At 37.7% G+C, this 68,400-nt stretch overlaps 1 protein-coding gene and 3 pseudogenes across 1 annotated transcript; 1 reads left to right on the top strand and 3 right to left on the bottom strand.

The window, feature by feature from the left end:
- On the top strand, positions 21,508 to 22,055 carry LOC110259729 (annotated as a pseudogene).
- Positions 25,715 to 26,923, bottom strand: LOC110259571 (annotated as a pseudogene).
- On the bottom strand, positions 33,033 to 55,489 carry LOC110259570 (annotated as a pseudogene).
- On the bottom strand, positions 58,390 to 59,319 carry LOC100620421 (olfactory receptor 4C46-like). Its single transcript, XM_003353952.3, has one exon. It carries the CDS (start codon positions 59,317 to 59,319, stop codon positions 58,390 to 58,392), a length of 930 nt encoding a protein of 309 aa, XP_003354000.3.

The following is a 68,400-nucleotide window of genomic DNA, read 5'->3' as shown; positions in this document are numbered from 1 at the left end:
ATGACGAATGTCTTTATCTGTGTGTGTTTGTTGTTGCTGTTTTTTAAAGTCTGACTTTTCTCAAGACTCCTTTAAAAGTTTTAAATTGTTTCATATCTGGTCAAGTTGAGATTTTTAAGAATTCATTTTTAATTTGTAATAAAATTTATAGCTGATTTTTTCAGAAAAGTCAATAAACTGAAAGCACCTGTTAATAAAGTTCTTAAATAATTCTCAAAAAATAAATAACAAGTTTTGCACATGATCATCAATGAAATGAATTATTTTCAAAGAAACACTATCTTGAAAAGGAATATAAAATTTTTTTTTCCCACTGTACAGCAAGGGGGTCAGGTTATCCTTACATGTATACATTGCAATTACAGTTTTTCCCCCACCCTTTCTTCTGTTGCAACATGAGTATCTAGACATAGTTCTCAATAGTATTCAGCAGGATCTCCTTGTAAATCTATTCTAGGTTGTGTCTGATAAGCCCAAGCTCCCGATCCCTCCCACTCCCTCCCCCTCCCATCAGGCAACCACAAGTCTCTTCTCCAAGTCCATGATTTTCTCTTCTGAGGAGATGTTCATTTGTGCTGGATATTAGATTCCAGTTATAAGTGATATCAGATGGTATTTGCCTTTGACTTTCTGGCTCATTTCACTCAGTATGAGATTCTCTAGTTCCATCCATGTTGCTGCAAATAGCATGATGTCATCCTTTTTTATGGCTGAGTAGTATTCCATTGTGTATATATACCACCACTTCTTCCTAATCCAATCATCTGTTGATGGACATTTGGGTTGTTTCCATGTCCTGGCTATTGTGAATAGTGCTGCAATGAACATGCGGCTGCATGTGTCTCTTTTAAGTAGAGTTTTGTCTGGATATATGCCCAAGAGTGGGATTGTGGGGTCATATGGAAGTTCTATGTATAGATTTCTAAGGTATCTCCAAACTGTTCTCAATAGTGGCAATACCAGTTTGCATTCCCACCAACAGGGCAGGAGGGTTCCCTTTTCTCCAGAGCGCCTTCAGCACCTGTCATTTGTGGACTTATTAATGATGGCCATTCTGACTGGTGTGAGGTGGTATCTCATAGTAGTTTTGATTTGTATTTCTCTTATAATCAGCGATGTTGAGCATTTTTCCTTGTGTTTCCTGGCCATCTGTATATCTTCCTTGGAGAACAGTCTATTCAGTTATTATGCCCATTTTTCCATTGATTGATTGGCTTTTTTGCTGTTGAGTTGTATAAGTTGCTTATATATTCTAGAGATTAAGCCCTTGTCAGTTGCATCATTTGAAACTATTTTCTCCCATTCTGTAAGTTGTCTTTTTGTTGTCTTTTTGGTTTCCTTTGCTGTGCAAAATCTTGTCAGTTTGATTAGGTCCCATGGGTTTATTTTTGCTCTAATTTCTATTGCTTTGGGAGACTGACCTGAGAAAATATTCATGATGTTGATGTCATAGAACATTTTGCCTATGTTTTCTTCTAGGAGTTTGATGGTGTCCTGTCTTCTATTTAAGTCTTTCAGCCATTTTGAGTTTATTTTTGTGCGTGGTGTGAGGGTGTGTTCTAGTTTCATTGCTTTGCATGCAGGTGTCCAGGTTTCCCAGCAATGCTTGCTGAATAGTCTTTCTTTTTCCCATTTTCTGTTCTTGCCTCCCTTGTCAAAGATGAATTGACCATAGGTGTCAGGGTTGATTTCCGGGTTCTCTATTCTGTTGCATTGGTCTGTCTGTCTGCTTTGATACCAGTACCACAGTGTTTTGATGACTGTGGCTTTGTAGTATTTCTTGAAGTCTGGGAGAGTTATGCCTCCTGCTTGGTTTTTGTTTCTCAGGATTGCTTTGGTGATTCTGGGTCTTTTGTGGTTCCATATAAATGTTTGGATTGTTTGTTCTAGTTCTGTGGAAAATGTCATGGGTAATTTGATAGGGATTGCATTGAATCTGTAGTTTGCTTTGGGTAGTATGGCCATTTTCACAATATTGATTTTTCCAATCCAGGAACATGGAATGCCTTTCCATTTCTTTACATCTTCTTTGATTTCTTTGATTAAAGTTTTATAGTTCTTGGCATATAAGTCCTTTACCTCCTTGGTCAGGTGTATTCCGAGGTATTTGATTTTGTGAGGTGCAATTTTAAAAGGTATCGTATTTTCGTATTTATTTTCTAATATTTCATTGCTGGTATACAGAAATGCAACTGACTTCTGAATGTGAATCTTCTATCCTGCTACTTTGCTGAATTTCTTCATCAGTTCAAGGAGTTTTGGGGTTGAGTCCTTAGGGTTTCCTATGTATAGTATCATGTCATCTGCATACATTGACAGTTTTATCTCTTCTCTTCATATATGGACGCCTTTTATTTCTTTTGTTTGTTTAACTGCTGTGGCTAGGACATCCACACCGAGGTTGAAGAGCAATGGTGAGAGTGGGCATCCCTGTCTTGTTCCAGATTTGACTGAGAAGGCTTTCAGATTTTTTCCATCGAGTATTGTATTTGCTGTGGGTTTGTCATAAATGGCTTTGATTATATTCAGGAATGTTCCCTCTATACCCACTTTGGCGAGGGTCTTGATCATGAATGGATGTTGAACTTTGTCAAATGCTTTTTCTGCATCTATGGAGATGATCATATGATTCTTGACTTTTTTTTGTTAATGTAGAGTATGATGTTGATTGATATGCGTATGTTGAATCATCCTTGTGAACCTGGGATGAACCCAACCTGGTCATGGTGTATAATTTTTTTGATATGTTGTTGGATTCGGTTGGCTAAGATTTTGTTGAGAATTTTTGCATCTATATTCATCAATGATATTGGCCGATAGTTTTCTTTTTTGGTGGTATCTCTGTCTGGTTTTGGAATGAGGGTGATGGTGGCATCATAGAATGACTGTGGGAGTATTCCATCTTCAACATTTTGAAAGAGTTTAAGGAGGATGGCCACCAATTCCTCCTTATATGTTTGAGAGAATTCGCCTGTGAGGCCATCTTGTCCTGGACTTTTATTTGTAGGGAGTGTTTTTATGACCTCATCAATTTCGTTTCTAGTGATCAGTCTGTTCAGTTGGTCTGTTTCTGCTTGATTCAGTTTTGGCAGGCTGTAAGATTCTAGAAAATTGTCCATTTCTTCCAGATTGTCAAACTTGTTGTCATATATTTGTTCATAGTATTCTCTTGTGGTTTTTTGTATTTCTGCAGAATCTGTTGTGATTTCTCCTTTTTCATTTATAATTACATTTATTTCGGTTCTTTCTCTCCTTACTGAGTCTAGCCAAGAGTTTGTCAATTTTGTTTACCTTTTCAAAGAACCAGCTCTTGAATGTATTAATTTTCTCTATTGTTTTGTGAGTCTCTATTTTATTGATTTCCTCTTTGATCTTCATAATTTCCTTCCTTCTGCTGACTTTAGGACTTTTTTGTTCTTCTTTTTCTAATTCATTTAGGTGGAGGGTTAAGTTGTCAATTTGGGATCTTCTTTTTTGAGAAAGGCTTGCATTGCTATGAATTTCCCTCTGAGCACTGCTTTTGCAGCATCCCATAGATTTTGAGTGGTTGTGTCTTCATTATCGTTTGTCTCGAGGTATTTTTTAATTTCCTTCTTGATTTCCTCATTGACCCATTGGTTTTTTAGTAGCATGTTGTTTAGGCTCCATGTGGTAGGTTTGTTCTCACTTCTTTTCCCATGGTTGACTTCTAATTTCATGGCATTGTGGTCAGAGAAGATACTTGAGATAATTTCTATGCTCCTAAATTTATTGTGGTTAGCTTTGTGTCCCAATATGTGGTTGATTCTTGAGAATGTTCCATGAGCATTTGAGAAGAATGTGTATTCTGATTTTTTTGAATGTAGTGTCCTGAAGATGTCAATTAAGTCTACCTTTTCTATTGTTTCCTTTAGGATCTCTGTTGCTTTATTGGTTTTCTGTCTAGAGGACCTGTCCATTGATGTGAGGGGGGTATTAAGGTTTCCTACTATGATTGTATTCCCATCAATTTCTCCCTTTATGTCTGTTAATATTTGTTGTATGTATCTGGGTGTTCCTATATTTGGGGCATATATGTTGAGGATGGTAACATCCTCTCCTTGGATGGATCTCTTAATCATTAAATAGTGTCCTTCTTTGTCTTTCTTTATGTTTTTTGTTTTAAAGTCAATTTTGTTTGATATGAGTAGTGCAACTCCTGCTTTTCTGTCATGACTATTAGCGTGAAATAATTTTCCCCATCCTTTCACTTTCAATCTATATGTATCCTTTGTCCTAAGGTGAGTTTCTTGTAGGCAGCATATTGAAGGTTTTTGCCTTTTTATCCACTCAGCCACTCTGTCTTTTGATTGGGGCATTCAGTCCATTGACATTTAAGGTGATAATTGATAGATGATTATTTATTGTCATTTGAACCTCGTGTTCCAGTTGATTCTATGGTTCTCCATTCTTCTTTCTTTCTCTCTCTCTCTCTTTTTTTTTTTTTTTTTTTTTTTGGTTGGATGATCTCTGGTTATTATCTGCTTGACTGTTTTTTTTGGGTTTTTTTTTTCATTTTTTGTGATCACAATATTTGGTTTTGACTTGTGGTTGCCCTGTTTTTAAAGTATGCTGACCTCTTCCTATAATTGTGTGTTTTAGCCTTATGGTTCTGTAGGTTCAAACACTTCATTACTATATTAAAATTAAGAAGAGAAACATACAAACAAACAAACAAACAAAAAGGGTCTATTTATTTCCTAACATCCCACATTTTATGATTTTGATGACTCTATTTTTTCTCTTTTTAAATGTATTTTGTTTGAAGCATGTTCATGATTAAATCTGTATGCTAGCTTATTTGAGTGACTGCTTTCTTTTTTGTTTGTTTGTTTTTGTTTTGTTTTGTTTTGTTTTTGTCTTTTTGCTATTTCTTGGGCCGCTCCCATGGCATATGGAAGTTCCCAGGCTAGGGGTCTAATCGGAGCTGTAGCTGCCAGCCTATGCCAGAGCCACAGCAACGTGGGATCTGTGCCGCGTCTGCAACCTACATCACAGCTCATGGCAATGCCGGATCATTAACCCACTGAGCAAGGGCAGGGACCGAACCCTCAACCTCATGGTTCCTAGTCGGATTCATTAACCACTGTGCCACGACAGGAACTCCCAGTGACTGCTTTCTGATTGCAGTTTCCTCAGTCCTAGTTCTTCCACTTTTTTTTTTTCTTTTCTTTTTTCTTCCCTTACCTTCCTTTCTTTTTGGTTTAGAGAAGCCCTTTCAGTATTTCTTTTAGCCTGGATTTTGAGGTGCTCTATTCCTTCAGTTTTTTTGTTGTTGTTGGAAAAAACTTTTATTTCCCCTTCTATTTTATTTTTTTTATTTTATTTTCCCACTGTACAGCAAGGGGGTCAGGTTATCCTTACATGTATACATTACAATTACAGTTTTTCCCCCACCCTTTCTTCTGTTGCAACATGAGTATCTAGACATAGTTCTCAATGCTATTCAGCGGGATCTCCTTGTAAATCTATTCTAGGTTGTGTCTGATAAGCCCAAGCTCCCGATCCCTCCCACTCCCCCCCCCTCCCATCAGGCAACCACAAGTCTCTTCTCCAAGTCCATGATTTTCTCTTCTGAGGAGATGTTCATTTGTGCTGGATATTAGATTCCAGTTATAAGTGATATCATATGGTATTTGTCTTTGTCTTTCTGGCTCATTTCACTCAGTATGAGATTCTCTAGTTCCATCCATGTTGCTGCAAATAGCATGATGTCATCCTTTTTTATGGCTGAGTAGTATTCCATTGTGTATATATACCACATCTCCCTAATCCAATCCTCTGTCGATGGACATTTGGATTGTTTCCATGTCCTGGCTATTGTGAATAGTGCTGCAATGAACATGCAGGTGCATGTGTCTCTTTTAAGTAGAGTTTTGTCTGGATATATGCCCAAGAGTGGGATTGTGGGGTCATATGGAAGTTCTATGTATAGACTTCTAAGGTATCTCCAAACTGTTCTCAATAGTGGCAATACCAGTTTACATTCCCACCAGCAGTGCAGGAGGGTTCCCTTTTCTCCACAGCCCCTCCAGCACTTGTTATTTGTGGATTTATTAATGATGGCCATTCTGACTGGTGTGAGGTGGTATCTCATGGTACTTTTGATTTGCATTTCTCTTATAATCAGCGATGTTGAGCATTTTTTCATGTGTTTGTTGGCATCTGTGTATCTTCTTTGGAGAAATGTCTACTCAGTTCTTATGCCCATTTTTCCATTGATTGATTGGTTTTTTTGCTGTTGAGTTGTATAAGTTGCTTATATATTCTAGAGATTAAGCCCTTGTCAGTTGCAACATTTGAAACTATTTTCTCCCATTCTGAAAGTTGTCTTTTTGTTGTCTTTTGGGTTTCCTTTGCTGTGCAAAAGCTTTTCAGTTTGATGAGGTCCCATGGGTTTATTTTTGCTCTAATTTCTATTGCTTTGGGAGACTGACCTGAGAAAATATTCATTTGGTTGATGTCAGAGAGTGTTTTGCCTATGTTTTCTTCTAGGAGTTTGATGGTGTCCTGTCTTCTATTTAAGTCTTTCAGCCATTTTGAGTTTATTTTTGTGCGTGGTGTGAGGGTGTGTTCTAGTTTCATTGCTTTGCATGCAGCTGTCCAGGTTTCCCAGCAATGCTTGCTGAATAGACTTTCCTTTTCCCATTTTATCTTCTTGCCACCCTTGTCAAAGATTAATTGACCATAGGTGTCAGGGTTAATTTCCGGATTCTCTATTCTGTTGCATTGGTCTGTCTGTCTGTTTTGGTACCAGTACCACACTGTTTTGATGACTGTGGCTTTGTAGTATTTCTTGAAGTCTGGGAGAGTTATGCCTCCTGCTTGGTTTTTGTTTCTCAGGATTGCTTTGGTGATTCTGGGTCTTTTGTGGTTCCATATAAATGTTTGGATTGTTTGTTCTAGTTCTGTGAAAAATGTCATGGGTAATTTGATAGGGATTGCATTGAATCTGTAGTTTGCTTTGGGTAGTATGGTCATTTTCACAATATTGATTTTTCCAATCCAGGAACATGGAATATCTTTCCATTTCTTTACATCTTCTTTGATTTCTTTGATTAAGGTTTTATAGTTCTTGGCATATAGGTCCTTTACCTCCTTGGTCAGGTGTATTCCGAGGTATTTGATTTTGTGTGGTACAATTTTAAAAGGTATCGTATTTTCGTATTTATTTTCTAATATTTCATTGCTGGTATACAGAAATGCAACTGACTTCTGAATGTGAATCTTCTATCCTGCCACTTTGCTGAATTTCTTCATCAGTTCAAGGAGTTTTGGGGTTGAGTCCTTAGGGTTTTCTAGGTATAGAATCATGTCATCTGCATACAGTGACAGTTTGATCTCTTCTCTTCCTATATGGATGCCTTTGATTTCTTTTGTTTGTCTAATTGCTGTGGCTAAGACTTCCAAAACGATGTTGAAGAGCAGTGGTGAGAGTGGGCATCCCTGTCTTGTTCCAGATTTGAGTGAGAAGGCTTTCAGTTTTTCCCCATTGAGGATTATATTTACTGTGGGTTTATCATAAATGGCTTTGATTATATTCAGGAATGTTCCCTCTATACCCACTTTGGCGAGGGTCTTGATCATGAATGGATGTTGAACTTTGTCAAATGCTTTTTCTGCGTCTATTGAGATGATCATATGATTTTTGACTTTTTTTTTTTGTTAATGTGGTGTATGATGCTGATTGATTTGTGTATGTTGAACCATCCTTGTGAACCTGGGATGAACCCAACCTGGTCATGGTGTATAATTTTTTTGATATGTTGTTGGATTCGGTTGGCTAAGATTTTGTTGAGAATTTTTGCATCTATATTCATCAATGATATTGGCCGATAGTTTTCTTTTTTGGTGGTATCTCTGCCTGGGTTTGGAATGAGGGTGATGGTAGCCTCATAGAATGTCTTTGGGAGTATTCCTTCTTCTTCAACCTTTTGAAAGAGTTTAAGGAGGATGGGCACCAGATCCTCTTTATATGTTTGATAAAATTCACCTGTGAAGCCATCTGGTCCTGGACTTTTATTTGTAGGGAGTGTTTTTATGACCTCTTCAATTTCATTTCTAGTGATCGGTCTGTTCAGTTGGTCTGTTTCTGCTTGATTCAGTTTTGGCATGCTGTAAGATTCTAGAAAATTGTCCATTTCTTCCAGATTGTCAAACTTGTTGCCATATATTTGTTCATAGTATTCTCTTATGGTTTTTTGTATTTCTGCTGTATCCGTTGTGATTTCTCCTTTTTCATTTATAATTTTGGTGATTTGGGTTCTATCTCTCCTCTTTTTAGTGAGTCTGGCCAGGGGTTTATCAATTTTGTTCACCTTTTCAAAGAACCAGCTCTTGGTTTTATTAATTTTCTCTATTGTTTTTTGAGTCTCTATTTTATTGATTTCTTCTTTGATCTTCATAATTTCCTTCCTTCTGCTGACTTTAGGACTTTTTTGTTCTTCTTTTTCTAATTCATTTAGGTGGAGGGTTAAGTTGTCAATTTGGGATCTTTCTTCTTTTTTGATAAAGGTCTGTATTGCTATAAATTTCCCTCTGAGCACTTTTTTTGCAGCATCCCATAGATTTTGAGTGGTTGTGTCTTCATTATCGTTTGTCTCGAGGTATTTTTTAATTTCCTTCTTGATTTCCTCATTGACCCATTGGTTTTTTAGTAGCATGTTGTTTGGTCTCCATGGAGTAGGTTTTTTCTCTTTGCTTTTCCCATGGTTGATTTCTAATTTCATGGCATTGTGGTCAGAGAAAATACTTGAGATAGTTTCTATGCTCCTAAATTTATTGTGGTTAGCTTTGTGTCCCAATATATGGTCGATTCTTGAGAATGTTCCATGAGCATTTGAGAAGAATGTGTATTCTGATTTTTTTGAATGTAGTGTCCTGAAGATATCAATGAAGTCTACCTTTTCTATTGTTTCCTTTAGGATCTCTGTTGCTTTATTGGTTTTCTGTCTAGAGGATCTGTCCATTGATGTGAGGGGGGTATTAAGGTCTCCTACTATGATTGTATTCTCATCAATATCTCCCTTTATGTCTCTTAATATTTGTTGTATGTATCTGGGTGCTCCTATGTTTGGGGCATATATGTTGATGATAGTAACATCCTCTCCTTGGATGGATCCCTTAATCATTAAATAGTGTCCTTCTTTGTCTTTCTTTATGTCTTTTGTTTTAAAGTCTATTTTGTCTGATATGAGCGTTGCGACTCCTGCTTTTCTGTCATGTCTATTGGCATGAAATAATTTCCCCATCCTTTCACTTTCAATCTATATGTATCCTTTGTCCTAAGGTGAGTTTCTTGTAGGCAGCATATTGAAGGTTTTTGCCTTTTTATCCACTCAGCCATTCTGTGTCTTTTGATTGGGGCATTCAGTCCATTGACATTTAAGGTGATAATTGATAAATGATTATTTATTGCCATTTGATCCTCATGTTCCAGTTGATTCTATGGTTCTCCATTCTTCTTTGTTTTTTTTTTTTTTTTTTGGTTGGATGGTCTCCTGTTATTATCTGCTTGAGTGTATTGCAAATGCAATATTTGGTTTTGGCTAGTGGTTGCCCTGTTTTTTAAGTATGCTAACCCCTTCCCATAATTGTGTGTTTTAGCCTGATGGTCCTGTAAGTTCAAACACTTCATTATTATATTAAAATTAAGAAGAGAGACATACATACAAACAAAAAGGATTATTTACCTCCTAACATCCCTTGCCCACATTTTATGGTTTTGATGACTCTTTTATTTTTTTCTTTTTAATTTTATTTTGTTTGAAGCATGTTCATGATTAAATCTGTATGCTGGCTTATTTGAGTGACTGCTCTCTGATTGTGGTTTCCTCAGTCCTAGTTCTTCCTCTTCTTCTTCTTCTTTTTTTTTTCTTTTCTTTTTTCTTCCCTTTCCTTCCTTTCTTTTTGGTTTAGAGAAGCCCTTTTAATATTTCCTTTAACCTGGGTTTTGTGTTGCTGTATTCTTTAAGTTTTTGTTTGTTGGGAAAAATTTTTATTTCCCCTTCTATTTTAAATGATATTCTTGCTGGATAAAGTATTCTAGGTTGCATATTTTTTCCTTTTAGCACTTTAAATATCTCTTGCCATTCCCTCCTGGCCTGTAGTGTTTCTGTAGAGAAATCAGCTGATATTCTTATGGGGGTTCCCTTGTAGGTAACATTCTGTTTTTCTCTTGCTGCCTTTAGGATCCTCTCTTTATCACTAACTTTTGCCATTTTTATTATGATGTGTCTTGGTGTGGGTCTATTTGGGTTCGACTTGTTTGGGGCCCTCTGTGCTTCTTGTATCTTGAATCCAGTATCCTTTAGATTTGGGAAGTTTCCAGCGATAATTTCTTCAAATATATTTTCCATTCCCTTATCTTTTTCTACTCCTTCTGGAATTCCAATTATGCGTAGATTGGCCCACTTTATATTATCCCATAGGTCTCTTATATTGGTCTCATGTTTTTTCATTTGGTTTTCTGTTTGCTGTCCTGATTGAGTGATTTCCATTATTATATCTTCCACATCACTCATTCATTCTTCTGCATTATTCATTCTGGTTTTTACTGCCCTTAGCTCAGTTTGCATCTCTGCAAATGAATGTTCTAGTTTTTCTTGGCTCCTCCTTATATTTTCTAGTTCCTTTCTGAGGGCGTCTGCATTACTGTTCATATCTTCTCTTAATTCCTTCAGTATTTTCAGTATTTCTCTTTTGAACTCCAGGTCTGTCAGACTGCAGAGATCTGTTTCATTGTTGACTGTTTTAGGTGAGTTCTCCTGTTGGTTTGACTGGGAGTGGTTTCTCAGCTTCTTCATCTTGCTTGTTGTTTTCTTTCTCCTGAGGGAGTTGTACTCTCCGTGACCGGGCAGTGTTTGCCTTGTCACTGCCGTGGAATATTTCCTGAGGGCTGGTGTTGTTGGTCAGTCTTTTTTGAGGCAGTGTGGCTTTTCTGGAGCGTTAATGGGGCTAATGGGGTCTCTTTGAAGCAAAGGAGGACTTCCTGATGGCAGACAGTACTGGGAGATCCACACCACAATGGTAGCAGCTTTCACTCGGTCAGGCAGAGTTTTCTCCGGTGTTTTTAGGCTCTGGGGTTCTTGCAGAGGATTGGCGGTGTTGGGCAGCTGTTCTTCATGAATGCAGCACCCCCTGAGGGCTGGAGCAGCTATCTGGGTCACTGAGAATCCAAGAGGTCTTCCCTAGGGCAGCCCAACTCAGGACTGTCTGAGAATGTAGGCAGATCTTTTCACTGTCTTTCCAAGCTTGTTGTAGCTTTTCTGGGCACAGGGTGTCCTGCAGAGAGCTGGCAGTCCTTTGCAGCTGTTCTGCAAGAGTGCAGCTCCCCCCGAGGGCTGGAGCAGCTAGCTGGGCTGCTGAAAACCCAAGAGGCTCTTCCCCAGGACTGCCCAACTCAGAAAGACTGTCAGAGAATTAGGCAGATCTTTTCAGGGCCCAGCCAGGCTTGTTGTAGCTTTTCTGAGCTGCAGGGGGGTCCTGCCTGGAGCTGGCAGTCCTATGCAGCTGTTTTGAGAGAGTTCGGCTCCCCCTGAGGGCTTTGGCAGCTACCTGGGCTTCTGCGAACCCCGGAGGCTCCTCTCCAGGGCAGCCCAACAAAGAAAGACTGTCGGAGAATTAGGCAGATCTTTTCACGGCCTGGCCAGGCTTGTTCTAGCTTTTCTGGGGTGCACGCCTTTTCTCCAGTGTTGGTGGTGTTTGGTGCTGCTCCACAGGGGTGTAACCCCTCCAAAGGGCAAGTGGGCCTGTGCAGGGGCAGCCCCTGTGGTGGTAGGCTTCAGGCAGTTTTTGAGGCCAGCCCTCCCAGATGGCAGACAGCCCCAGGTCCAGCGAGTGTATGTGTGTGTGAGGGGGGGGGAGCGGATGCACTGCTTTCTGATAGCTAGCAGGCCGGTAAGCTTGCTGTGGCGTGGGGAGTATTCTATGGAGACCCACCCCTTCTCTCCCCTCCCCAACATGGGCACAGTCCAGGCTCTTCTCCCAGGTTCCCTCTGATGTGGCTTTCCACTTCCCAACCCCTAGAGTATTGTTCCCTTCCCCTGCGACATCTTTGCTTTCTAGTCTCCCAGGCAGTCTCTACCATGTCAAACTTGACAGACCGGTTCCTAGACCTCCCAAGCAGTCTCTGCTCCACCCCCCCCACAAGCCCTTTCCTGGGGACTAACTTCCAGAGCCGAGGTCTCAGTGCCCAGCCCCCACCCAGGCATCTCAATTTTTGGTGACTGTGCCCGTAGTTCAGATGATCCGTTTAGTTCTCGATCTGCTTTTCAGAACTCCAACTTACTGCTACACTCTTCTCTGCATCTGGAGATTCCTCCCGTTCATTTGATCTTTCCCCTGAGTAGGTGACTTTCCAGGGTGCAGGATTCCTTTCTCCTCTGCAGTTCCCTTTTGGGAGCGCCCTCCAGCTCGCATTCATCTTCTCTCACTCTCCTCTTTTCTCTTGTTTTACCTAGTAATGTCAAGAACTTCTTGCCATTGTTGGAGTTTAGGTTCTTTTGTCAGCTATTGGTTGCTGTTCTGTGCGAGTCATTTATCCTGTAGATGTGTGTTTTTATGTTGTGTTTGTGGGAAAGAGTGAGCGTGTCCCCCTACTCTTCCACCATATTGTCCCCTCTGGGTGTGTAGAGATTTAAAACTGTTATATCTTCTTTTTGGAGTGATCCTTTGATCATTAGGTAGTGATATTCTTTGTCCCTTAAAATATTCTTCATTTAAAGTCTGTTTAGTCTGATATGAGTATTGCTACTCCAGCTTTCTTCTGATCCCTGGTTGCATGAAATATTTTCTTCCATCCTCTCACTTTCAATTTGTATGTGTCCCTAGAAGTGAAGTGGGTCTCTTGAAGACAGCATATATATGGATCTTGTTTTTGTATCCATTCGGCCAGTCTATGTCTTTTGGTTGGGGTGTTTAGTCCATTAACATTTAAGGTAATTATTGATAAGTATGTTCTTATTGCCATTTTATTAATTGCTTTGGATTTGTTTTTTTGCTCTTTTTCCTTCCCTTCTTCTCTTGTTCTCTGCTCTTGTGGTTTGATGACTATCTTTATTTGGGTTGTATTTGAGTTGATTGTTATTATTTGTTTGTGTAGCAACTTCAGATTTTTGCTTTGCAGTTACCCTGAAATTTTGATATAGGAGTCTATATATTTATGGGATTGTTTCAAGTTGTTGGTCTCTTAATTGCAAGTCTATTTCCAGTGTCCTGAATTTGTACCCTCCTCTTCTCATGATTTCTGATTTTGTTGGCATAATCGTGCATGGTTGATTTTGTATCTTTACTGTATATGTACCTTTACTGGTGATCCTTGTCATTTGTGGGATTTTTGCATCCTGTTACTGTCTTTTCTTTTCTGCCCAGAGAAGTTCCTTTAGTGTTGCTGAATTCTCTTAGCTTTTTGCTTATCTGTGAAGGTTATTTAATTTCTCCTTCAAATGTGAATGAGAGCCTTGCTGGGTAGAGTAATCTTGGTTGGAGGTTTTTTCCTTTCATCACGTTAAGTCTATCATGCCACTCCCTTCTGGCCTGCAGAGGTTCTGCTGAAAAATCTGCTGATAACCGTATTGAGGTTCCCTTGTATGTTATTTGTTTCTTTTCCCTAGCTGCTTTCAAGATTTTCTCTTTGTCTTTAATTTTGGTTAGTTTGATTACTATGTGTTTCGGTGTATTCCTCCTTGGGTTTATTTTATATGGTACTTGTTGTGCTTGCTGGATTTGAGTGAGTGGTTCCTTTCCCATGTTGGGGAAGTTTTTGGCTATTATTCCTTGGAAAATTTTTTCTGTCCCTTTCTCTCTCTCTTCTCCTTTTGGCACCCCTATAATACGGAGGTTGGTGCATTTCACATTGTCCCAGAGTTCTCTGAGACTCTCTTCATTTCTTTTCAGTCTTTTTTCTCTTTTCTGTTCCACAACCGTAATTGCTACTAATCTGTCCTCCACCTTGCTTATTCATTCTTCTGCCTCCTGTATTCTGCTGTTAGCTGCTTCTGGTGAAATTTTTATTTCAGTTATTGTATTTTGTATCTCTTCTTGTTTAAGTTTTATATCTTGTATCTCTTTGCTCAGTGTTTCCTGTAAGTTATCCATCTTTGCCTCCAGTTTATTTCCAATGTCTTGCATCATCTTCAGCATCAACAGTCTAAAGTCTTTTTCGTGGAGGCTGAGAATCTCCTGATCACTTAGCTGATTTTCTGGGGTTTTTCTTTTCTCCCTCATTTGAGTTATAGTTCTCTGTATTTTCATTTTTATAGGTTTTTTGTGTGGTGATATTTTTACAGACAATAGAGTTGTAGCCTCTATTACTTCTGGTGTATGCCCCTATTGTGGCTGAAGTTGGTATGGGGGCTTGCTATGGGCTTCCTGATGGGAGGGACTAATACCTGCCCACTGGTAGGTGGAGCTTATTCTTATGCATCTGGTGGGTGGGGCTTAGTCTCTGGATGGAATTAGAGGTGGCTGTGTACTTGGGGAAGTCTTTAGGCTGCCTGTTTACTGAGGGGAAGGGCTGTGATCCCACCTGCATTATTGTTTGCCCTAGGGCATCTCAGAGCTGATGGGTGAGGACAGAATTTACAAAATTAACCACCTCCAGAGAAAGGCATGCTGATGAATATTCCTGAGAGTTTTGCTTCCAATGTCCTTCCCTCACAACAAGCCACATTCACCCCTGTTTTCCCAGGAGGTCTCCAAGAATTGCAGTCAGGTTTGACCCAGATTCCTATGGAGACTGATTTGCCCTGGGGCCCAGTGCATGTGAACATCTGTGTGCACCTTTTAAGAATGGAGTCTCTGTTTCCCCCAGTCCCATGGAGCTCCTGCACACAAGCCCCACTGGCCTTCAATGCCAGATGCTCCAGGAGCTCTTTCTCTCAGTGCCAGATCCCCACATGTGGGAGTTTGACGTGGGGCTCAGAACTCTCACTCCTGTAGGTGAGTCTCTGTGAACCAGTTACTTTACAATTTGTGGGGCTTCCCACCCGGAGATATGGAGTTGCTTATATCACATAATCACCTCTCCTACCTCTTGATGTGGCCTCCTCCTTGTCTTCTTGAGTAGGATATCTTTTTGAAGGTTTCTGGTCCATCTGGTTGAAGATTGCTCAGCCTTTAGTTGTGAATTTTGTTGTTTTTAGGAAAGAAGTTGAGCTCCAGTCCTTCTATTCTGCCATCTTAATCCCATCTCTGGTGGTTTTATTTCTACTGACTAAATTCTTCCCTTGTTGTGGATCACATTTTCCTGCTTTGTGACATATCTAATATTTTTTTAATTGGCTGCTGAACATTATAGTTATTATGTTGTGTGTATGGATTTTATTCTCTTTCTTTAAAGATTGTTTTGAACAAACTTCAGGTTTTGAAAAAACTCTTCATTTTTAATGATCTTAGTCCCTTTCAGTTCATGCTCACTGTGCATCCATAACTGCATCTTTTTTTTGTGGTTTCCTCTGATTCATATTTGGGTTTAAGACATTTTCTAATAACCCTTCATACATTATTTCAATATATAATTCTCTCTGCTTGCACATATCAGGCTTCTGTAGGACAATACATTTAGAATTGTTAGATCACCTTTTTTTATTAGTCTTAGCACTTTCTTCAGGATTTCAAAGTTACTAGCACAGTATCAAACTCAATTTAATCCTTTATCCTAAAGATTAGAGATATGACACAATTTTATTTATAAACCAATGGGTCTTGGTTTTTCTATCATTTCTCTAAATTCTACTGGCAAACCGAACATTTCTCTATTTAGCTTATCTGTTTTGTTTTCTTTCCTGATCGCAGCCATAACAATTAAATTAAACAGTATTAAATGAATTATTATATAAATAATAATTAAATAAAATAATAATTAAATTAGGGAGTTCCCATCATGGCTCAGTAGTTAACGAATCCGACTAGGAACAATGAGGTTGCGGGTTTGATCCCTGGCCTCACTCAGTGGGTTAAGGATCCAACGTTGCTGTGAGCTGTGGTGTAGTTTGCAGACATGACTCAGATCCCATGTTGCTGTGGCTCTGGCATAGGCCGGTGGCTACAGCTCCAATTCTACCCCTAGAGTGGGAACCTCCATATGCCACAGGAGCAGCCCAAGAAATGGCATAAATAAATAAATAATAGTAATTAAACTAGCACTTCATATTTCTCCTAGAAATTTCTTTACCCAGATTCACAAATTCATTAAGTACTATTAATATATTCCAAGTTACTTCCAGTTACAGTGCTGCCACTATTAGGTTTGTCTGTGTATTTTTGGCATCTGTAGAAAAATGGCAAGCCATTCATACAGCTTCCTCCTGCAGTTTGTCTCCACTTTTCCACCATCAAATAATAAGTCCATGATTTATTCGGCTTTCACTAAGAGCTTAACTCTCAGCTTTTCTCATCTCCTCCCCCAACCAAGTCACAGGACCACAAGTTCTAGGTTTTAATTTTGACAGTACTCCCTCCATAGTGATAATCCTCTATATCAGTTATCTAGTGCTGTGCTAAAATAATCACAATTTATTCCCTCATGATTCTGTACCACTGCAATTTGCTCTGCATTTCATTCGGTGGGCTGGTCTGTGTTCAATATTTTCAACACAATTTTATTATGCAACTCTTTGTTGGTATATTACTTTCTTCTATTTTTTCCTTGTATCCAATTATTTCTATTATTTTTAAAAAACATTTCAGATAGGTGATCCATTCATTCTTTGCTTTGGTCTTGGCCAGAATAGATTCTCTGCTTAGTTTTGCCAGCAGGATTATTAATAACATTTGCATTGTCTTTTGACAGGTAGAAAGTTGTGATGCACTTCCTTCCTTGCTTTGGAAGTAGGGGTATCCCTATGAATGTGAGAAAATCTCTGTGATATCTCTGAGCAAATGAATTAGAAAAGGTATATGCTCCACCACATTCTTTTTTAACTTAAGATCTGTCAACGTATCACGATTCCTTGGAGATTTATTGCTTGCATATAAGAAGTCTCAATTAGATAAGCATGCAATATTGAAAATGAATGAGTTCTTTATTCACTATGAACAGGGAAACAACATAAGCAACTATCATTATTTTCTTTAACCACAATGAATACAGATTTATTGCTGGCTTTTTATTTTTTGATTACACAGAAAACACAGACTCGTAGTATACAAGAGTAAAATTTATGCTAACAAAGAAAAAAATGGAAATTTTTTTAATTTACTCTGAGATATCCACAATGACAATATTGATTATATTTATGTTCATAATTTTCTGGAGTTACTGGAGTTAGTTGTGGCTCAGTGGTAATGAATCCAACTAGTGTCCATGAGGACACGGGTTTGATCCCTGGCCTCACTTAGTGGGTTAAGGATCTAGCACTGCCATGAGCTGTGGTGTTGTTCACAGAAGTGGCTCAGATCCTGCATTGCTGTGGCTGTGGAATAGGCCAGCAGCTGTAGCTCTGATTCAACCTGTAGCCTAGGAACTTCCATATGTCTTGGGTGCAGCCCTGAAAAGAAAAAAAAAGAAAATAAATAAATAAACACATGCTCATACTATTCAACACCAAGATTTCTGTTAAACATGAAAAAAATGGAAAAATTTACTCTGACATATCCACAATTACATCATTATATTTGTAAATATAATGATTATATATGTATTCATCATTTTCAAAATGTGTGTGCACATGTGTTGGACCACAGGTTTGTGTTGATATCTCTTATTTTTATACCAGATACCTATTTTAAAGTAGTATATTCAGATATTTGTTATGATTATATAAATGAGTAATATATATGATGTACTATACATGACATTTATAATCATCATTAATTTTAAATTATATAATTGTTTACATATATTAGAGTTATAAAATGACAAATTTACCATTGCCTACTAAAAATATCCAGGAAAAAATTATATATTTTTTTCTTTAATATTGCAAATTGTCTCATAAATTTTTTCCATGCTCTTCTTATTATATACAAATACTTTAATAGTAATATTAGTTTTATCATGTCCTAGGGTTTTAGTATATAGAAATATTTAATTGAAAATATGCATAAATTCTGCCTAACATTCACTACAAATAGAATGATTTACTGTTTTCTGATGCATTGATAGCATATAAATTGAGATAGAAAAGTTTCTTAGTTTCTTAAAAGCACTAGTAATTTTTAATTTGAAAATAATTATCATTGAACACAAAGATAAGCATAGTTGAAAACAACTGTCTCCTGAAATTTTAATACCTAAATATCAGGAATCAATCTCTGTAAATATAACTCAATTTTTAATGAAGTGAATTATTTATATAGCAGTTTCCAATGCCATTATGATATACTTGCTCCCTAGAATGTTTATCATGGGATTAAACATAGGGATCACAATTGTGTAGAAAAGAGAAAGCACTGTAAATTCCTGCCAAGTCTTGTGTCTTGGGTCTTAAATACATGATATTGCCTTATCTAATGGACAGTATCACAACAGTTTGTTGATAAGCAAGTGTAAAAGGCTTTGACCAACTAGTGGCTGATGGCAATTTAAGGATTGTAGAGATGGTTTTACCAAACAACAGGAATGGAACCAAAGAGACAGAAACTTTATAGGACATCATTTCATTCAAAAAGTTATCCCCTCAGGCGAGCTTGAATATGGAGTTATGTCAAAGACAACGTGGCTGATGAGTTTAAAGCCACACAAAGGCAGAGAGAAAATGTGAAATGTTGGCCCTCTCTGGACTGGAATTCCACCGATCCAGGAGGCAGTCACCAGCTGGATACCAACTATGTGGTTCATGACGTGAGGATAATGCAAAGGATTACAGATGGCCATGTAGATGTCATAAGCCATCATAGCCAGAAAGAAGCCCTCTGTGGATCCCAATGCAAGAATTTAGAATATTCAGAGTCCCAGTTGTGGCTCAGAAGATTAAGAACACAACGTAGTGTCCATGAGGACATGTGTTCTATCCTTGGCCACTCTCAGTGGGTTGAGGATCTGTTGTTGCCACAAGCTTTGGCATAGGACATAGATGTGGCTTGAATCTGGTATTGCCATAGCTGTGGCATAGGCCTGCACCTTCAGCTCTAATTTGACCCCTAGCCTGGGAACTGCCATAAACAACAGATGTAGCCATTAAGAAGAAGAAGAAGAAAGAGAAGAGAATAAAGAAAGAAAACAAAAGAATTTAGCACATTTGTGTGGTACAGAAAACTAAAGAAAGTGCTCTTCTTTGGGTCTCAAGATTAATGAGAATTCTGTGAAGAGGGACTGATACACAGAAGATTCCCAAGAAGGAAAATCCACCAAGGAAAAACTCTGTGGGAGTCTGTAATCAGGATCCAGTTTTTTTGTTAGAAATATGGTACCATTGTCTACTAGCATACTGATATAGCTATCTAAGAACCATCCAATAAAACTACTGAAGATGGGCAACATGCTCAAAGTCCAAGAGAAAAAATTCCATCCATTAAATTAGATTGTATTCTGATGTTTTTTCTTGTTTTTTTCATCAGCGGGATGAGTAAATGATCCACGTTCTTTCACTCTACATTCCTTGACATTGCCTGTTCTCCAAGTCATATCAGGATGTCCAGATTGGCTTTCATAGTTATTGTAATTGTTTCTAATTTAAGAATGTTATTATCTAAGTGTTCCCCACTTTCTCAGTTTGGATACTGTAGATTATAACTATAAAAGTCCCCTTGAAATTTTCTTTAATACCATTCCTTTACTTCCTCAGTACAACCCATAATGGACAAATTACATGCTTTTCAGCACAGACTCTGGAACAGTGGCAACCATGGAGATAGACCCAGACTTTTGCCATGTGTTCCTACATTTAAATTACTGCACTTATTGACAGTTCTATTGTATTCTATACATGTTCTCATTTACCGGTACTATATCACAAAGTGTCTCAATTTTTTAAATTTATTTTTATTGAGGTAACACTGTTTTATAACATTATATACATTCCATGTGTACAACACAATATTTGATTACTGGGTTTAATCCCATGTTGATGATATTTTAATGTATGATGCTTCATATAACTTAAGTATAACTAAAAGAAGAGATACTTTGATTCTGGTTTGGAGTCCATTCATTGCTCAAATCTTTGATAAAAATTTGATTGCATAGCTCCTTATTTATTTTGCTGGACTTAAGAAAAAAAAATTTTAAAAACTAAAAAGTCATATTTCATATGTGAACATCTTTCACATATAATTAACACTTTATTTTTTTGTATTTTTTTTCTTTGCCTTTTCTAGGGGCTCCCGTGGCATATGGAGGTTCCCAGGCTAGGGGTCTAATTGGAGCTGTAGCCACAAGCCTATACCACAGCCACAGCAATGCAGGATCCAAGACACATCTGCAACCTACACCACAGCTCACAGCAACACTGGATCCTTAACCCACTGAGCAAGGCCAGGGATTGAACCTGCAACCTCATGGTTCCTAGTCGGATTTGTTAACCACTGAGCCACAATGGGAACTCCATCACATGTAATTAACACTTTAATAAGACATATTTTAATGCATCTCATAAATTAGAATTCTGTAGTCCCAACATGTTCATGTAGTTGAACAAGACATGCATAGAAATCTTTTTTATTACTAAATAATGCATTACCTTTATAGTTGTATAATGATCATCACAACCCAATTTTATAGGATTTCCATCCCACACCCCCAGCACACTAAAACTGTTTCCTTTGGAAACCATAAGTTTTTCAAAGTCTGTGAGTCACTATCTGTTCTATAAAGAAGTTCATTTTGTCCTTTTTTCAGATTCCACATGTAAGTGAAAGCATTTGATGGTGGTATCTCATTGTCTGAATGACTCCACTCAGCATGATAATATCTAGGTCCATCCATATTGCTAAAAATGCTGTTATTTCATTCCTTTTAATGGCTGAGTAATATTCCATTGTGTATCTGTACTACATCTTCTTGATCTGCTCCTCTGTTGATAAGCATTTAAGTTGTTTCCATGTCTTGGCTATTGAAAATAGTGCTGCAATGAACATTGGAGCACATGTGTCTTTTTGAGTCATGGTTTTCTCTGGATAGATGGCCATGAGTGGGATTTCTGGATCAAATGGTAATTCTATTTTTAGTTTTCTGAGGAATCTCCATCCTGTTTTCAACAGTGGTTGTACCAATGCATAGAAATCTTGGTTACACTTTGATTTGAGGGATAAAATTACTTTATTTAGGTCACAATAGGTGGTAAGTCTGAGATTTCAATATAAGGTTTTAGAGTTCAAATGTAATTTTTTTAACTTCCACAATTGTGCTGCTTCAAACACATGAGTCACATAGAGATTAAAATCAGTCTTCCCTGAGAGTCACTGCAGCTTCCTGCTTCAACAGTGCTTGGAAGGAATGGCACTAGTCCCCTTCCCTGCTGAGCTGCTTGGAGCCAGCCCTCAAGACCTCCTCATAGCAGTCTTGGAGCACCCCAAGGCCACCACCATCACCTTTCCTCAGCCTCCGCCATGACAACTCTGTTCTTCTCTCAGGTGTACCAGAACTACTGCAAGGATGTGGAGGTGGCCATCAACCACCAGATCAACCTTGAGCTCTATGCCTCCTACATCTACCTGTCCATGTCATACGATTTTGACTGTGATGATGTGGCTTTGAAGAACTTTGCCAAATACTTCACCAATCTCATGAGGAGAAGGAACATGTTCAAAAACTGATGAAGCTGCAGAAGCAACGTGGTGGCTGAATCTTCCTTCAGGATATCAAGAAACCAGACCATGACAAATGGGAGCATGGACTGAAAGCAATGGAATGAGCACTATTCTTGGAGAAAAATGTGAATCAGTCATTACTGGGACTGCACAAACTGGCCCTGATGAAAATGACCCCCATTTGTGTGACTTCCTTGAGACTCATTACCTGACCAAGCAGGTGAAATTCATTAAAGAATTGGGTGACCTCATAACCAACTTACACAAGATTGGGACCCCCCGAATGTGGCATGGCACAGTATCACTTTGAGAAGCACACCCTGGGAAACAGTGATAATGAGAGCTAAGCATTAGGCTGGTGTCCCCTAGCCATGTGGGTGGGGGGAGGGTGGAGGTTGGAGTGGTGTGACTTCCCTGATCACCAAAGCAGTGCATGAATGTTTGGGTTACCTTTGCCTTTTCTGTTAATCCTACCAAAACATCTACTAAAGTTCTTCCCTTAGTACCATTCCTTCAAATAAAGTTATATGGTACCAAGAAAAAAAATTAGAATCATAATAAAACTAAAGTTTTCCAAAAATTATCTCAAATAGTGTGTATATTTTAGTGGATTCCTTTAGTAGACCACCTTTTGGTGCATTTTTCAAAATTTGCTTACATGTTTTTATTTCTCTTTGTTTATATCCCCTAAGTTCTATTTTGTATTTGATTCCCTTTATTAAATATTTGTATGTAATATGTATTCTTGAAAAAGAGAGTAAAAACAAGACATTTTTATTATTTATTTATTTATTTATTTATTTATTTATTGGCTGGTCCTAAAACATGTGGAAGTTCCTAGGCCAGGGATCAAACCTGTGCCACAGCAGCAAACAAAGCCACTACAGTGACCAAGCTGGATCCTTAACCTACTGCACCACAACAGAACTCCAAAATTTTAAAAACATAAATGGATTTTTAATTCTCAAAAATAATGCATTTTAATGCTAATAATTAAATGTTTTATAAGACATTATTAATAAAACCATTCAAATTAAACTAGAATTTTATAATATATTTGCATGTGTGTGTATGTTTTCATGAGTTATGTGTTAGTGGTAAGAATTAACAAAGCAATCAATATTTGGCTTAATTATATATTTGTACCACATAATTATCTAAGGAGTGAATGAGCCTATTTTTTTTTGGTAGCCCCACAATTATAAAGCTATTTATTCTCTGTATTAAGAAAATTTTTACATGAATCTGGGGGGAAATTTCTGGGAAAATAAAAATATGTGACTTTCTTTTCCTTCTAATAGTAGTTTTAAGCTGATTTGCTCATCCTCTGTTTGATGTATGGAAGCCTCAAAATAACAAAAATATAGGGATTTCATGTTAGGAAATCATTGGTAGGTCATTGGATTCAACTTATTCCAACTTACATATGCACAGTAATTTTTTCACTCTTTATATTGATCTATAATATCCAGGGAAAAACAAGAGTCACCATGCTGAAGTCTTGCTTATAAATACAATAGACAAATATTTAATTGTTTTGATGGTTGAGGCTTTAGATACAGATAGTGGTGACTCTAACTTTTTGATTGTTATGCACTTTTTTTCATACTCCACTGAATAAGCAAAAATCTGAAGGCATATATAAAGATAATAATAAAATACTACATTGTAGCTTATAGAGTGATGTGCTTCATTTAGCAATAACTTCCATAAATAGCTTTATTATCTATTATTAAGAGATATTTACAGTTAGCCCTTTGCATACAAAAATTCTACTTCCTTGGATTCAATCAACTGTAGATCAAAAGTATTGGGAAAATAGTAATTTATAGATTTCCAAAAAGTAAAAACTTGATTTGCAGTACACCAGCAACAATTTACATAGCATTACATTGCATTGGTTATTTAAAGTACATTAGAAGAGATGGGTAGGTTTTATTTAGTATTACCCCAGTTTATATAAGAAATTTGAGCAACCTCTCATTTGGTTATGGGCGTGGGGGATTCTGGAAGCACCCCACCCCCACTGAGAGACAACTGTATTTTATAGAAACTTCATAAGCAACTATGATATATTAAAGGAATGTTAAACAATTTTTGACAAAAATATGTCTCAAAACACACCAAATGATTTTGTAGAAATAATGAGTATATTTATAGGCAAAAAAAATTGGATTGGCATTAGGTTAAAATTTGAAAACCAATAACAGTAAAATAAACTGCAGAGGCAAAAAAATTACAACTTACTTTTATGTGTTTCAAGAAATAAAACTGTAAAACAAAAAAAAAAACAAAACAGCTACAAAAACAACCAATAATCTGTATTTGTTTGCAAAACTTGGTACATTTATGTCCTGAATAAAGTCTGTTCATCACAACCAGAAATACTAATGAAATGAGATTGTAACTAGAAAAAGGGCATAAAATGATTTGGTTGGAAAAGCCTGTATCATACGACAAGTTGAAAAGGAAATCCCAATAATCCAGGGACATTTTAAAGTTAAATAATTTTCACATTGATTATATTCAATACAATCTTGTGATGTATTTGCTACCATTTTATCTATTGCAAACTTTATGCATGTTTTAAGAAATCTAGGATTACATTTAGATGTGTTCTTTCTATTATAACATTTTTGTATTAAAAATTCCTATATTCATTTTTCTTTGTGAATTTTAAGATGATGTAATATGAAATCAAGAGGTAGGAAATTTAACAGAAAATACACTGGAAATTAAATGCACATAAAATATTTTTAACATGACATACTTAATCAAAAACAAAATGAAATGATTTATTTATATAGGATAATACATCCACTTGAACTCAAATTTATCATCACTGCCTATTCCTTCACTACAAAGAATTTCAGTATACCCTTCTAAGAAACTAACTTGAGGTTATAATTGGGTGGATTCCATTTTCACCAGCTATTGCATTTAGAAGTTAAAAATAAACATTGAAATGTCAGGGTTGCCATCAGATATAGATTTATACAGGATTCAGATGAAAAATATGACTGAAGTCACAATGTTTATATGAATAAGATTTACAGATGATTTTTGAGCTGCAAATTTTTCTATTTTTCCTATTTCTAGTAATCTGAATTTTTTTCCTCTGATGGGAAATTTGGGATTGGGTTTATTGGTCATCATTGATTCTCACCTCCACAACCCTATGTACTATTTTCTATGTGCTTTATTCATTCATTAGAACTGACACAGGGATGGAAATATTTACATTGTTAGAGAGGACAAGTTGGAATGGTAAAGTGCTATTCATGTGTATTAATGTTCCCTCAGCCAAAGGTAATCACATAGATAAATCAAGAGTCAGTCTAGGAAGGATGATCAAAAAAATGGATATAAGAAGAAATGATTTATTGGAGGCCATTGTCATATAGACGTAACATGATTTATTAATGACTCCATAATTTTCTATTACATTTATACATAATATTTATGAAAATATTTCTTAACATGTACTTCATTTTCCTTTTTTCGCTTAGAAAAATAGTGCTGCTATAAACATTATATTATACGTAAATCATTTGTATTACTACTTGTCATAGTTATATCCTTAAGATTTAGACTTGTTTGTTTGTTTCATGTGAAGGAATCCCTTAGTAATGACTCTGTAGCTTCTAAGAGTGTTTTGTTTCCTTAATAATGTTAGGGTAGTGTATAGAAAGGCACTAATAAAATAGGAAAATGACATAATTTCAATCATAGAACATACTGCATTTCACATCTTCTGGTTTAGCTACACATCGCTATTCACAAGTTTACAATGAGGGGGCAAACTGATCTTTAAAAGTAAAATATTGCTAAATAAATAAACACAACTGCCTTAAATCTGAGGACATAAGGATATAATAAAAGGAAATTATGTGATTATCTTGTTAAAAATTTTAGAACATTACTGAAAAGTAGATTTCAATTAGGTATGCATACAAATTAAATACATGAAAGAATAATTTGTGTTATTTCATATGTATCACAATGTTTATAATTTGGGAGGAAATTTTCTTATTGCCTTTCTAACATCTTTGTTCCACAGACTGTATATCACAGGATTAAATTATCTGGGTGAGGAGTTCCCATCGTGGCGCAGTGGTTAACAAATCTGACTAGGAACCATGAGGTTGCGGGTTCCATCCCTGCCCTTGCTCAGTGGGTTAAGGATCCGCATTGCCGTGAGCTGTGGTGTAGGTTGCAGACACGGCTCGGATCCCGAGTTGCTGTGGCTCTGGCATAGGCTGGCAGCTACAGCTCCAATTAGACCCCTAGCCTGGGAACCTCCACATGCCGCGAGAGTGGCCCAAGAAATAGCAAAAAAAAAAAAAGACAAAAAATAAATAAATAAAATAAAAAAAATAAAAATAAATTATCTGGGTGAAAATTGTATAAAAAAGAGAGAGCAGATTGTCTATTCCTTCATACTGATTGGATTTAGGTTTTAAATAGGTGGCAGAGGCTGATTCATAGAATAAAAGTACAACTACGATATGGGAAGAGAAAGTGGAAAAGGCTTTGGTTCACCCTGTTTTTGATGGCAGCTTCAAGATGGTGGAGATAATTCTGATATAGAACCCAGAAATCAACATAAAAGGAAGAGTGACAAATAATACACCAAATATATAGACCACCAGCTCATTCATGAAGATGTCTCCACAAGCATGCTTCAATAATGGGGGGACATCACAGAAGAAGTGATTGATTTGGTTAAAACCACAAAAGGGCAGAGAGAAAATCTGGCATGTTTGTCCTATCTCGACTGGAGTTCCATTGATCCAGGAGGCAACCACCAGCTGGACACAAACCTTGGGGTTCATGACTAGAGGGTAGTGTAGAGGGTTAAAAATGGCTGCATAGCAGTCATAGGCCATCACAGCCAGAAGGAAACATTCCGTTCCTCCCAGCATAAGGAAGAAACACATTTATGTAGCACAGGTAAAAACAGAAATAGTTCTTTTCTGGGTCCAAAAGTCCATGAGCATCCTGGGAACAGTGACAGATACATAACAGATTTCTAGGAAGGAAAAAATTCTGAGAAAAAAATACATGGGGTTCTGAAGAGTGGCATCTATTTTTGTTTTTAGAATAATGATGCCATTCCCCAATAGGATAATCAAATAAATGACTAAGAAAATCCCAAAAGAAACCCATGAAATTGGGGAATATCAGCAAAGCCCAAGAGAAAAAATTCCATCATTATAGTAAAAGATGTTTCTGTAATTTTAAAATTATTTTCTTTCTGTGGATTTACATTTCTTGACTGCATTTTCTTCTTTTATAATTGGATTGAGACATGGGCTTTGGTTGTAATAAATTCTTAGTTACTTTAGGGAGATTCTATGTGGAACAAGGAGCTATACACTCATCTGTAGAAAATATCAATTCAATAAATAAATTCCTTAAATCATGTTCCATGTCAAATCTGCATTTTAATTATACCAGTATGAGCCATATATGCCTAGATGTTTTAATTTAAATTATGGCATGAGAAGGAAATGTGCAGATGAATTTTTTCTTTTGGTCAAAACTCAAATTCAACCATTGATGATTTTCATTCCCAATCAATCTGATCAGTAACATAATATCTGTCCTGTATCATCTAATGCAATCTTCCACTGACTATTTATGTCTTTTCTCCCCTTGACATTAAATGCAAAGATTCAATCTGTAAAGAAGAGAGCACAAGACTCTGCCCCAATATGTTACTACATAGATGCTTCTGAATTAAATTAAAGATTGTAATCAAATTTAGAAGTTAAAAAGGATTGTTATAACTATAGGAATATAAAAGCCAATTTTTTTTATTTTCAATACCCTGTAAATTTCCAACACTGCTCCTTCTAATTTTTTGAATTAAACTAGTTCACAATACTTAAAAAACACAACTTTTGGCCTTTAATTAATTTTAATACTAACAGTATTGGGGATAGAGATTTATTTCCAGCCAAAATTAAACATTCCTAGGGAAAAGAAAAATCAGCAAATGAGAAGTTCACAAAGGTAGTCCGATATTGCTTCCAACACCCTCCCTGCTTATGATCAAATTTGATTGGCATTATGTCATTCTTTTTATGGCTGAGTAGTATTCCATTGTGTATATATACCACCACTTCTTCCTAATCCAATCATCTGTTGATGGACATTTGGGTTGTTTCCATGTCCTGGCTATTGTGAATAGTGCTGCAATGAACATGCGGGTGCATGTGTCTCTTTTAAGTAGAGTTTTGTCTGGATATATGCCCAAGAGTGGGATTGTGGGGTCATATGGAAGTTCTATGTATAGATTTCTAAGGTATCTCCAAACTGTTCTCCATAGTGGCTGTACCAGTTTACATTCCCATCAGCAGTGCAGAAGGGTTCCCTTTTCTTCACAGCCCCTCCAGCACTTGTTATTTGTGGATTTATTAATGAAAAAGAATGACATAATGCCATTTGCAGCAACATGGATGGAACTAGAGAATCTCATACTGAGTGAAATGAGCCAGAAAGACAAAGGCAAATACCATATGATATCACTTATAACTGGAATCTAATATCCAGCACAAATGAACATCTCCTCAGAAAAGAAAATCATGGACTTGGAGAAAAGACTTGTGGCTGCCTGATGGGAGGGGGAGGGAGTGGGAGGAATCAGGAGCTTGGGCTTATGGGACACAATTTAGAGTAGATTTACAAGGAGATCCTGCTGAGTAGCATTGAGAACTTTGTCTAGATACTCATGTTGCAACAGAAGAAAGGGTGGGGGAAAAATGTAATTGTAATGTATACATGTAAGGATAACTTGATCCCCTTGCTGTACAGTGGGAAAATAAAAAAAAAAATTTTTAATTTGATTGTGTGCCATAAATAATATTAGAACATGGGCTACAAAAGTCAAAGCAAATATAATTTTGCAGGAGATTATAATTTGAAAGAAATAAATGTGTCACAAAATCCCCAATAGAAGGAGATTCACTAATAAGAGGCAGTTCCTTCTCATAGAAATGTTTTACCTATAATGGCAACATTTACTTTATTATCAATATAGTAAAATCTTTAACTTGAATGTAATACATCTTCTTTCAGTATAGTTCTCTTAATAGGTCATTTCATAAAAATGTATAAATTTAGTATCATTATCTTTATTAAAAATAGACAAATTAAAAATGTTTATATTTTAAATGCTTCAATCACATTAACTTTTTAATCAAAAAATCAGAAATCTACCTCAAATACTGCTATTTTTAATAATGAATATATTTCTGGCCCACATATATGCATGATTTTAGTTGTTTGATATTATTCATTAAATCATGATCATTAAATTAACAAAAATTAGCCTGAATTTAAAAGGAATATCAAAATATTTTTCAACTTGGCTGGTGTAGCTTTTCTCTTATAGAATAAATATTTATAATATTTTAAAGTATTAAATAGTTTATGACATATAAGGTTTTTAAACAATTTTCTAAAGAGTAATTACTCATATGGAGAAAACATTCACTTCTTCCTCCTGGGAATATCTCTTTTCCCTCTTTACATCCAATTGCTAGTTAAATGTGGTTTTTTTTGGTTTCTTTTTGGGGTTTTTTTTTGTCTTTTTGCCATTTCTTGGAGTGCTCCCAAGGCATATGGAAGTTCCCATGCTAGGGGTCGAATTGGAACTGTAGCTGCCAGCCTACACCAGAGCCACCACAACGCAGGATCTGAGCCATGTCTGTGACCTACACCACAGCTCATGGCAATGCTGGATCCTTAACCCACTGAGCAAGGCCAGGGATGGAACCTGCAACCTCATGGTTCCTAGTCAGATTTGTTAACCACTGAGCCATGACAGGAACTCCCAAATGTTCTTATTTGCAATTAAAATGGTATGTTTTGCAAATAGTTTTTCCATGATAGACCAGACTTTCAGGCAGGCTCTCCACAGGATATGATTCCATGCACTCTCCAGTTACCAAACAGAGTCAGAAAGGCATACATTTCCTAGAAGAAAAAATACTCATAATGGTCCAACATTACCTGCAGGAAAATGTTCAAATTCTTTATCACTTGATTTCTTACTTGTGTTCATTTATTCTCCATTACTCCTTTGAATAGACTTTTTCAGCATCTGGTCACATTCTACTTATTTTTGCAAATTTAAGGTGTACTAGTTTTCTTTGAAGAGGGACACATTTTTGGTTGTGGATAAATTTTGCAAAGACAGAGGCAATTCTGTGTTATAAAAACTAAGATTACTTTATCCAAATTGTAATTTTTCTCTCAGACATGTGGGAATCCCTGAGTAGGCCCACTCAGCTCATTAACAAGCCCTATAAATGAGGATTAAGAAAAACTATTATCTATAATTTTTTCTAATGAAAAAATCTTTATCTCTCATTGTGACATTTAATAATTTAACATTTCTCAATTTCAACTCTCCTCCAAACATTTTATGGGGAAAAATACTTCAAGCTTGAACCTAATTATCCCAAGCCCTATTGTTGCCAGAATTTGGCCTCTGTTCACCAGTGCCAAATAGAAATGATGAGTCAGACTTTTGGGTGAAGAAGAAAAAAATAGCTTTATTGTTAATGCCTTAACATCTGTATCACCCCTTCAGTGTGATTTGGAGTTGGTTTTACAGTATGGGGAGTGAAAAATAGGGCAACAGATAAGGATCAGAGTAGAGACTGTCTTGCATTGTTTTCAAAGCTGGTGTTCAGTAGTCTGGTGGTTATGTTTCCCAAGTAAAGAATGCTTCATTAACATTTCATATTTTGGGGCTTTACTTCTGTGGAATAACTCAAGGATATTGTTATCTATATTCCTTGAGGAGGGACCAGGACTGTGCCCCACACTGGCACAATTTTTTCCTTGATTGCTCCTCTATTGTCTCTGCAACCCCTCTCTTCCCTGATTAGCAACTGTTTGAACCTGCCCTTTGGAACTCAGGAAAGATCATGGAGGCTGAAATTTGTTCCCCAAAAACAATAAATGGGGAATGTAGAAAGGCTTGTGTGCAAAGGAGCCCACAGGACCATGCTTGGTTTCACTATCTGGCTGCTTTACATTCAATCAAGTTTTGCTATTATTCCTATAACATAATTTTCAATGCCTGAGGTTCTGTTAATCTTTTCTATATCAGGAGAATATTTCCTCCAACTTTGCTCACACATATATTTTTTAATCAGCAGATTATGCCCCCTTTTAATTATTTCACTACATGTACATTCCATGATGCTAGGTATTTTCTTTTTTAGTTTTATTAGGGTATAGTTGATTTACAGTGTTGTGTCAATTTCTGCTGTACAGTGACCCAGTAACCAGTGATATATATAGGACCTGGGAAGGTTCCATACCCCAACCCACATTCTGCTGCTTCCTTGACATATGGATGTTCCCAAGCCAGGGATGGGATCCTGGAATCCAAGAAGGAGCTCTGACTTACACCACAGCTGTAGTGTAGTGGGGAGGGGAAGGGCCCTCCCAGAACAAAGGGAAGGCAACATGCAACATCAGCACCTGAATGTGCATGTGCAGTTCTGTAACAATGTAACATAACCTGTAACCATAGGTTCAAGCATATCTACAGCTGTCCACTCAGAAATCATAGAATATATGTTATTTTATAAGTGGGCCAAAGGGCCCAAAGTGTAAAAACAAACAAAAAACTAACTGGGGTATATAAGGTGATGCCCTGCATTAGGGGCTCAGCCTTTGGATTTGAATCTGCTTAGCCAGTGCCAGCATGAATAAACATTGCTTCCTGCAATAAAGGGCCTCTGTGTCCTGTCTCCCTGTATCTAAGTCCTGCAACATTTCTTGGGGGCTTGTATGGGATTCAGAGATAGTAATTACACCTCCTTTGTCACCAGGGTACAAGCCCTAGGATATAGGGAGAGGTGACCTCCCCTGGCACCAGCAGACCAATTGATACATAGGGGGCTAACACTCCCATTGTGCCAGGGCAAAGACCCCAGGAGCAAAACAGAACCTGGTGAGCCTCAGGAACCAACCAAGGAACTGCTGCCCTTTGGACAGGTAAGAACCTGGGTTCAATTTGGTGGCCTGCCCTTGAGTGGAAGAAGAGGAGCCTGATCACCTCCCAGAGTTTCCCTAGTAGTTTCACAGAGGAGACAAGACACAAAACCACAACTCTAATGTGCTGGGTGGTGGGTTGGAAATGTATAAATGTGAGTGAATGAGACAGAAGATGGGAGAGTTCCAAATCAACCAGACAGCTGAAGGGAGTGTTAATTCCCAATCCATGGTTCCATGGTGATCCTCATATGGCTTATAGTGGCCCTCTTTGGAGGGGTCCCAATGGTGGGATTTATGCAGTCCCACCAATACTAAGAGGTGATTGAAATATCTACACTGGGAGAGCAGGGAGAATAAGTGATTGTTTACTGCTTCCCTTTCTCCTCCTTGTGTGTGACTGTCATCTTTTAGGGGGAGGAAATGGGTGGCAAACAGCGTAAACATACCCCCTTCGACTGTATGATAAAATTTTTTAGGAGAAAATATTCAGGACATTAGAGTTCTAAGTTGACTCCCAGAAAACTCTAGATGTTCTGTGAGATAGATTGGCCTTTGTTCAGGGGTGGCCTTCTGAGGGGTCACTAGATAAAGAACTAGTTAGCAAAGTGTTTATAGAGTCATCACAGATGACACAGAGCACCCAGACCAATTTACCTTACACTGACTGTTGGCAAGACATGGTCCTTTCTCAGCCCCCTTGGCTAAAAATATGTCTGGAAGAAAACTGTAAAATCATGATGGCTCAGATAATAGCTCCCTCAAATGCCAACCGGAACACAAAAAGTCCATTTTATCTGAGGAATGGGAGGAAATTCCCCCACCATATGCACCATTGTACCCTCTGCTGCCACCTGCACTTCCAGCATCCAAGGCCCAACCGGGGGCAGCTGCATCCCTGGGGAGCAGCCCCTCCCCTGACTCACCCATAACATTATCAGTAGCTGCCTCTCCCAGCCTCCAATGTTAACCATGCATACTCCAGCTGGTAGGCAACAGAAAAGCTGGGCCAATAGGGACAGCCCCTCTCTACCATGATGCCAGGGACCCCTACAGATGCCACTGGGAGAGACCAGAGGGCCTGTCTGTTTTGATCAGGAGGGTCCAATTCAAGGAGGCCAATGTGTTTTTCTGTACCAACACTTCACCACCACTGACCTCTTCAACACTTTGCTAACTAGTTCTTTATCTAGTGACCCCTCAGAAGGCCACCCCTGAACAAAGGCCAATCTATCTCACAGAACATCTAGCCTCTCTTACACAGAGAAGCCCCAGGCTATGGTTGATCTAATGCAGTCCATTATTCAGACCCACAAGCCCACTAGACTGATGGCCACCAGCTTCTTCTGAGTCCATTTAACACTAAAGAATGGTAAGGAATTATTCAGGCAGCTTTAAGATGGCTAGAAAAACATACCACGGCAGGGACAATAAATGTGAAGGCTTATGCCCAGAGCCAGTGCCTTGAGGAAAAAAAAAAAAAAAGAGGAATAAGGCTATAAATGTGAACAAAACCTCAGAGGTGCTCCAGGGACCTGAAGAGAGCCCAAGCCAATTTTATGAAGGGCTGTGCAAGGCATTCCACCTCTATAACACATTTGACCCAGAAACAACTGAAAACCAGCAGATGGTCAATACAGCCTTCATGAGCCAGGCACAAGGGGACATCCAACACAACCTCCAAAAGTTAGAGGACTTTGTAGGCATAAATGCTAGTCAGTTGTTCGGGGTAGCAACCAACATGTTTGTCAACCATGACCAGACAGCACTAAAGGCTGAAGACAAAAATATAAAAATAAAACAAATAACAAAAAGGTGAGCCTACTAGCTGCTGCCTTGGTGAAACAAATGGAAGGTTCCCCACAGGACTGAGGCTAAAGCCAGAAAGGGGGAACTCACCCAGGGCCAAAACTAGGTCAAAACCAATGTGCCTACTGTTTCCAGGAAGGACTTTGAAAAAATTAAGTAAGCCCTCACAATGCACCTGGCCTAGGACTCCTGGACAAGGCCAATCCCTTCTTCTTATACATGCACCATGCACTGATGTCACAATAGGGGTCTTCACTCAGATGCTGGTGTCATGACATTGTCCAGTGGCATACCTTTCCATACAACTTGACTCCACTGGCCAAGGATAGCCACCCTGCCTGCAGGCACTTGCGGCCACAGCTCTCTTAGTGTCAGAAGCTGGTAAATTGATTATGGGACAAGAATTAACAGTCCAAATGCCACACTCGGTACTAACATTAATGGAATATAAGGAACAATACTGGCTGACTAAGGCCCAGGTGGTTAACTATCAGGGGATGTTATGTAAAAACCTGCACATTCACCTAAATGTGATGAGGACTTTAAACCCTGCAACCCTACTGCCTGTTGGGCCTGGTCAGTCAAACCATGATTGTATTAAAGTCCTGGATGAAATATCTCCAGTTGACCAGATTTAATGGACTGTAATTTGTGGCAGAGATAGTAAAATTGGTGACAAAGGAGTTACAAATCACCTGGAAGTTGCACATGGCCTATCTCCCCTAGAGCTACAGGAAGGAAGAAAGGAAGGAAGGAAGGAAGGAAGGAAGGAAGGAAGGAAGATGGAATGGATGAATCAGACTCTGAAACTACAATTAAGCAAACTGAGCCAGGAGACACACTGGCATTGGGACAAGCTCTTGCCATTAGACTTGCTAAAAATTACATCCAGCCCTACTAAGCAGACTGTGTTTTCTCCTTAAGAAATCCTCTATAGGTGCCCCCCACCTCTCATTAAGGGTATAAGCAGAGGCTTAAAGGAACTAGGGAACCTCACCCTGAGGCAGCAGATGCAGGTGCTAGGTTCCACCCTGGCCACCCACCATTGGTGGGTTAGGGAAGGTTTACCTGCAAGCCCAACCACAGACACCCACCCCTTCAAACCAGGGAATGTGATGAATGTCCATTCATTAAAACCTTTTTGGACGGGCCCATTTACTGTCATTTTATCCACCCCTACTCTAGTAAAGGTGACAGAAGTGGCTCTTTGGATTCACTGCAGCAGGGTAAAACCAGCTGGGAATACATCCCTGATCTCTCAACACCATGCAAGTTGACCATCTGAAAGAAACAAGCTGCAGCTCCAGAGATCCACGAGGATGACAGCCCTGCCCTAGTCACTCTGGAGCAGAAGCTTGAGGAATCAGCCACCAGAAGGGATAAATAGACTGTGTCTGTTCCTCATTTCAGTCCCCTTATTTTGATGCACTCCCACCCCTTGTACCTGTCTGTTATTGTGCTTATTGTCCTAATCTTTGCCATAGGACTAGCAGAGACTGCTCTGGCTGATTGGAAATGTGGCAAAAGTTTCCCACTTGGGCTCTGCTTCATCTTCCGTATAGGATATTTTGTTGTTATTAGTTGCTTCCAGTCTGGGCCCCTTTTGCCCCTCTTATAGAATCAAATTCCACCCCTTGTGATAAGAGTATGGGGAAGATTTGATATTGAGAGGTTAGATTGTCCTTCACCTCCTATACCTACCAGCCAGCTGCTTGCTATCAAGGTACCACTCCCACCCTTTGCACATATAATGGTAAAATGTATTGGATAGGATGGATAAAGACAAAATACCTAGTGGGGCACACTTGCTAGGAACCAAAGAAAAGGGGGAACATAAGTTTGGGCTTGCTGGACATATAGCAAACATTGGGGCATGTCCGATGGAGGGGAAGTTCAAGATTGCACCCAGGCCCAAGTGGTCAGAGAAACTATACAGAGTATAAAACAACAGGTAGGTCCAAGGCCCCCCAAATCAGGGTCCGGCCCAGTCTTTGACCAACTCAGGGAAGAATGTTTTCATTGACATAGCTGAAAGGATTCTCCATGAGCTCAACTTCACTAACTCTTGGGCCTGTGGAGGGGCCCTTATGAGTGAAAAATGGCCTTGCAAGAGGAAAAGCCTAAATTCCTCTCCATTTACTTCAATGAAATCATTCCATAACAGAGAGAGTAAACAACCAGCCCTAAATTTGGATCTTGGCCTCAGAGGTGATTGGAAAATAGTACATTAGTAGAAAGAGACCCAATTATATGCAATGGGCAGGCAAAACTCAATGCAAAAGAAGGCTTTCTTGGGACTTTACCAGTTTCAAGTGGTGGCTGAACACTCCTACCTGGTATTGGGTCTTGGCCTCCACAGTTAATACCTCCCAGTGCCAATCCTCTCCATATCAAGCCACAGTCAACTGTACTATACATAGTGAGGAGGAGGCCAATCCATTCCATGGCATACCTGAAATTAGTAAATACTGAGACAACCTTACTCTTAGCAACCATGAACACTGGAGTGCACCTGATAGGTTGTTTCTGATACATGGAAAAAAAGAGCATATACACAACGCCCCACTCAATGAAAAGAGAATTGTACCCGTGAAATAATCCAACTGGTGGTTTTGCTCCTGCCTAACCATGAGGAAGAAAAAATTAAGGGTTCCTCTTTATCAGTGCCTAAAGGTTAGAACCAAAAGGAGTTCCCTAGGATGGGGTAAAATTAAGTGGCCACCCCAGAAAATTGTTGATACATATGGTCTAGCCACTTGGGAACAAGAGGGAAGTTGGGGCTACAGAACCCCTATATACATGCTCAATTGAATCATCAGGTTACAGGCAGCACTGGAAATTATTACTAACCAAACAGCCACAGCCCTGGAACTCATGGCAAAACAACAATCGCAAATGCATACAGCTATTTACCAGGAACACTTTGCCTTAGATTACCTATTAACAGAGGAAGGAGGAGTATGTATGAAATTTAACCATTTGGGCTGCTGCCTCCAGATAGATGACAATGGCCAGGCTATAACTAACATAGCCAGCAACATTAAAAAAGTTGCACATGTCAGAGTTCCCATTGTGGCATAGTGGAGACAAATCCGACTAGGAACCATGAGGTTGCCAGTTCTATCCCTGGCCTTGCTGAGTGGGTCGAGGATCCAGCATTGTTGTGAGCTGTGGTGTAGGTTGTGGACATGGCTTGGATCTGGTGTTGCTGTGGCTGTGGTATAGGCCAGAAGCTGTACCTCTGATTAGACCCCTAGCCTGAGAAGCTCCACATGCCATGGGTGCAGCTCTAAAAAACAAACCAAAAAAAAAGTGGCACATGTCCCTGTACAAACTTGGAATGGCTAGAGCCCTTGAGAGCTTTTGGGGGGATGGTTTTCAACCTTTAGGGGATTCAAAACCCTCATAGATATCATTCTCATGATCTTGGGAGGCTGCCTGATCTTACCCTGTCTGACTCCTCTAGTTATAAGATCTGTCTCTGGATTCATTGAGGCCATGGTCAAAAGAAAAATGGCCACACATATGATGATACTATGGAAATATAAACCCCTAGCCCAAGAGAATGCTCTTTGACCCTGAGAAAGGGTTCAGAGCATCAAAGGGGAAATGTAGTGGGGAGGGGGAAGGACCCTCGCAGAGCAAAGGGAAGGCAACATGCAACATCAGCACAAGTATGTGCATGCGTGGTTTTGTAACAATGTAACATAACTTGCATCTGTGGGCACAAGCAAACCTATAATTGTCCACTCAGAAATTACAGAATGTATGTTACATTATAAGGGAGACAAAGGGACCAAAGGGTAAAAAAAAAAAAAAAAAAAAACAACCTAACAGGGGTATATAAGGTGGTGTTCCACTGTGTTTGGGTCTCAGCCTTATAGATATGAAACCACTTTGAGCCAGTGCCAGTATGAATAAACCCTACTTCCTGGCAAAAAGGCCACAGTGTCTTGTCACCCTGTACATAAGTCCTGCAACAGTAACAATGCAAGATCATTAACCCACTGCCAGGAGCTGGGTATTAAATGGGTGCCTTCACAGAGACAAACGATATCATTAAATCACTGTGTCACAAGGGGAACTCCAGAACCTGTGAAGTTTTAGATTCAAATAATCACTTACAAACTGTAAATGGTCAAAAGTCCTTCAGAAAAAAATTAACTGGACAAGTATAAGTATTCTACAATGGTTAGTTTCATGTGCTATTGTTACTTTTGTCTCTAAATACTTAATCTTTTATTTCCCTAAACAAGATTAATTTATAAATAATTCATATTTTTGAGAACCTAATGGGAATAAAAAATGATTAGATTAAAATGTCCATATTCCTACATAAGCTTGGTAATTTCTACCTAATTACATACTCATTCTTGAGTAATATTAGAACATGATTACTTAGAAACTATCCTGATATATTCTAACTATAAACTTGATCTACCATTTGAAGTTCACTAACTTCATTAATACACAATTTAGTTCAGTAAACTAACAAAATAGTAACAGAAATGAAGGGACCATATTCCCAGTAATTACGTTCCATAGGGCCTTCTTTACTTCCTTATTCCTGAGGCTGTAGATGAAAGGGTTCAGCATGGGGATCACCACTGTGTAGAACATGGAAGCTACTTTGTTCTGATTCAGGGAGTAGCTGGAAGTAGATCTCAGGTAAGTATAGATAGCAATGGAATAGAACAGAATGATAGCTCTCAGGGGAGAGGCACAGGTTGAGAATGCTTTGTGCCTCTGCCTCCCCTCCCCTGAATGCATATGAAAGATGGAGAAGAGAATGTAGGAGTAGGAGGTGAGGATCACCAGGAGATTCCCAATCATATTCACATCAGCAAAAGTGGATAAGATGCTTTCATTCGGGTGTATGTCAGAACATGACAGTTTAAAAATTTGAGGGATGTCACAGAAGAAGTAAAAGATGACATTGGCCCTGAGGAACAGCAAACTGCTTACATAACTTGTACTAACCATGGAGTTCAACAGTCCTGCACTAAGAGCCCCTCCTGCCACTTCTTTTTTATGCAAACTATCCTGGACATATTCAGGGTATAAAGTAGAGGGTTGCATATGGCCACATAACAGTCATAGGCTACTCACTCCAAAATTATGCATTCAGTTGTGCCAAAGTCTATAAAGAAGAACATCTGCAGGAAGCAGCCAGCAAAGGAGATGGTTTATCTTTTCTGATAATAAGTCTACCAGCATCTTTGGAGTAATGGTGGATGAGTAACAAGTGTCCACAAAGGACAGATTAGCCAGGAAGAAATACATGGAGTGTGTGAAGTCGGGAATCCATCCTGATTAATAGGATCATTCCAACATTCCCCAAAACTGTAAGTGCCTAAATCACACACACACAAACACAAAAAGCATAATGAAGATAATCTGTAGCTCCAGTGGGTCTGCTAATTTCAACAGTCAGCAAAGTATCATTTGTTCTGGCCTTTTATTACAAATACAGTGTGCTTGATCTTACATTGGGTGTAAATATTTTACAGGCTAAAGTTCACAAGAAAGGTAGAAATGTTAATGAGGCTAATCACGTATTGAAAAAATGTTGGGATAATAGAACATAGTAAATAGAATGACTGCAGTAAGAATAAAATTAGTGGACAAACGAATAAGCATTGGGATTTATTAAGCAATAGTCTGTACTGATTCTGGGTTGTAGGAAGCTCAAATCACTGATGTAAGTCCACGTATTTCCCTTCCATGTCTGAAAATGCAACACACAAGTTCTATTCTTTCTCTTCCAGCTACATCCAAAATTCAAAGTAAAACTATCCTTGAAATCTCTCTCATTCTCCCAACAGGTATGTGTATTTAACTCAAATGCATTTATTTTCCTCTTCAAGGCCATTCTCTATATTCCTCAACTCCAAAATCCATGCATTGCCACTCCAAAATCGAAAGCACCAAAAATAGCCCATTTCAAATAACTGATATTTTGACATCTATCATGTTTTTCAGAATATTTTTGTAATGCTTTTGACAGTGAACCAAACAACTGATCTCATTACAAAATAAACTATAAAATTAATGTCACAGTAGCAGTAGCAGACACTGTACCTGTGCAAGGCAGTGAATGACAGCACCAGATACTCAAAACTTCCTCCCATGTCTTACTTGTGTAGCCTTTTATTTTCTTTTTTTATTAGAATCACTGATAAATCAGTTGAAGTATAAAAAGAAAGAAGAAAATTTTCATCTTTTCAATGAAATGAAAATACTGAAAAAATCATAATATCTCTTTGTAAAAACTTGAGACACCTTCTGAGTAAATGCACATTGCTGCCCTTTTACTTTGTTTTCCTTAAAGAAAATTGGGAAACCATGGGGACTAGATTATAGGTTTTAATTGAAGAGTCAATGCTCTAAAGATGGAAACTCCAGTCTCAAAAGGAAATAAATTATATTCACAGGCATTCCATGGAGTCAGGCATTATGTGAGACTTGCATCATAAAGCAATTCTTAATCTCCATGTTCCTTTAAAGATTCTGGCCAAAATTAAAAAATTAATCATTTTGGTTGGCTATTTACTTGCACCTTTCTTTGTAGTTTTATCTTATTCCAAAAAGGTACATAGCCCACTACCAAGTTATTATTTTTCCCTGTGTGTGTGTGCATGTGTTTTATTGTTGATGGTGTGTGTGTGCATGTGTGTGTACCCCTCCCTTGTCTGGGTAAATTTAACCTCTAATCCAGCTCTGTGCTTGAGTGAAATAAATGAGAAGGTATACTAATTACATCTATTGTTTTAAAAAAATATGATACCTTGAGCAAATAAGACAATATGAAAGAAAATCTAAATTTGTTTTTATCATTTCAGAACTATGTTGGTTGAATTGTCAATGATTCTGATCTTACACGGAGATGAAACTCCTTGTAGCAGTGGGTGAAGGGAGCATTCCTAGAAAGGGGTCAGCACTGACTGAAGATCACCCCCTAAGCTTCAATGCTGCAGTCCCACATGACACATGGAAACAGAGGTCACTCAGGAGGAGAAGAGGGTCCAGACCCCACCAGGCCAGGAGAGGGATGACCACAAGAGCCATCATAGACTATGAGAAATGTTTCAAAAATGCCATCATCTTTAAGGGAGAACTGTCAGAATTCTGCTTTGTGGGATTATTTGTCCCTTGGGTAACTGTCCTGCCCTCTGTGATTGGAAATGTCACCCAAAAAGTGGAAGCTAATGTATCAGCCCTATGGTATTGGTAACATGCTTAAGGTGGAAAATTAAACCATGGGAGAAAAGTGACTGCAGCAATCTATCCCATGAAAACTAATTTGAACCACATCTGCAATTACAGGTACTATACAAACTGGAATAATCTTGCTACTCTATGAAGAGTTAGCAAGAAATATTTGGGATAAAATTAGGAATACATGGTGCTCTAGAGACTGTTCCTGGGACAGTAGTAGCAGCTTTCTGCCAGATTTAAGATATTTTGAACTCTATTTGGAAAAGATGCCAAATATACCATTCATAGAATGCTTTTTTAATAAATTGCATTGGAGTATATTTGACTTACACAGAATTCTTAACTGAAGCACAACACTGCTGCTCAGACTCTTCAGAGGAACATGGAGACAAAGACAACCCAAAATCTAGTTACTAAAGATAGTCGGCAATACTTTTTTTTTAAGTTGGGAATTTGTCATATCTGTGGACAAATAAGCTCAGCCAATGCCATGATAAATGTTCAGATAAAGATCAATTCTCAAAATGTTTTCCTAAAGAGGTAGGGGAACAAGCCACACAATACCATCTCCTGCACAGATTAGGGAAACCTGGTTAGTGATCATTCCTGTAGTTTCTACAACCCTTTGGTAAATATGGCACTTAGGCTATCTTCCCACTAGGTGGCACTCAAGTCAAATAGTAGGCTAAATCCAACTCCAAATTTCACCCAGAAATTTTGTAGATTCACTTGACGTCAGAAAATTGACAAACTTCAGGCAAGACTCACCAAGAAGAGGAGAGAAAAAAACAAAATAAACAAAATAAGAAATGAAAAATGGGGAGTTCCCGTCATGGTGCAGTGGTTAATGAATCCGACTAGGAACCATGAGGTTGCAGGTTCGATCCCTGGCCTTGCTCAGTGGGTTGAGGATCCGGCGTTGCCATGAGTTGTGGTATAGGTCACAGACACAGCTTGGATCCTGCTTTGCTGTGGCTCTGGCATAGGCAGGTGGCTGCAGCTCTGATTAAACCCCTAGCCTGGGAACCTCCATATGCCATGAGAGTGGCCCAAGAAATGGCAAAAAAAAATAATTAATTAATTAATTAAAAATTTTAAAAGATTGTTGGAGTTCCCATCGTGGCACAGTGGTTAATGGATCTGACTAGGAACCATGAGGTTGCAGGTTCGATCCCTGGCCTTGCTCAGTGGGTTAAGGATCCAACATTGCTGTGAGTTGTGGTATAGGTCACAGACACGACTCAGATCCCACGTTGCTGTGGCTCTGGCATAGTGTTGGGAGCCATGGGGGGCTCCAGTAAAGAAAACAAAGCCACGGTCAGCACCTGCATGAGGCTTGTCTGGTTACCAGAGCTACAGACAAGCTGAAGAAAGAAGAAGGATTGCAGAGCAATTCCTTGAAAAACATCAGTTTCCTGAAAAGTAAAAAATGATATCCCCTAAAAAATATGTTAATCTATTTTTGCTGTGTTTATCCTTATTTTTCTATCTTTGATTCACAGCTTTCTTACAGCTAAGGATTTGCCCCAGGTACATAAAACACCTGAACCAAAACAGAGTGAAGTCATTTAAACAATGTAATGGAAAAAGCCTTTGTTTTGGAATAACAATTTGTGGCACCTATTTTGTAAGAGTATACAGGGGAAACTTATGATTTCAGTCCCTTCACTTGAAAAGAAGTTTGGGGCTGGGAAAAGTGTTGTATGGCCTACAAATTGCTATTTTTTTATAGTAGATATATTTTTTATTAAATAACAGTGTCACCTGTAACATTCATCCCTGTGGGGGCACTTGATAATTTTGGGGTATAATACTCCTTTCTGTTGAAATTGGTGGTTTGGAACTTGCATAAGTAAGGACAATAGGTTAAATGCTTAGCTTGTTGGCGCCAAATAAACCTCAGCCTCAAGAATGTCATGAGCCTAAGGCTTTCATGCATTTTTGTTAACTATATATGCCTTTAGTTAAAGGATATTAGGTATCATAGTTTATTACTTATTAAAGCTTTGTTCTTAATATAGAATAGAATAGCTACTGTTATTGACCTTTTAAGAAAAATACAGTGTGAAACTTTAAGTTTGTAATCTTGAAGAAAAATCTAAAGTCAAAAGGAACATGTTTTAACCTACCTTTTTTTGTATCTCAGGTGGAGGGAACAGAAAGGGCTTTAAATAAAATGTTAATGTCAAATCTTACAAAAAACTTGATTGTAAAATGGTATAAAAGCTGATGCTTTTTATTTAATAAATTGGGTCATCTGCAGCATGCAGCTGAGGAGTTGGCTCCAATTCTTTCCATGCTGTTTGTAGCCCATCCTCTCCTTCAACACTCCCTGGATGCTGGGGCTGGACCCCAGCAGCATAGGCCAGTGGCTACAGCTCTGATTTGACCCCTAGCCTGGGAACCTCCATATGTCTCAGGAGCAGCCCTAGAAAAAGCAAAGACAAAAAAAAATAAATGAAAATGAGAAATCACAACTGCATAAATGCAAACAAATCATAAGAGAATAATATAAACAATTATTTGCCAACAAATTTGACAAGCTAGAAGAAATGGACAACTTTCTAGACTTACAGCCTGCCAAAACTAAATCAAGAATAAATGGATCAACTGTACAAACCAGTCACTAGAAATGAAATTGAATATGTCATAAAAACCCTCCCTACAAATAAAAGTCCAGGACCAGATGTCTTCACCAGCGAATTCTACCAAACATACAAATAAGAAATGATACCCATCCTTCTTAAACTTTTTCAAAAGGTTGAAGAAGAAGGAATTCTCTCAAAGACATTCTCTGAAGCCAACATCACCCTTGTAACAAAACCAGACAATGATACTACCAAAAGAGGAAATTATAGGCCAATATCTTTGATGAATATAGATACAAAAATTCTCAAGAAAATTTTAACCGAGTCCAAGAATATATCAAAAATATCATACACCATGACTAAGTGTGATTCACCCCAGGGTCACAAGGATGGTTCAACATATGCAAATCAATCATTGTCATACACCACATTAACAAAAAAAAAAAAAGGCAAAAACCACTTTTTTTGGTTGCAAATGCAGAAAAAACATCTGACAAACTCGAACATCTAGTCATGATCAAAACTTTTACCAAACTGGGTATAGAGGGAACATACCTTAACCTAATAAGGTCATTTATGATAAATCCACATCAAATATAATACTCAATGGAGAAAAGCTGAAAAAAAATCCCTCTAAAATCTTGAACAAGACATACTGCCCACTCTCCCCTCTCTTATTCAACATAGCATTGGAAGTCCTAGCCACAGCAAACAAAACAAATAGATGGTATACAAATTGGAAGAGAAAAGTAAAAATTGTTATCATATGCAGATGACATGATACTGTATACAGAAAACCTAAAGGGCTCCACACAAAAATTACTTGAACTAATCAATGAATTCATCAATGTAGCAGGATAGAAGATTAACATTCAGAAATCAGTCACATTTCTGTATACTAACAATGAAATATTAGAAAAGGAAGACAAAAATACAACACCTTTTAAAAGCACACCCCCCAAAATTAAATACCTAGAAATAAACCTGAACAAGGAGGTAAAAGACCTATATGCTGAGAACTATAAAACATTAAGAAAATTAAAGAGGATTCAAAGAAATAGGAACATACGTCATGCTCCTTGGTTGGAAGAATTAATACTGTAAAAATGGGCATACCTAAAGCAATATATAGATTCAATGCAATCCCTATCAAATTATCCATGACATTTTTCACAGAACCAGAACTAACAATCCAAAAATTTATATGGAACCACAAAAGATCCAGAATTGCCAAAGCAATTCTGAAGTACAAAACCAAGCAGGAGGCATAACTCTCCCAGACTTCAGGCAATATTACTAAGCCACAGTCATCAAAACAGTGTGGTGCTGGTACCAAAACAGACATAGGGACCAATGGAATAGAATAAAGAATCCAGAAATAAACCCAGACACCTATGGTCAATTAAACCTAAACAAAGGAAACAAGAACATAAAATGGGGGAAAGACAGTCTATTCAGCAAGAATTGCTGGGAAACCTGGACAGCTACACACAAATCAATGAAACTAGAACACACCCTCACACCATGCACAAAAATAAACTCAAAATGACTGAAAGATTTAAATATAAGACAAGACACCATCAAACTCCTGGAAGAGAACATAGTCAAAACATTCTCTGACATCAACCTTACAAATGTTTCCTCAGGTCAGTCTCGTCTCCCAAAACAAAAGAGATAAAAGCCAAGATAAACCAATGGGACCTAATCAAACTGAAAAGCTTTTGTACAGCAAAGGAAACCCAAAAAAAAAACAAAAAGACAATTTGCAGAATGGGAGAAAATAGTTTCAAATGATCTAATGGACAAGGGCTTAATCTCTAGAATATACAAGCAACTTATACAACTCAACAGCAAAAAACCCAACAACCCAATGGAAAAATGGGTAAAAGAGCTGAATAGACTTTTTTCCAAGGAAGATGTACAGATGGCCAACAAGCACATGAAAAAATGCTCAACCTCCCTGACTATCACAGAAATGCACATCAAAACTACAATGAGATACCACCCTACACCAGTCAGAATGGCCATCATTAATAAGTACAAAAATAACAAATGCTGGAGGGGGTGTGGAGAAAAAAGAACCCTCCTGCACTGTTGGTGGGAATGTAAGCTGGTACAGCCACTATGGAGATCAGTATTGAGGTACCTTAGACATCTATACATAGAACTACCAAATGACCTAGCAATCCCACTCTTTACCAAATATCCAGACAAAAATTTCCTTAAAAAAGACACATTTACCTGCATGTTCATTACAGCTCTATTCTCAATAGCCAAGACATGAAAACAACCCAAATGTCCATCAACAGATGATTGGATTAGGAAGAAGTGGTATATATACACAATGGAATACTACTCAGCCATAAAAAAGATGGAAATAATGCCATTTGCAGCAACATGGATGGAATTAGAGAGTCTCATACTGAGTGAATTAAGTCAGAAAGAGAGAGACAAATACTATATGATACCACTTACATCTGGAAGCTAATATATGGCACAAGTGAACCTTTCCACAGAAAAGAAAATCATAGACTTGTGGGTGCCACAGGGGAGTGGAAAGGAGTGGGTTGGATTGGGAGCTTGGAGTTAATAGATGAAAATTTTTGCCTTTGGAATGGATTAGCGATGATATCCTGCTGTGTAGTGCTGGGAACTATGTCTAGTCACTTATGATGGAGCATGATAAGGTGAGAAAATAGAATGTGTACATGTATGTGTTCCTGGGTCACCATGCTGTACAGTAGAAAAAAAAATCTTATTGGGGAAATAACTACTTAAAAAATAATAAAAATAGAGAGGATTAAGATGGCAGAATAGAAGGACTGGAGCTCAACTTCTCTCCTAAAAACAACAAAATTCACAACTAAAGGCTGAGCAATCTCCAACCAAATGGACCAGAAACCTTAAAAAAGATACCCTCCTCCAGAAGAAAAATAGGAGGCCACATCAAGAGGTAGGTGGGGTGATTTCATGACATAAACAACATTATACCTCCTGGGTGGGAAGCTCCACAGACTGAAAACTAACTGGTTCACAGAGACTCATCTACAGGAGTGAGAGTTCTGAGCCCCACATCAAACCCTCACGTGCAGGGATCTGGCACTGGGAGAAAGAGCCCCTGGAGCATCTGTCATTGAAGGCCAGTGGGGCTTGTGTGCAGAGCTCCACAGGACTGGGGGAAATGGAAACCCCATTCTTAAAAGGTGCACACAGACTTTCATGTGCACTGGGTCCCAGGGCAGAGTGAGGTCTCCATAGGAATCTGGATCAAACCTGACTGCAGTTCTTGGAGGACATCCTGGGAAAACAGGGGTGAATGTGGCTTTTTGTGAGGGATGGATTTTGAAAGCAAAGCTCTTGGGAATATTCAGCAGCCCTGCCTTTTTCTGGAGGTGGCCATTTTGGGAAAATCTGGCCCCACCCATCAATCAGGTGCTGAGAAGCCCCAAGGCAAACAACAATCCAGGTGGGATCATAGCCCTGCCCCTCAGTAAACAGGCTGCCTAAAGACACCTTGGGCACACAGCTGCCTCTGACCCCATCCAGAGACTAAGCCCCACACACCAGAGGGATTAGAATCAGCTCTACCTACCAGTGGGCAGGCATCAGCCCCTCCCATCAGGAAGCCCACAGCAAGCCCCCACACTGACTTCAGCCACGAGGGTGGCCGACACCAGAAGTAAGAGAGGCTACAACTCTATTATCTGTAAAAAGATCAGATAATAATTGAGGGAGGAAGGAAAAACCTCAGAAAATCAGCTAAGTGATCAGGTGATTCTCAGCCTCCAGGAAAAGACTCTAGACTGTTGATGCTGAAAATGATGCAAGACATTGGAAATAAACTGGAGGCAAAGATGGATACCTTATAGGAAACGCCGAGCAGAGAGGTTCACGACATAAAACTTAAACAAGAGATGCAAAAGACAATAACTGAAATAAAATTTTCACCAGAAGCAGCTAACAGCAGAATACAGGAGGCAGAAGAACGAATAAGCAAGGTGGAATAACCTCCAACCAAGATTCCTTTATGCAGTAGATTAGTGGAAATTATGGATGCAGAACAGAAAAGAGAAAAAAGATTGAAAAGAAATGAAGAGAGTCTCAAAGAACTCTGGGACAATATTAAACATACCAACATCCGTATTATAGGGGTGCCAGAAGGAGAAGAGAGAGAGAAGGGGACAGAAAAATTATTCCAAGAGATAGTAGCCAAAAATTTCCCTAACATGGGAAAGGAACCACTCACTCAAATCCAGCAAGTACAATGAGTACCATATAAAATAAACCCAAGGAGGAATACACCGAGACACATAGTAATCAAACTGACCAAAATTAAAGACAAAGAGAAAAGCTTGAAAGCAGCTAGGGAAAAGAAACAAATAACATACAAGGGAACCCCAATAAGGCTCTCAGAAGATTTTTCAGCAGCTCTGCAGGCCAGAAGGGAGTGGCATGATATACTAAACATGATGAAAGGAAAAAACCTCCAACCAAGATTCCTTTATGCAGAAAGGCTCTCATTCAGATTTGAAGGAGAAATCAAAAGCTTCACAGATAAGCAAAAGCTAAGAGAATTCAGCAACACTTAACCAGTCTTACGGCAAATACTAAAGGAACTTCTCCAGGCAGAAAAGAAAACACAGCAGGAGTTCCCGTCGTGGCGCAGTGGTTGACGAATCCGACTAGGAACCATGAGGTTGCGGGTTCGGTCCCTGCCCTTTCTCAGTGGGTTGACGATCCGGCGTTGCCCTGAGCTGTGGTGTAGGTTGCAGATGCGGCTCGGATCCTGCGTTGCTGTGCCTCTGGCGTGGGCCGGTGGCTACAGCTCCGATTCGACCCCTAGCCTGGGAACCTCCATATGCCGCGGGAGCGGCCCAAGAAATAGCAACAACAACAACAAAAAAGACAAAAAAAAAAAAGAAAAAGAAAACACAGCAACAGGAAACAAAAATCCCACAAATGGCAAGACTCACCAGTAAAGGTATATATACAGTAAAGATATGAAATCATCCAAGGACAATTATACCACCAAAATCAGAAATCATGAGAAGAGGTGGGTACAAATGCAGGACACTGGAGATGAACTTGCAATTAAGAGACCAACTTAAAACAATCTCATATACATAGACTCTCTTATCAAAACTTCAGAATAACTGCAAACCAAAAATCTACAATCGATACACAAACAAGGAATCTCTGGAGAATAAATATATCTCATAGTAAATAAGTGCATAATCCACCATGAAGGGGGTCATTTGACATCATTCTTGGAATGCTGAAGTCTTCTTCGATCTGATTCTGATTTCCTCTCCATCAATTTATGATAATTATAATTAAACAATGCAACTGTATGATTAAATAATATAGCTCTAAAATTGTATTATTAATAACTATTTCTCTCCATGGTACAATGTAAGGTCTATAATGTCTTGTTTATCACATCTCCTATAATGGTGTAATGCCTATATTGAAGAATCAATAAGATGTAACAAATTGTGAGGACATGTTTATTTAGTTACACAGTTTTTTAACCAATTTATGCATTTTATATTTTACTTATTTTCAGAGGGTGTATTATTTTTGTTGTTCTTACCAGTTAAGTTATTCTTTTTATTATGCTATATAAAATATTTAGTGGTATATAAGGCTTTCTTCTCTATAAATTTTAGTTGCATAATATGCACAATTTTAATATACTGCTAATTTTTAAAGAAAAATTGAAATGTAATAGATAATACTAAATAGTAAAGATGAAATCCATACAAAATAGGATAAAGTATAGAATAAATTTCTTATTTGTCTCAGCATATTTTCCATTCCGCTTCTCCAGAGGGAGTCACTTAATCTCTTTCTTAAGATCCATGATATAATAATCTATGTGAATGTAATTGTGTTTAAATATATGTATTTTATTCTGTAAAAAAAAATTTTTAAATTCAAAAAAAAGGATATTCTGACCCATGCTGAAACACAGATAATTTGTGAGGACATATTAAATAAAAGAAGATATTCATTTCTAATAAACTTTATATTCAAACAGTTTTTTAATCTACAGGTAGTTTGTAAAAATAAAACAGAGTTTCTATATTGCCCACATCATTGTACAAGTATCTTTTTCAGTTCTTGCTTTCAATTATTTTGAATATATACCCAGAAGAGGAAATGCTGGATCATATGGTAATACTATATTAAAATTTTTGAGGTATGTCATACTGTCTTTCACAGTAGCTGCTCCACTTTACATCCCCACACACAGTGCACAAGTGTGAGTAATGATTTTGGACACCTTTTCATGTGCTTATTGTCTGTTGGTACATCTTTTCTGAAAAAAGTACCCTTTTGAGTTATTTTTTTCCCTATTTACTCATTGGGTTTTATATATTATTGAGTTGTAAAAATTCCTTGTATATTCTGGACATTAACTCCTTATCAGATATGTATTTATTTCCTGCTATTCATTGAGTTTCTTTTTCTCTCTGTTGACTGTGTTCTCTGATGCACAGAGGTTTTAAGTTTTGATATAATCCAACCTACCTATGTTTTCTTCTTTTGCCTTTGATTTAGTGTCACTGAAAGAAATTAGTGATTAATCTAATATCCTGAATTTACTGTTTAATTTTTCTAAAGTTTCCATAGTTTTAGCTCTGATGTTAAGGTTTTTTTTTTATCAATTTGAGTATATAATTGAATATGATATTAAGTTAATGGTAAACCTTCATTCTTTTACATGTGGACATCTAGTTTGGGCAACTAAATTTGTTGAAAAAAATGTGATTTCTCCACTGGATGGTTTTGGAATTCTTGTAGAAAATCATTTGAACATTCACATGATGTTTTACTTTGTGGCTTTCTAATCTATTCTATTGCTCTATATGCCTGTCTTTATGTCAGTACCACACTGTTTTGATTACTATAGCTCTACACTAAGTTTTAAAATCAGGACGTATAAGACAACAACCATTGTTTTAGATTTCAAGATTATTTTGGCTAAGGGGTCCCTTTTTTTCCACATCTGAAAAAAAAATGCCATTTTAAGTGATTTTTCCATACAGAAAACAGGGATTTTATCAAATCTGTATTGCCTTAGGTATTATTGACATCTTAACAAAATTATTTCCCAACAAATGGCATTGTGATGTCTTTCAGAATCAATAGCTTATACATGAAGAGATTTAATATAAGGAACTGGCTCTTGTAATTATGGATATTGGCAAGTACAACATCTACTGAGTCAATATCCTATTTTGAGTCTAGAGGCCAGAAACTGCTCTCATCTAGGAAGAGTCAATGTCCCAGTTCAGATCCATAGGCAGGAAGCTGCTATAGAATCAGGAAGAATTAATGTCCCAGGATGCAGACTTTCAGACAGATGGGGCCACTCTTTCAGTTTGAAGGCTCTTAGGCTGGAAAATTCCCTCACACTCAGAGGATGTGAGGCTTTTGTTATTTCAGACCTTAAATTGATTAGATTGATAGGATGAGGACCACTCACAGTAGAAAAGACAATCCACTTTACTCAGTCTACCACTTCAAATGTTACTTTCCATCCAGAAAATCCTCATAGACACAGCCCAAAACAATATGCATCTCTTAAACCATATTTAGATCCCAAAGGAAGACAATTCTAAGGTCATAATTCAGCCTAGCATGGTGCAAATGTCCCATGTACAAGTGAAACTGCAAAAGTCCTTCTCAAAAAGCAGAGGTAATGTCCTTGGGAGGTAAAGTCATTGATATCATGTAATTAAATTCTGTAATGAAAATTAACAATACTATGATAGAAAGTCAACACATTTTATGTTACATGATACAGTAATAAGATCAAGAAGAAAACAAATATACATATGTGTGTGTGTATAATATACACATAGCAATATATTCATAAATAGAGAGGATATCCAACAATTACTGTTCTCATTTCTGTAACTGGTTACATGGTTATAGCTGGTTTTTAAAACTAATTTCTTCTGTTACTCATTTTATATTCCCTGTGCCTTCAGAGAACCCTAGGCTGGCCATATGTCTTTACCTGGTCAGGATACACAGATATTGATTGCCAAAAAGCCTAGGCCATTAGCAATTCTGACTGGATTGGGTTGTTGTAGTTTTATGCTGATCTTAATCCTCAGATGTGGTAATGCTAAGAGAAGCCATATGGGAGATACTTTATTACAAACACACATTCCTTATCTCCATTGAGAAACAGTAGTCAAGATTCCTCTTGATAGTCAGGATAAACACCCAAGCATCACAGTAACTTACTTACTTTCCCATTGATTAAGAGGCATGAACATCCCAAAGAGGACAGGAAGGAATTTTAACTCTCAGTTTAACAGAATCTTGTTGAATAAGCATGGTGGAAGCATTTATCCCTTTGGAACAAAGGCTTCTAGGCAAGCAGGGCATGAGTTAATGGGAACAGGAAGCAAAATTTGCTAATAGTTTATTAAAGTTATTAGTGAATAAAAAAACAAAACAAAATGAGTTCCCATTGTGGCTCAGTGGTTAACAAACCTGACTAGGAACCATGTTGTTGCAGGTTTGATCCCTGGCCTTGCTCAGTGGGTTAAGGATCCAGTGTTGCCGTGAGCTGTGGTGTAGGTTGCAGATGCAGCTCAGATCCCATGTTGCTGTGGCTCTGGCATAGGCCGATGGCTACAGCTCCTATTAGACCCCTAGCCTGGGAACCATATGCCATAGGAGCAGCCCTAGAAAAGGCAAAAAAAAGACCAAAAAAAGTTATTAGTGAATGATGTCACTCCCAATTTGACCCTCTCTGACATGGGACACAAATATTTTCATGTCCTTTTGCCCATTAAGACAAGCATGTAAATATACCTCTTACTCAAATTTTCTTGTCACCAATCTTCCAACCATATTATTTCCAGCCAAAACATTGGTCAAACCTGTGAATCAGGGTCTATTGCATACCTGGGAATTTCTGCCTCCAAGTAAAGTGAACCAGTACATGAACTCCTTCAAGTTTTACCCTTTGGGAGGATTTTCAGCACTGCTGACCTTCAGGAATTTTGCAGAATGGGACTGTAGTGCTATAGCTCTCCATTTTCAGGTTATGCCTGCTTATCATTGAAGAACTATCTGTTTACAAGTCCCAAGTATTTTCTTCCTCTGTCAACTCATCATAGTCAACTCCTGATGAATCCAAAGGTGTAGGCAGGGAGAGAGTAGGCAGTGTAACAGGAGTGAAGACCATGAACATTTATGTCACTTATCCATGTAACTTTGCCTTCAGGTGTTATTTGGGCCGGATCACTTATATAGCACATAATGAATTACTGCTGTGCACACCCAGATTAATGGCTTTGATGGGTCAGATAGCACCAAGTTCATGATGGGCAGCTCAGGTTGCATAGTAATTTTGTGGCCCATGGTGAAGTATTCAGTTTCTGCTAAGGCCCAGTGGCAGACAAAGAGATCTTTCACAAAAGAAGAGTAGTTATTTTCTCAGGAGGGCAAGACTTTGCTCCAAAATGCTAAGGGCCTGAACTGTGGTTCACATGTGAAAGCCTTCCAAAGTCTCCAACATGCCTCTCTGCCACTGACACATCAAGCATTGTGGATTGTTTGTATCATTATCCCCATGTGGCAGAGAAGTTTGCATGACAACCTGGACATTTTGCAGGGATTTTGTTTTTCTTGGCCCCACTCAAAACTAGCACATTTCAAATAGCATTATAAATAGGCCAGAGAAATACACCTAAATGAAAGATATGTTGATTCCAAAATCCAATTAAGCCCACAGGGCATCTTCTTTGGTTATAGGATCACACAGAGGGAGTAAGTGCTCCTTCACCTTAAAAAGGATAGTTTTATATGCCCCAAATTATGAGGCCCCAAGAAATTTCACTGAGTTTTGATCTCCTAATTTTAGTTTAACATCTCCCACTCTCTGACATGGAAATGTCTTACCAAAATATCTAGAACAGTTGCTATTTCTTGAGCAATAGGTCCAATCATTACAATGTCATTAATGTAATGGATCAGTAAGATATCAGTGTGATATCTTTTAGAATAAAATACAATCAAGATACTTATGAAGTATAAATTATGTTATGACAGGGCATGGCAATTGTTGATACACTTCTGATATCCAACAGTGGAGGCTTATTGCTTGGCCTTTCAAGCTGAAATCTAAATGCTTCTGGTAGTCCATATTGATAGCAAGATAAAAAGAATCTCTACCTATACATCAAGTACCAGCATATCTAAAATGCCAAATTCACTATGACATTCTAATCTTCCTATGCCTTTTCATTTCATTTCTACAGTAAATCAAGGGAGGTCTGGCTTTTCTATGTCAGTCACTGGGGGTCACCCTTTGTTTCAAGTAGTAGCTACCACACACAAACTGCACCACCACAACACCCTCAGCTACATTACATGCAGAATCCCTGCCTAGTGATCCCATATCAATAAATAGGTCTGAACAAAGTTTATTTTTTCTATGATTACCCCATGCTATTAATTTCTATTCTCACATATATACCCTGGATTTCTATCTGTATAAAGTAGAAAACTCAAGGCTTTATTTTGGAATGTGTTACACCTCCTCATGTATCACCTTTGGTACCTCACTTTTATTGGCTCCTGGCACCTGTGCCTAGCTACAGAACTAGAAGCAAAGGGGAGGCTGGGGTGAGTTCTGAAGAGAATCAGCTTTGTTTCCCATAGCACCTCCTGCAGGGGAGGCCATTAGTTTCCTCAGTCATTGCAGGGTTAATCCTTCCTGCAGAAGGTGAGGAGCTTAGTCTTCTCAGGGTACAGAGACCTCTTCACCAGCAAAAAAAACAAAAAACAAACAAACAAAAAACAAAACTTCTTCTTCTTTGTTTCTTCTCAGTTTCCTCAAGTGTTCAGTGATCTAAGCCAGAATCTAGATTTCATTCATGACTCTTTTTAAATCTTCATCCTAAATCAAGTTCTTTTGTTCATAATTTCTAAATATTTATTGAACTGTGCTCAATCTCTCCATTTTAGTTTGGGTTTCCCATAGAGATGAAAATAAAATGATTTTTTATGAAATAATTTATAAGGAGAAAGGTAGAGAGAGGCTGCCGCAATTTTTCTTATAAAGTAAATGGCAGTGGAAATGATGTACTCCCAATTAGAGTTTGGCTTCAGCCCAGAGCCTTGGGAGCTCTGGAATATATAGATATATGTATTCTACAGTACTGGTTCTACCATAAATCAGGGGGACCAGGCTTTATACCCCTGCTTAAATCATTCATTGGGCCCTCTTGGGCTCTGGAGTGGTGGGCATAATCCCCAAGAGAGGCAGTTTCAATTTTCTCTCTTTCAGGTGTCCAGAAAGTGTGGAAAAGTGAACTATTAGCAGCCCAGGAACACTGCTAACTGTGTTCGAGGTTCACTGCCCCAGTGAAAGTGATTTGACCCAGTGCAAATGTACACACCTTTCTGCATCATCACTGGCACCACTCGAGTTCAGTCCTCCATCATTTCATATCCAAATCATCACAGTAACTCCCTTACTACTCTTTTCTATTTGTGTTGTACTCTTCAATGTATTTTCTATACTGTAGCTTAAGTTATCATTCTAAAACTCAAATGTAATTGCATCAGTTACTACTTTAAAATACCTTCCAGGAGTTCCCATCGTGGCTCAGGGGTTAACAAATCCAACTAGGAACCATGAGGTTGCGGGTTCAATCCCTGGCCTTGCTCAGTGGGTTAAGGATCCAGCATTGCTGTGAGCTGCACTGTAGGTTGCAGATGCAGCTTAGATCCTGCATTGCTGTGGCTGTGGTGCAGGCCAGTGGCTATAGCTCCGATTAGACCCCTAGCCTGGGAACCTCCATATGCCATGGGTGCGACCCTAGAGAAGGCAAAAAGAAAAAACAAAACAAAATGTTCCAAAATAATCTGAAATATATCTATATCTATCTATATATACCTTTATTTATTTATCTATTTATCTATCTATACATAACTGAATCACTTTGCTATATACCTGAAACTCAGGCAATATTAAAAATCAACTGCATTTCATATTAAAAAAACCTGACAATGTTTTCCCCACAGTACTTATCTCTAGGATGTTCTTATCTCTCCAATTTCATATCTTGCAATTTACCCTTTAGAAAGTAGGTGTCCAGCATGGACAACATGTTGCCTGGCACACTGGGGGCATTCAGTAAATAATTGCGAAATGAATAGTGGATTTAACAACCACAGCTATGTCAAATTCATGAGGATTCTGTACATATTTCAGTTTCTATTCATTATATATTCCCTCTCCTAGAACACTTATTCCAACTGATGCCTATTTACTCTGCTGACTATTTTGGGTCCCATTTTTGATGTCTTTTCTCTCTCGAATCTTTTCTGAACCCCAAGATCATTGTTGTGTCTCCCTCAAACATACTTTCATAGTAAGTACCCTGTCCTTCTACTATCTCACTGTTTATAATACTGTTATAATTTCCTGCTCCTTTGGGGAGCCGCTCAATGTAGCTAGGCTCTATGAAAGCATCACTCAGTTTTTTCTTTATTCACTGCTGAATCCCCAGCAAACCATCTATGTGTTCTATACCTCCCTTGGGCTGAAAAAAATATTTGTTGTTTGGAGTTCCATAGTGGCTTAGTGGTTAAGGAACCCAACTAGTAACCATGATGTTGAGGGTTTAATCCCTGGTCTTGCTCAGTGGGTTAAGGATCCGGCATTGCTGTGAGCTGTGGTGTAGGTTGGAGACTCGGCTCAGATCCCATGTTGCTGTGGCTGTGGCATAGGCCAGCAGCTACAGCTAGCATTAGACCCCTAGCCTGGGAAGCTCCACGTGCCAAGGGTGCAGTCCTAGAAAAGACAAAAGAAAAAAAAATAATAATAATAATATTTATATATATTTATTGTTTAATGAATGAAGGTTAGAATAAATGAATAGAATAAATTTATCCTTAATTTAAAGCAACTTCACCATTTCATCCCCTAGCCTGGGAACCTCCCTATGCCACAGCCCCATTGTGGCTCAGTGATTAATTGATCTGACTAGGAACAATGACATTGCAGGTTCAATCCCTGGCCTCACTCAGTGTGTTAAAGATCCGACATTGCCATAAGCTGTGGTATATGTTGCTGACATAGCTTGGATCCCACATTGCTGTGGCTGTGGCATACGCCGGCAGCTATAGCTAGCATTAGACCCCTAGCCTGGGAAGCTCCATGTGCCAAGGGTGCAGTCCTAGAAAAGACAAAAGACAAAAAATAATAATAATAATAAATATTTATATATATTTATGGTTCAATGAATGAAGGCTAGAATAAATGAATAGAATAAATTTATCCTTAATTTAAAGCAACTTCAGGGTTGGAGCTACAGATAAAAATGAAATGAAATGTTACTAAAAAGGGACCTGATTGACAGAGAAATATAGCAAAAACAGTATGATGAAAGTTTTTACTAAGAATTGCAAGGATATCAAAATAAACCATTTGTTCATATGATAAAATGTTTACTTTCAATTTATTATTCCTAGTTTAAGCAAGAGTGAAAACAAATAGATTCTGAAAGAGATAAACCTAGAATACTTCTTTGAGTCTGAAACAGATAAATGTAGAAAAAATTTCCATCTCTACTTCTACAGTTTTGCTTTATATTTAATTGAATTTATCCATCTTCCCTTGCTCTTACATTTATCCATTCTGAGTTTATCATAAAATAGATATTGTGCTACTTTTAGAAACTATTGTTAGCAAGTAGGCAACTACTTTGTGGCATGTGACTTTGAGTTTAATTAATAAATTGAAATTCCTCTCTGACATTAAAATATTATTTTATTTGAATCACTGTTTTTAATGCTTACCATTTTATTTGAATCACTGTTTTTGTGATGTCATCAACATAAGATGGTGACATGAGCAATAGAAAATTATTCTGACTGCAACAGCTAAATTTGGAAATGTGGTGCAAAATTTGATACACACCCCTCAGTGGGTAAATGACCCCTTGTTTTAAACTCCTATAGTGGGTACGTATCAGTGTTACAGTCAACATATTACCATCAACTATGACATATCAAAATGGGTAGAGTTATTAATGAGTATTATTTGAATTTAATAATAGGTAATGAACAGATAAATGGTAGTACATATAATAATAGATACATATATAACTATATATAATAATATATGTAATTACATATACACATTAATAAGAAATATATATAAATATATACATATAGGAGTTCCCATTGTGGCTTAGTGGGTAAAGAACACAATATTGTCCCTGTGAGGGTGTAGGTTCAATCTCTGGTTTTGCTTAATGGGTTCAGGGTCTGATATTGCCCCAAGCTGAGGCATAGGTCACAGATGCAGCTCAGATCTGTTGATGCCATGGCTGTGGCATAGGTCTGCAGCTGCATCTCTAATTCCATCCCTGGCCTCCTGGGAACCTCCATATACCACAGGTGTGTTTGTAAGAAATTATAGATAGATAGATAGATAGATAGATGATAGATAGATAGATCTCAACACAGTCCTATCTCAATAAATTGTAAGCATTAAAATTAAGCTACCTTTCCATTATCATTGTCTGGCTTTATGTCACAGCAGTTAAGAACATGGCCTGAGAGATCAGCTAAATACAGGGTACTTGTTCTTCAATATTCCTGTTTTGGAACTTTTTCCTTTTTCTGTTTCCTCACCTGTAAGATGAGGATAATAGCATTGCCTCTTTCCTTGGATTTTTATAGAGATTGCTGCTTATTATCAGTGTATTTTTTATTTATTTGATTTTGTTTTTTGTAAGAATGATTTTATTAATCTGTATAGATCTATAAAACTAGGAAAACTAAGCCCTGATATGGTAGATTTTCTTTCTCCAAATGTGCCAAGTATAGTCCAGGTGAGATTTGTTTACCTTTTTTCACCTAAGTCTGCCCCCCTCCTTGCAGACTCTTTGATTTGTAGTTTTTTTATTATTCTTTATCTCATAGTTATTTTTTGGTGAGATCATCATCAGTGCTTTTGAGACTCGTCTTCATAGAATCAATGCTGGGACCCATGCACCTTTTATTTATCACCTGAAATAGCTTTCCTACTACACAAATTCTTAATGGCATTTTTCATCTGAGCATTTCTCAGGGTATAGATTAAGGGATTTAACATGGGAGTTATCATAGTGTAGAATATAGTAACTGCCTTGTCAATAGGTAAATTAGCTGCAGGTCTCAGATACACAAATATGCAGGGCACAAAGAATAGGATGACAACTGTGATGTGGGAAACACAAGTGGAGAGGGCCTTGTGCCTCGCCTCCAAGCTGTGGGTCCTTAGGGAAAGCAGGATGACCACATAGGAGCCAATCAAGAGGACAAAGTTTAACAGACATATGAAACCACTGTTGAGAGCAACAAAGAGTCCTAGAGTGTGGGTATCAGTGCAGGCAAGATTGAGCAAAGGATTCAGATCACACATAAAGTGATCGATGATGTTAGGACCACAGAAAGGTAATCTGAAGATGAAGAGGATCTGTATGGTTGAATGAAGAAAACCTCCAACCCATACCACTCCTACTAGCAGCCAACACACCTGCCAGTTCATGATGGTTATATAGTGCAATGGCTTGCAGATGGCCACATAGCGGTCATAGGCCATCACAGTAAGCAGGATGATATCAACACCTACAAATAAATGTTGGCCAAAGATTTGGGTCATGCATTCATTGAATGGGCTGGTTTTCCTTTCATGGAGCAAATCTACAATCAGTTTAGGGGTGTTGACAGAAGAATAGGAAGCATCAATGAAAGAGAGATGAGCCAGAAAAAAGTACATAGGGGACTTCAGTAATGGACTGGCTGTGACGATGACCATGGTGAGCACATTTCCCACCACAGAAACAATGTAGATAATCAAAAATACAACAAATATGATCTTCTGAGTCTTTGGATTCCTCGTGAGCCCCAGTAGAATGAACTCTGTCACATTGTTCCTATTCTCCATGTATCTCATGTTATGATTAATTACATTACCTGAAAAATAGTCACTTTTTATTAGCTCAATCTTGAATTCATTAGTTCTCTCCATATCATAAATATTAAATGCCTAGATTCTATTGAGTTATGAATTCCTTTGCAAATACATATGGGAAACAAGAGTATGGTCCATTAAGGACAACTCAAACTCTCTCCTTGGAGCAGATAATATTTAGTTATAAACATGAGGAACTTAGTAAACACAGATGCAGGAGATGATCTTGCACATGTGAGATACTCAGAGCTTAAGGCAAGGCAGTAGATCCCACATATAGTATCAGCTAAGCCTGAAAGGAGATATAAAGGTCATGAGTACAAAGCTAAGGAATTTTCCCAATATTCTTAGGAAATGGTAACCTTTGCAAGATAGAGATTATGAATGGAAGAATGAAGAAGGATTTGAGAAAGAGGAAATCTTGGATATAACTCCAGTTAATATATTTGTGTGACTTGAATGAAGTGCACTGAGGTTCAGTTAGAGGATGGAAGACAGAAAGAAACACTAGTATCAGACTATTTAAATATTTGTTTTAAAGTTAAACAGGACATTAGTGATCAGAAAGTAATGAAAGAATACAGGAGCTACTGTAATGAAACTGGTAAACATTTTGTAAATTCAGTTGCTTTATAATAGCTTATAAATATACTCTTTAATGATTGATTGCTATGCACATGACATGAGAGTAAGCTGTATAGTTGATATTACTACATCCATATGGCAAATGAGGATCAATCAGTATATAATGATAATATAAGAAAAATATTAGTAATAATCATATTAAATAAAACCTATTGAATACTTACTGTGCTCTAAGACTTTCTGTTATTTAAGGCTCATTAAAAACCTGTAAGATGTAATTTTTATACTTACTTTACACATTAGAGGAAGAAACATAGAGAAATTAAGGATCCTACCCAAAATCAAGCAGTGAAAAAGGGCAGAGCTAAGATTAATTCAGATTATACTTCTTTTTTTTGCTACAAATTCTTAATCCATTCCCTATATTTTTATGTTACAATGAACAATGTTTAATTAGTAAACTTTTGATAAGGCTATAATAACCATTTTTATTTTAATACTTCATAGACAACTATATACAGTGGAATTTTGTCAACTTACATGCAGACTCAGAGACTTACACAGAGTATAACATCTTAGAGTCTGCCAATATAAATAACTATGTGGTACTGCTTTCACTGAATGTCAATTTTATCTCTGTCTCTTTCTCACACACAGCTTTTCACTCTATAATTTCCCTCCAAAGCAAAAACCCACAAACTTTTTCCTACAAATGTTGAAAATGATGATCCTAGTTGTTGAGTGGATTGGTTTAAGAATCAAAAAGAGGAGTTCCCGTCGTGGCGCAGTGGTTAACGAATCCGACTAGGCACCATGAGCTTGCGGGTTCGGTCCCTGCCCCTGCTCAGTGGGTTAACAATCCGGCGTTGCTCTGAGCTGTGGTGTAGGTTGCAGACGCGGCTCGGATCCCGCGTTGCTGTGGCTCTGGCTCTGGCGTAGGCCAGTGGCTACAGCTCCGATTAAACCCCTAGCCTGGGAACCTCCATATGCCGCGGGAGCGGCCCAAGAACCAAGAGATAGCAACAATAACAACAACAACAAAAAAAAAGACAAAAGACAAAAAAAAAAAAAAAAGAATCAAAAAGAGAAGTTCGGAATCTTGACTTTTTCTCCCTTGCAGCTTCTTGATTTGAGGTATGTTTCTTGGCACCTTATATTTTTATTTCTTTTAATACCAAGTGAGAATAACAGCCCTACTCACAGGCTGTTATGAGAATTGTTGAGGGAATACATATGAACATATCCACCACAATTCTGTGGAATTTCCTTTGTTTTATTTTATTTACTTATTTATTTATTTTGGCCATGCCTGTGGCAGGTCCATGTCCTGGACCATGGATCAAATCTGTGCCACAGAAGTGACCTGAGCTGACAAGGCTGGATCATTAAATCGCTGTGCCAAAATGTAACTCTGAGCTTCACTTACTTTTTTTTTTTTTCTTTTGTCTTTTTAGGGCTACATCTGTGGCATATGGAGGTTCCAAGGCTAGGGGTCCAATCAGAGCTACAACTGCTGGACTACACCACAACTGCAACAATGTGGAATTCAAGCTGTGTCTGTGACCTACACCCACAGCTCAAGGCAATGATGGATCCTTAACCTACTGAGCAAGTCCAGGAATCGAACCCACAGCCTCATGGTTACTAGTCAGGTTTGTTAACCACTGAGCCACTACGGGAACTCCTGATCTTCACTTATTTTTATAACTGTTGATGCACCTAGGAATGGAATTGATATTCTGAGAAATAATACAGAGAAACATTCAACCATCCAATAAACTAAGGAAAAACATCTACAATTTTACTTTTAAAGAAGACACAGAGTCTCAAATTATGCATAGCAGTTGATACCAGGAAGACGTCTTCATGTTCATGTCTGGACTAAACATGATAATTTATATCACCTAATGTTCACATTCATATGTTTTTTGTGTGGTATATTTAAATTTTTTCATTCTCATGATTAATCTTAATTATTAAAAGAAGTGTCTCAGCAAAATAAAGGTATCTGGTGTTAGAGAGCTGGATCATACCAGTTTTTAAGCTCTATGAACTTCAAGTTTTTCACCTGTCAAAATAGGTTATAGAGTGGGCTGAAGGTAAAATGCTCTATTACTCTATTTGAAAAGTGTTGAAATATAATGATTACTATATGTGGAAAGTAATAATCTTTAATAAATATTAGTACTGTTGAAAAACTTACCTTCTGGTCTTAGGTGATATTAATGATATTTGAAGGTGTTCAAAATTAAATCCATGTTCAAGTTGACCTCTTCTTGGGATAAGTAACTTTCAACATGAAAGATATAACACACTTAGAAAAACTGTTTAAATAATTCAATATCAAATAAACAGTTGATAATAAAGCCTTTCTATAAGTCTAAATCTTTCCTTCTTGGCTAAAGCCTCCAACTCCAACAGATTTCACAGAAAACCTGAGAGTTGAATTTAGAATGGATTCATTTGGAACACTATGGAGAAATGATTTTTTTATAGATGACTCTGGTCCTATAGGCAGGAGGCAGAATGTGTGGTGGAAATACATTCAAATGGGTCATTCCACCCAAAATGAATCTTTCTCTGGATGTGTAAACAAAAAAATACATTTTCACCTACAAAGCAAGGATATTTAAAGAGGCTTCCATAAAGGTTCAAAAACCTGTCTTATAGCTGCTATTTTCTCCCAGGAATTAATTACCTTCTGTGATGGAAAGCCTTTGTCTTCGAAGTAGGTATTCTGGAGAGACATGTTAGAAAAAAGTACATATTCTTATATGGGGAATTGTATTCCCTGCGCTTGAAAACAAAACATGGGTTTTTTCCTCCCTTTTTTTTCTCTCTGAAAGTGGGTTTCTCAGAAACTTGAATATCATGCGAATAGCAAGGAAGGCATATTTCTAGTATGAGGATCTGTGTAGTTAACTCATGTATTCATGTCTCAGAGAGAACTTAGGTCTCATGAATTTTAAACCTTTTCTAGAACTTAGTATTCATTGCTCAAGAGCTGCAGCAATGAGGGTATACAATTAATGACAACCATTTAAAAGTACTTGAATCCAAAACCTGGTGTGATTTTTTGCATTCATTAGAAGGGTGTGGATATAAATGGAAACTCTAAAATGCTCCTAATAAGTTAACTTTGACACTCTAATGATGGTCTGTATTGAACCCTAGGTAATATTAAACAAGTGGAAAGATAATTTAAAGCTCAAAAAAGGAGTTGTGATTTCAAACAAGTGAATTGTTTATCATTCTTGTCACTTAGGATTATTTTCCTTTTAGTAATTCTAGGAGGTATGCAGTGATAAATTATTGAGATTTTAGTTTGCTTTCTCTGATGACTAATGCTGTTGAGAATATTTTAAAAATAAATGCTATTAAGGGCCATTTTATATCTTTTTGGGAAGTTTTTTAAGACCACTATGCAATTTAAAATAGGTTTATTATTATTAATTTGTAAGTGATTTTATATATTTCAGATATAATTTTTCATATATGTTATATATTTATGTTGTATAAAGTTTTATACACACATTTACATATAATGTAAATTTTTGTACATATAAATCTAGAGATGGTTTTCTTCAACTTTTTGTTTTTATAAAAGGGTGATATCCAAAGAGCAGATTTAAAATATTTACAATGTTTAATTTTTTAGTTCTTCTCATGGTTCGTGCTTGTTTTGTCATATCTAGTAAATAGTGAGCTACCTCCAGGTAAATTTTCTTCTTATAGAATTTTTTCCTTGGGTTTAACTTTAACTACTAGGTCTCTGACTCATTTTGATTTAATTTTTTTTTTTTCCCACTGTACAGAAAGGGGGTCAGGTTATCCTTACATGTATACATTACAATTACATTTTTCCCCCACCCTTTCTTCTGTTGCAACATGAGTATCTAGACAAAGTTCTCAATGCTACTCAGCAGGATCTCCTTGTAAATCTATTCTAAGTTGTGTCTGATAAGCCCAAGCTCCCCATCCCTCCCACTCCCTCCCTCTCCCATCAGGCAGCCACAAGTCTCTTCTCCAAGTCCATGATTTTCTTTTCTGAGGAGATGTTCATTTGTGCTGGATATTAGATTCCAGTTATAAGTGATATCATATGGTATTTGTCTTTGTCTTTCTGGCTCATTTCACTCAGGATGAGATTCTCTAGTTCCATCCATGTTGCTGCAAATGGCATTATGTCATCCTTTTTTATGGCTGAGTAGTATTCCATTGTGTATCTATACCACCTCTTCCGAATCCAATCATCTGTCAATGGACATTTGTGTTGTTTCCATGTCCTGGCTATTGTGAATAGTGCTGCAATGAACATGCGGGTGCACGTGTCTCTTTCAAGTAGAGTTTTGTCTGGATAGATGCCCAAGAGTGGGATTGTGGGGTCATATGGAAGTTCTATGTATAGGTTTCTAAGGTATCTCCAAACTGTTCTCCATAGTGGCTGTACCAGTTTACATTCCCACCAACAGTGCAGGAGGGGTCCCTTTTCTCCACAGCCCCTCCAGCACTTGTTATTTGTGGATTTATTAATGATGACCATTCTGACTGGTGTGAGGTGATATCTCATGGTAGTTTTGATTTGCATTTCTCTTATAATCAGCGATGTTGAGCATTTTTTCATGTGTGTGTTGGCCATCTGTATATCTTCTTTGGAGAAATGTCTATTCAGGTCTTTTGCCCATTTGTCCATTGATTGATGGGTTTTTTTGCTGTTGGGTTGTATAAGTTGTTTATATATTCTAGAGATTAAGCCCTTGTCGGTTGCATCATTTGAAACTGTTTTCTCCCATTCTGTAAGTTGTCTTTTTGTTTTCTTTTTGGTTTCCTTTGCTGTGCAAAACCTTTTCAGTTTGATTAGGTCTCATGGGTTTATTTTTGCTCTAATTTCTATTGTTTTGGGAGACTGACCTGAGAAAATATTCATGATGTTGATGTCTGATTTAATTTTTGTGTATAGTATGAGAAAATGATTGAGGTACCTTTTTCTCTCACATGGATATCCAGTATATCCAGCACAATTTTTTGAAAACTATATTCTTTCTTCATTGAATTTTCTTGGTATCTTTGTAAAAGTCATGCATATAGATCATATATGGAAATTCTATTATATTTCAATGATTTTGTGCCCTTTTGTCAATAGCATACAACATTGTTTATGGGAGATTTATAGAAAGTCCTAAATTTAGGACTTTGTTCTTTTGGGGGGGGGTGATTTTCTAGTCTAGTTTCCTTTAAAACTGTATATTTCTATATAAAATTCAAAACAGGATAGTGAGTTTCCTCAAATATCCTGAAGGATGTTTATTGGAATTGCATTGACATTATAAAATTTGATATAGTAAAAATATTGACTCTGTTAATCCATTGACATAGCATATCTCTCCTTTTACTTATCTACTTGCTTTTTTTCAGTTTTTTTTTTTTGGTTTACATACATGTCTTGAATATATGTATTTTAAATATGTCCCTCAAATTTCATTTTTAATAATATAATAAACATTTGATTCTAATTTCAATCCTAACTGTTGTTTTTATTGAAATATATCTGATATTTTGTGTTGACATTTTATCCTGCGACATTGTTGAATTAACTGATTATGTCAATTAGAATTTTTGCTGCTCCATTAGTATATTATTCTACCTGTAATATGATGTAGTCTGCAAATAAATGTGTTTAGATAAATTTGCTTTTTCTTTCTAAACTGTATATATTTTATTTTTTTCTTACTGTATTGCAATGGCTATAATCTGAAATATAATGCAGAACAGAAATCGAGATGGGACAGACTTTCTTTCTCTAATTTTATTTTATTTCATTTTAGGTTTTTAATTTCCCCAGTACATTATTTTATTTCTACTGTACAGCATGATGACTCAGATACATATACATATATACATTCATTTTTCTCACAGTATCATACTGTAACATAAGTGACTAGATATAAATCCCAGTGCTACATAGCAGGATCTCAAAGGCAATAGTCTGAATCTATTGACCCCAAGCACCCCATAAAATCCCACTCCCTCCCCTCCTTTGGCAAATATAAGTCTAATCTCCAATCCATAATTTTCTTTTCTGTGGAAAAGTTCATTTGTGCCATATATTAGATTCCAGATATAAGTGATATAATATGGTATTTGTCTTTCACTTTCTGACTTGCTTCACTCAATATGAAGGTTCTAGTTCCATCCATGTTGCTGCAAATGGCATTATTTTGATCACTTTTGTGGCTGAGTAGTATTCCATTGTGTACATATGCCACATATTCCTAATACAATCATCTATCAATGGACATTTGCATTATTTCCACATCTTGGCTATTGTGAATATTGCTACAATGAATGCGCAGGTGCTTGTGTATTCTTTAAGGAAAGCTTTTCCTGGAAGTATGTTAATAGTGGAATTGCTGGGTCATATTGCAGTACTATGTATAGCTTTCTAAGGGGTTGTAACAACTTACAACAGTGCAGGAAGGTTCCCTTTTTTCCACACCCCCTCCAGTGGTTGTTATTTGTGGAATTATTAATGATGCCCATTCTGACTGCTGTGAGGTGGTATCTCATGGTAGTTTTTTTGTTTTTTGGGGTGTTGTCTTTTTGTCTTTTCTAGGGGTGCAACCATGGCATATGGTGGTTCCCAAGCTAGGGGTCTAATCAGGAGCTGTAGCCACCAGCCTACACCACAGCCACAGCAAGATGGGGACTGAGCCGTGGCTGCAACCTACACCACAGCTCATGGCAAAGCCAGATCCTTAACCCATTGAGCAAGGCCAGGGATCAAACCCATAACTCATGGTTCCTAGTCGGATTCATTAAACATTGAGCCACGATGGAAACTATCTCTCATAGTAGTTTTGATTTGCATTTCTCTGTTAAGCATTTTTTTCATGTGCTTCTTGACCATCTGTAAATCTTCCTTGGAGAAATGTCTATTCAGGTCTTTTGCTGATTTTTCAATTGGGTGGTTGGCTTTTTGGCTGTTGAGTTGTATAAGTTGTGTGTATATTTTAGAGATTAAGCCTTGTCTGTTGCATCATTTGAAACTATTTTCTCCTATTCTGTAAGTTTTCTTTTTGTTTTCTCTTTGGTTTCCTTTGCTTTGCAAAAGTTTGTCAGTTTGATTAGGTCCCATTGGTTAATTTTGGCTTTTATTTCTGTTGCTTTGGGAGACTGACCTGAGAAAATATTTGTAAGGTTGATGTCAGAGAATGTTTTGCCTATGTTCTCTTCCAGGGGGTTGATGGTGTCTTGTCTTATATTTAATTCTTTCAGCCATTTTGAGTTTCTTTTGGTGCATGGTGTGAAGGTGTGTTCTCGTTTCATTGATTTGCATGCAGCTGTCCAGGTTTCCCAGCAATACTTGCTGAAAAGACTATCTTTTTCCCATTTTATGTTCTTGCCTCCTTTGTCAAAGGTTAATTTACCACAGGTATCTGCATTCTCTATTCTGTACCATTGTCTGTGTGTCTGTTTTGGTACCAGTACCACACTGTCTTGATGACTGTGGCTCTGTAATATTGCCTGAAGTCTGTGAGAGTTATGCCTCCTGCTTGATTTTTGCTCCTCAGAATTGCTTTGGCAATTCTGTGTCTTTTCTGGTTCCATATAAATTTTTGGATTGTTTGTTCTATTGGTGTGGAAATTGTCATGGATAATTTGATAGGCATTGCATTGAATCTGTAGATTGCCTTGGATAGTATGGCCATTTTTACAATATTAATTTTTTCAACCCAGGAACATGGAATATTTTTTACATTTCTTTGCATCTTCTTTAATTTCTTTGACTAATGTTTTATAGTTCTCTGCATATAAGTCCTTTACCTCCTTGGTCGGGTGTAGTCCCAGGTATTTGATATTTTGCAGTGCAATTTTAAAAGCTATTGCATTTTTGTCTTCCTTTTCTAATATTTCATTGTAAGTATACAGAAACACAACTGACTTCTGAATGTTAATCTTATGTCCTGCTACTTTGCTGAATTTGTTGATCAGTTCAAGTAGTTTTGGGGTTGAGATTTTAGGGTTTTCTATATATAGTAACATGTCATCTGCACACAGTGACAGTTTTTCCTGTTCTCTTCCTATTTGGATGCCTTTTATTTCTTTTGTTTTTCTGATTGCTGTGGCTAGGACTTCCAGTACTATGTTGAATAACAGTGGTGAGAGTGTACATCCTTGTCTTGTTCCAGATTTTAGTGGGAAGTCTTTTAATTTTTCTTCATTGAGTATTATATTTGCTGTGGGTTTGTCATAAATGGCTTTGATTACAATAAGGTATTTTCCCTCTATACCCACTTTGGTAAGAGTTTTTATCATGAATGGATGTTGGCCTTTGTCAAATGCTTTTCTGCATCTACTGAGATGATCACGTGGATTTTGACTTTTCTTTTGTTAATGTGGTATATGACATTGATTGATTTACATATGTTGAATGATCCTTGTGTAACTGGGATGAATCCCACCTGATTG

This window comes from Sus scrofa, chromosome 2 (assembly GCF_000003025.6).
Source record: "Sus scrofa isolate TJ Tabasco breed Duroc chromosome 2, Sscrofa11.1, whole genome shotgun sequence".
NCBI classification, from domain to species: Eukaryota; Metazoa; Chordata; class Mammalia; order Artiodactyla; family Suidae; genus Sus; species Sus scrofa.
This window is presented reverse-complemented; position numbering and strand designations above follow the sequence as displayed.

Bases quoted from the DNA above. Each gene is read 5' to 3' on its own strand.
- LOC100620421 (XM_003353952.3), bottom strand. From the start codon at position 59,319: ATGGAGAATAGGAACAATGTGACAGAGTTCATTCTACTGGGGCTCACG.